Below are 72089 nucleotides of genomic sequence, written 5' to 3'. Positions count from 1 at the left end.
TGGCTTCATGGCTTTTCTTCCTAAGTTCATTTCAAAGAAATAGTGCTGGAAGTCATGAAATGAGCTCAGCACACTGAGGGGTTTGAATTATTCACGCCAACTTCAGCACCTTAATTATTGATGGGTTGATAGAGGAAGGAATGAAGGAATCAAATCAATGTACTGATCTACTTTTCCAGCTTTCTAAACAGCTAGAACAGCACAAAAAGGGAATAAAAATGAGTGGCTTTGGCAAAAAAAAAAAAACAGATCTGCAAATCCCTGTGGCCTATTTCAAGTTGAAAACAGTACAAAGACAAGGTAATCAGATTTGTATACACCGATCAGCCATAACATTGAAACCACCTCCTTGTTTCTACACTCACTGTCCATTTTATCAGCTCCACTTACCATATAGAAGCACTTTAAAGTTCTACAATTACTGACTGTAGTCCATCTGTTTCTCTACATAACTTTTTAACCTGCGCTGCTGGAGTTTTTACATACCGTGTCCACTCACTGTCCACTCTATTAGACACTCCTACCTAGTTGGTCCACCTTGTAGATGTTAAGTCAGGGACGATCACTCATCTATTGCTGCTGTTTGAGTTGGTCATCTTCTAGACCTTCATCAGTGGTCACAGGACGCTGGCCACGGGGCGCTGTTGTCTGGATGTTTTTGGTTGGTGGATTATTCTTAGTCCAGCAGTGACAGTGAGGTGTTTAAAAAAAATCAATCAGCGCTGCTGTGTCTTATCCACTCATACCAGCACAACACACACTAACACACCACCACCATGTCAGTGTCACTGCAGTGCTGAGAATGATCCACCACCTAAATAATACCTGCTCTGTGGTGGTCCTGTGGGGGTCCTGACTATTAAAGAACAGCATGAAAGGGGGCTAACAAAGCATGCAGAGAAACAGATGGACTACAGTCAGTAATTGTAGAACTACAAAATGCTTCTATATGGTAAATGGAGCTGATAAAATGGACAGTGAGTGTAGAAACAAGGAGGTGGTTTTTAGATTTTTTGAAGTGTGGAATCTCAGGGATGGTTACGGTACTGGACTAATAATCAGAAGGCTGCTGGTTCAAGACCCCACATGGCAAGTTTATTTTTGACGTCTTTGATTTACAATAACAATTCAGACAAAATTCCTTTAGCATTTAGTGACGCATCATGTTCTTGATCTTCGCACAAGACCAGGGTTTTGTGTATATTTTATCGAGTGCAGTAGCTGAGGAGGAACTCTTGAACGACTCGCGTTAGTCACCATCACCTGGTGATGTCAGTATCTGAAGTAATGGAAAGTGCTCCAGAGGCGTCTGTTTGTCCACCTGCTTTGTGTGTTTTTCACATTTGGGTTAGGATATGGACAATAACTCAGTGGGGTGGGTGAAGTGGGATGTGAGGCTCTTTGCCGACCTCTCATTGTTTTCCCTTGTGTTTCACCCTCCCTCTGCTCTTCATGAAAGTGTGTGAGTGTGTGTGTGTGTGTGTGTGTGTGTGTGTATGCATGTGCCTGAGCCCAGACACTCAAACTGATTTAGTGTGGGTGGAAAGGAATGCGTGCCCGGATGAAAAAAAAAAAGGAAAGAAAGTGAAAGAAAGCTGGAGCGGTGAGTGGGGGTGGAGGACGAGTGCGATCCGTGTACATAGATGAAGAAAGGGCAAACGGTGGAGTGGGGGAGTGCGGCGGAGAAGGGGCACATGCCACCTGGGATACAGAGCCACTTCTCGCAGGAGAAAGGGTGGAGGAGACGAGGCGAAAAGGGGACACGGAGCAAAGGATGAGATGGGAGGAGGGTGGAGAGTGCGCAGTAGGGGAAGAGAATAAGAAGAATAAGACATATTGCTCTGCTTTAAGATTTGCAATGACTTTCACAAGGTCACTGAAGGAAACATCTAGTACAATCACAGAGAATACCATCTCAGTCTTGAAACCAAAACCCAATACAGCCCACCAAGACTAAACTGAAACCCATACAACCCTAAATAATGACAAGGCAAAAACCAATACCACCCTGAAACTTAGACAAGACCAACACCCATACAACCTGAAACCAAAACAAGACCCAAATCCACACCAACTGAGACCAAGACAAAGCCCAGAAGACCAAGGCCATTGCCATATGAAACTTAGCACTAGATCCATTCCACCTGAGACCAAGACATAACAAAGACCCATACAAGAGACAGTGGTAGCCTAATAGGTAGAGCATGGCCCCAAACCCTGTCTGCTGACCCTGTGCTCTGACCTCAGCTTCCAAACAAGTTGGGATAAGCAGGGAAAAAGTAGTTGTACTGTACACCTATATATGTATATACAACAAATAAAGGCATTCTATTCTATCCTGAAACCAAAACTAGACCCAGACCCAGACCCATACCACCTAAATCCAAGCACCCTGCACATGGACATAACCAAGCCCCATAACATATAAGCCCATGATAAAAGCAGTACTATTAAAATATCTTTACAACATGGGATCAAGACAAGATCAGTACCACCAAAAACTAAAACAAACCTAAGACAAAAATGCCAAAAAAAAGCCCATCATGACCTTTAATTTGACCATCTTTTTATTGTTTTGATCAAATATTTAGTATATATACTAACATTACTAAACCTCTAATACTAGACTTTTGCTAAGACAGCAGCTAACAACCTCACAGCAGTAAGCTAGCTAGCTGATAAACAGAGCTAAGTTAATTTATATTTACATTATTACGTTTCTTTCAAGATGTTCATACTCGGGTGCCCAGGTGGCACAGCGGGATATTCCGCTAGCACACCAGCACAGAGTTTCTGAACTCCTCGGTTCAAAACTCGGTGTTGCCACCGTTCGGCTGGGCGCCATCTGGCGGGCATAATTGGCAGATACCGATTGGGCACCGTATCTGCAGGGTGGGGGCCGGACTATGTGTGGGAGGGTGGGTCTTCATACGCTGTGTAAGGACCCTGATTGGCGGAAGAGACGCCTGTACAGAATGCAGGGGCGAGAAGAGGAGGGCTGTACACGACGTGCTCTCCTCGTATGCGATCTGGTATCTCTCGGCAGCGGAAGACAAAAAAATTGAATGTGCTAAATCTGGAGGAAAATGGGGAGAAAATGCATTAAAAAAAAGATGTTCATACTTACTTTTCATAAAGAGGAATATAATTTATGGATTACGAATTTAAACCGCATTATAGATGGGGATCCAGACATTCCTGCACTGACCAGTCTGGAATGTAAAACCATCAGAACAAAATCATTAGTTTTTATTTCTCTTACATGGAGAAAATCCGTTTTGCAATGGAGTCTGCAATGTTTGCATTTGTGAGCTGTTAGGGAGTGTCAATGTCATGACTAGCAGGAACAGTGTAAACACGTCAGTCCAGACCTGTGTTTTCAGGTGCTGTTTTCACAGACCTGTGCTAGCACAACACGATCATGTCCTTTTAGAAATTCTGAATTATCTTGTTTGTTAATATTTAATTATCTTGCTATCTTGCTCTAAAGAGAACAATGAAATATTGACCAGTACACATTTCTACACCTGTATTTATTTAAGGGTAATTATTATAAAACCTTTGGACAAAGCCATCACAAGACCAAGACAAAATAAACTATAGACCAAGATGAGACCAAGAATCAGTCTTAAATCCAAGACAGTCTCCTAAACTACAACCCTGCTACACAACTCTCTCAGACAGCTGAGTGGGAAGTAAGAGAGATAGAAAGTGACAGAAAGAGAGGAAATGGCATCCTAATGATGCCCAGCAGAAACTTAAGGTTAGCATATGCCACATTAAATCTTACAGTCCTTCCTCCACACGTTTCATACCACTGTTCTATTGATTCCTGTGCTTATTCAAGTGAGCAGAAAAGCTTTCATTTACCAGCCTGAGTCCACCAGTTTCACTGAAAACCATTAGGTAGTGTTGGTGACACCGTATCCACCATGATATCTGACTCCAGTAATGTTTTCTGATAGATTGGAGTCTTGTCCAGGGTGTATGTCCAGCCTATGCCTAGTGATTTCATGCTTTTGACCTCTACATTTTTGACCCTTGACCACTACATACTCTCCGGTAGGACCTAAAAAGTGTCTGGACATCAAAGCACATCTATTCTGTATGTTTCTGTTTCAAGACTATTGACATTAATTTTGAGTTTGCTGCTATAACAGCCTCAATACATCTTAGAAGGCTTTTCAATACATTTGGGGTTTTATTTCCCCACAGCAACAAGGGAATCAATGAGGATGATCTTGGATCCTGATTGAGGCCAGGCATGCAGTGAGCTTTTTAAACAATACATTCTAGATGTATTATGGTGGATTTTGGTCAAGCCTTAAACCCATGGTAAACATTTTCTTTATGGAACTTGATCATTTATGGGGTAGTTAGTACCTTTTCCTAAATAGTATTCCCAAACTCTAATATTGTACACCTTTAAGGGAACCTTCAGTGTCCCAGCAAACTTTATAGACTGGTATTTTAGATCATTATGAAGGATTGCAAGGATATATGCTAGTATGGATGCTAGTACAAACTGTCATAGAATATTATAACATTAAAAGTATTTACAGGCTACAGATACATGTTTTTACTGCGTTTACTTTACTGTTTTGGTGCTGCATCCCAAACATCATGGTATGTGGCACATGGTTTAGCACATGGTTGCACAGTCAAAATGGTTTAATGCTTATGTATGATTTGTTTCAATTATTATTAGAGGCTGCTCAGGTGGCGCAGCGGTAAAATAAGCTAGCACACCAGTGCTGGGATTTTAAATACGTCATACTAAATCTCAGCTCTGCCATCTGGCTGGGCTGGGCGGCTACATAAGGGTGGGATTAGCCGGACCAGGGTTGCTCATAACTGGTGCAATTACGACCTCTGTTAACTGATTGATGGCGCCTGCACAACGTTGAGGAATAATGCTGATCAGGGTGTGGCTCTCCATGCACAAAGCTGATCCATAAACGAACTCGCAGGTGAAAAGGAACACACGTGTCGGAGGGGGCGTGTGTCAGTTGTGAAGCTCCTCAGTCAGAAGTGGAGGGTTGTATCGGTAGAGGTGAAGCGTAACGCAATCAGGGTAATTGGATATGACTAGATTAGGGGAAAAATTGGAGAAAAAAGGGGAAAAAATAATACTAGTAATTGAATCACTTCTTTTGTTTTACTTTCAGAAATCTTCACATTGTACAGGTCGGTGAATAACCTGCATTCCTCAATTTATTGTTTTAGAACCCATATAGTGGCACCACTGAACCCCTGGCATGATTGTTTTTTCCAGACTGGTCATTTTGGTGCTGAAAATAAACCAATTTTCTATCTCGTTTGCAATGGTAGGTTCCAGATCAGCTGGCACATGAATTCACACCAGCTGGCCACACCACACCACACTATCTGATCTGACAATTTAATTTCCCATCACCCCCTCGCTACACAGCTTTGCACTGCCCTCATTCTACCCATCTTTTAATCAGCTCCTCTCTACACATCTTTCCATCAGCTCCACTCTGCCCATTTTCCTTCACCCCCTCTCTACCCATCGTTCTCTCCTCCGCTCTCTACCCGTCCTCCCTTCACCCTGTACCGATCTCGTTCTCTCTCCGTCCTCCTCTCACTCCTCCATCCTTCTCTGTCAGGTTATCTTTGTTTTTCAGCCTCATTTTTTGACTTCGACCTGTCCTTTTCTTTTCTTTTCTTTCCTTCGCTTCTCATTGCCTCTTTCTCCTCTGTTCTACCCTCCCCCTCCTCACCACACACACACACACACACACACACACACACACTCATACAGCATGGCTTGTCCACACAGTTGGAGTGGCTGCTGCGCTGGGGCTGCCAGAGAATTCCTCCCGAATACCAATGAGCTCCCAGCTTTTCCGAGGGAGTGCGACCACTGAGTGGGTGGACAGCGTGCAGGCGCTCCCTGCATACAAAGATGCTCCTGCACTCTTACAGAAAAGGGTTCCTCAGCGCTTCTGTGAATGTTTATTCTGGGGTTAACCAGTTCCAAGAACAACTTTTTTTACACAATAAACCTTCTGGAAGTGTAGCTTTAAATACACTATATGGCCAAAAGTATTTGGACACCTGATTGTAAGCCAAAGCCTTTAATGTCTTTCTGTGGGTTGGTGCCTATTTACTCAAAAGACCAACTGTCAGAGGTCAACAACAAACTCATCAAACCATGTCTTCACTGACCTAGCTTTCAGCACATTCCTAAGATGCATATAAATGATTTTAGATAATTCATTAAAGGCATGTGTTAGCAATGGGTGTGGCGAAACACCTAAACTCATTCATTTGGAGGGTAATATTATTTTAAATAGATACAAAGATAAAGTATGTGGTTTAGGGATTAACCAAATCATGCAGTTTTGTTGTCAAATAACTTCTTGAGAGTCTCAAGGCTTATGATGAACTGGGAACTAGGTAGTGGTCTAGAGGTATAAAACATGCCCAATGCTAGGCATTTACCTTTGGATTCTAGTAAAGCTACCTGGCACGTTATATCTATTACTTCTCTGTGTGTTAACAACATGTAAGTCAGTGATATGCTGGTGTGTCTGACTCCACCGACTGCTTCAACATCTGGATTTTAAAGTATCTCAAGCTTGCAGTTGTTGCTGAATCAGGACATGCCATCTTTAGATTAGCTTTGTCTGATAAAATGATTTATTAAAATGGCTTCACACAGTGAAAACATTCAAATCTACACCCCATGTGACCTTAAAGCCAGCAAATGTCTCCGATTGTTCTGCTCTTATGCAGATGCAGTTTTTGAGAAATTGTTGAATTCAGGAAGTGATTCTGCCATGTTTTCATTTGTTAGTATAAAAGATTGTCATGGAGTTTATGGGGCATGTTCAGTGTGAGCAGAAGAAGAAATGAAAACAAGCTTGGTTAGGGCGGCTTGGTGGGTAGCACTGTCAAACCCAGGAAGAAGTTCCTGGGTTTGATTCTTGGGTGGAGCGGTCTGAGTCCTTTCTGTGTAGAGTTTGCATGTTCTCCCAGTGTCTGAGTGGGTTTTATCCAGGAGCTCCGGTTTCCTCACACAGTCCAAAGACATGCAAGTGAGGTGAACTGGAGATACAAAATCATCCATGACATTAAAGACTTGAACTGATAAATCTTGAGTAACCAGTAATTACCTGTCCTGTCATGAATGTAACCAAAGTGTATAAAACATGACGTTAAAAAATCCTAAAAAAAAAAAAAATTAAGAAAACAAGCTTAGCTCTGAAAATTTTCTTTGATCAATGCACTTTCTAATACATTATACATGTTAACCGTTATAACGTCCTATAATGAACCTCTATAATGAAGGATTCCTTTAGAAGACCAAACCTTTACAGAATTCTAGCTGGAACCTTTTTCTTCTACAGTTGCCGTGAGTTGGCAGGATGACTGCATGTTACTGTATTTCCAAGCTTAAATTTTGATGCAGTGAGATGGATCAACACTCATCCATCTATTGATTGAGTCACTAGGCTAAGTTTGACTTGCCAAAGGTCACCATTGACTGTTCATTATTGACTGAATGATTAAGTGGAAAATACTGTAGGCTCACAGTGGCTCATGTTTGACCTATAGAATAAACTAATTGTTTAAAAATGATCTTTCTGTTGTGTTCTATACCTGACCAAAATATTACATTTTCCATTATAGATATCAGAATGAGTAGCTTTAATCTGAAGCTACAGTACATACACATCATAGTCAAATGTAAGTGGACACCTGACAACAAGCTTGCTGGACAACCCATTCCATATCCAGGATCTCTAATATTGAGTTGCCACTGACCCCTTTGGCTTTACCCTAAATTTATAAAAATGTGCTTTTTAATAAAACATTTTAGCTCCAGAGTTCAGGGGACCTGGGCTCAGGAATCGCTTCTGGTTACAATCTGGGTTCAATTTTGCATTTTTTCCGGTCACTTTAGTTAGAACTACAGTCTACAAGTATAATCTAGATTGAGGGTAAAAGTATCAATTTTTCTGATGTCTACATACACTATATTGCCACAAGTTTGTGAACCCCCCTTCTTAAGTTTGAGCTCAGCATGGCTCAATTTTAACAAGTGTAAAAAAACTAAAATAAAGTATATGTTTTCAATCAAATGGCAAAGGGTCTTTTATGTTGCATGATTGCATCTCTCTACACAAAACAAGGTCTAAAATGATAAGGTTTGACTTGTTTGGTGTGGAGGAACTTCCAGGATCCCACACAAAACCCTGTAAATTATGAACCAGGCCTTCTTATACAACTTTAGTGCCTTACCTGTTCACAAATGTCTATAATTGTTCACTAATATGTAACAGACATACTTTAAAATCTTAAGGAAAGCTTTATATCCACAAACAGGGGGAGGAGGGACTTAGTAGAAATAGAAATTGCAATGGTTTTGGAATGAAATGTTCAACAAGCTCATTGGTCACATGTTAATGTATCTTAGTCCACATGGTGTAATTCCTCTTAACCAATCACATGTTATTATTTAATACAGAAAAACACAGTGACTGTGAGACTGAAGCATAACTGAGTGAATGTGTTTGTTAAAATGATCCAGAAATCTGCAGTATTGTTGTAACAGGGTATTTTGTATTCTGAAGTGGCCCACCGATCGATCCATTGATTGTCCCCTCTGTCTCCATGGCGATGCTAGAGATGGTTTAAAAGAGATTATCGTTCTTAAGTAGGGAGGAATGAGAAAGGCAAACAGTCTCAGTCTTGCTACGGTTGCATTAGTGAGCTCAGACAGGACACCGAGCAATAATACAAATCCTGAGACTAATCTGTGCAGATTAGTCCCTCACGCTTCCTTGAGTTCAATCTTTACCCAGAACCTCCTGCATTTTGTATCTGGATTGTATCATGATTAGATTTTAACATTTACGCGTTTAAATGCCTCTGTTACCTTGATTAAGATCCAGTGGTTTCTTCTGTGTTTAGATTTTCTATTTAAAAGCATTAAAATCTTAATTCTGCAAGTCATGCTTTATTTAACTGATGGCACCAAAACTGGCAGTCATGGACCATTGCAGTTATGTCACCAGATAATACAGTGGATGTACACCGATCATCCATTACATTAAAACCACCTCATTTTTATCAGCTCCACTTACCATATAGAAGCACGTTGTAGTTCTACAATTACTGACTGTAGTCCATCTGTTTCTCTACATACTTTTTTAGCCTGCTTTCACCCTGTTCTTCAATAGTCAGGACCCCCACAGGACCACCACAGAGCAGGTATTATTTAGGTGGTAGATGATTCTCAGCACTGCAGTGACAATGACATGGTGGTGGTGTGTTAGTGTGTGTTGTGCTGGTATGAGTGGATCAGACACAGCAGCGCTGCTGGAGTTTTTAAATACAGTATCCACTCACTGTCCACTCTATTAGACACTTCTACCTAGTTGGTCCACCTTGTAGATGTAAAGTCAGAGACGATCGCTCATCTATTGCTGCTGTTTGAGTTGGTCATCTTCTAGACCTTCATCAGTGGTCACAGGATGCTGCCCATGGGGCACTGTTGGCTGAATATTTTTGGTTGGTGGACTATTCTCAGTCCAGCATGGACAGTGAGGTGTTTAAAAACTCCATCAGCAATGCTGTGTCTTATCCACTCATACCAGCACAACACACACTAACACACCAGCACCATGTCAGTGTCACTGCAGTGCTGAGAATGATCCACCACCTAAATAATACCTGCTCTGTGGTGGTCCTGGGAGAGTCCTGACCATTGAAGAACAGGGTGAAAGGGGGCTAACAAAGCATGGAGAGAAACAGATGGACTACAGTCAGTAATTGTAGAACACATTCTGAAATATAATATGGGTGGAAAGTGCTACGATTCACCATTGGTTCTTTGTTCTCTGATGTTTGGTTTGTTTATGTCAGCAAGGTCAGACAAAAATTGTACATTTTTGGCTTAAATTTGTAACTCAGGTGGTGGTTTTATTGCACTTTTCCTTGCCTGGGGTTGTATCTTTCCTGAATTCAGTAACATAATGGAATGGATCATAATGACCCAGTATTCTCTTTCTTGCTCTTTCTTATCTAGCCATTCTCTCCCCATCTCTCTTTTTCTCTCTCTCACTCTCCAAACCTTTGCTGAGCAAAACAAGCTCATTTCCATACAAATGGAGTGCAGGTCTGCAGCCAGTGGAATTACAGATACTTTTTATTTCTCTGCTGGAGAGAATGCTGCTATCACTCCTCAGCCATAGCCCTTGTCTTCACCTTTCTCTTTCTCTCTCTTTATCTCATTCTGTGCTGGGCGTACCTGACTGCACCTTCTGCCACGGTAAACTGGCAGCTGTGTGCCTCACATCAGCCCACTGGCATCGCAAAAGAGCAGCTGGCTTCCCAAATGCCCTGGCTGGATAGCACTAGGACGTTGGCTTATGCTCAGATGTGGGCACTCAAGCTTCCTCTCTCTTCCTCTCTCTTCCTCTCTCTTCCTCTCTCTCTCACTCCAGCCACCCACTCTGTTTTTTTCTGCCCAAGCACCTGACAACCTCTTTTTTTTTTCTAATCCTCATTTCATCCCCCCACAAACAAAGGCTATATTGTTGTTGTTCTCTCCTCCAGTGCTGGACATGCATGATGCAAAACCTGGAGATATGAAGGTCGCAGATGGCCGCTGTGTAATATACTTATTTATAGTTCTCGCCATCATGGAAGCCTGAATTACATGAACTAATTCTCCGTGTCGTTTTTTTGTTTCTCTGTCCCTCGTACAAAAACGCCGTCCCTGTTCAGAGAAAGAGCAGTTAGCTACAGATACGGGCTGGGCTACTTGGTGTATGATTAAAGAACGGGAAGCATTTTTTTTTTTCACCAGGGGAGCGCAATAAAAATTGAATGAGCTAAATAAATAATTCAGCCTCGGTTACCAGTGAGAAAACGGCTTTTCTCAGACAAAAGTGCAGAAATCGATGCGTACTTGCTTACTGCTGAAAGAGAGGCTGCAATGTGTGTGTTGCAGCAAAATGCTGTGTGGAATTCAAACATTTATTTTTTAACCGCTTCATTCTGGTCAGGGTCGTAGTGGATCCAATTCCACCTGGAGAACACAGGGTGCGAGCCGGAAACACATCCTAGACAGGACACAAATCCAGTGCAGAGAAACACACACCTACACATTTACTGACTCGTTCACACCTACATGCAACTGAGAACAGACAACAAGAGGCAGGGATCAAACCCAGGTCCTCAGGACTGATTTCTATGTCCAACGCCAACATTACCAGCAAATTTCCCCTTTTTAATAGCCTCTGTTAATGCATATTTGTCACACACAAAACATCTTTCAAACCATTAAAGAAAGCATATTAATAAACAAAGGAAATTATAATTATTATATTGATTGAATTATTTAAATCACCGTTCTTAACTAAGTGCCCCCTAACCTATGAACTGGATGCACCACCTTAAGAAAAAATGATTTCAATTTAACAGTTTAATATTTTCTTATTAGATTTTTATATTAGATTTCTCTTTACAGAACTGACTTATTGCTTAGGACAATAACGGCTTGTTTCAGGTCGGACCACAGCATTGGGTTCAAGTTAGGACTTTGACTAGGCCTCTCCAAAACTTGAATCTGGTTTATTTTCAGCCATTCAGATGCTTTGTATGCCGATTATACCCTAGCTTCAGCTCATGGACTGATGACCTTACCTGTTCCACATTTTCCAATAGTAGAGTTAACTCTTTTATTTATAAAGGCAAATCATTATATCACTAAGTCATTATGAAATGCTGGATTTGCCTCTTGCCATAATTAAATCCTTGAGTCCAAAACATGTACATTGTGCACACACAGCACACCACTGCATGCTTATTTGTTGACTTTTCAGTAATGCTAGATTAAATCCATTGTAGTGACAGGTTTGTTATTACTCAAGCATTGTTTGCAATCCTACCAAAACCGAACACTACACGCTTAATATGTTGCATACTATTTTGGAACCAATCTGGAAATTACACCAAGATGTAAAGCTGTTGTTGTTTTTTTCCTAAATAGTATTAATAGTGGGCAGCACTGTGGCTTGGTGGGTAGCACTGTCACCTCACAGCAAGAAGGTCCTGGGTTTGATCCCCAGGTGGGGCAGTCTGGGTCCTTTCTGTGTGGAGTTTGCATGTTCTTCTCGTGTCTGTGTGGGTTTCCTCCGGGAGCTCCGGTTTCCTCCCACAGTCCAAAAACATGCAGCCAGGTTGGAGAAACTGAATTGCCCTATAGATGAATGTGTGTGTGTGTGTGTGTGTGTGTGTCTGCCCTGCAATGGACTGGCGCCCCGTCTAGGGTGTTACTGTGTGCCTTGCCCAAATTGAAAAGCTGGCGACCCTGATTGAATAAGTGAGTGAGTGAGTGAGTGAGTATTAATAGTACTATTATTACTGTTAGTTCGATGCCATCACCTTCACTAGTTGGCTATTTCAGACACATTGATTGCTAAGATTAAATAAAATCAAATAAAAAAAGTTTGCAGCCATGCAGCCTCTACACACAGTTGGCAGTGAAATGGATCATACAAGAGCTCAGGGACTTTCAACCTGGTGCTGAGTCATCCAGTTTATAACTGCTAGTGCTCATTACTGGTCAACTCCAAGTGCAGGTATTGTAAAACAGAAACATTTAAAATCACCAACAGCTACACAAGCTCACAGTACAGAAGAACTAAGTGCTGAAGAGCATAACATTGGACTTTTTAACATAAAAACATTATTTGGAGTTAACAGTCAGATGGATGAATCTGGGATAATGGCACCAGGGTGATGTTATAGTTCCAGCTGTACAGTTTGGTGTTAGAAGGAATGACAATGTCCAGAACACTTTAGCCAGGGTGACTTTTAACCAGCCTTTGAACCATTTATTTCATTTTTGTGTGTTTAACAGCACAAAATGGTTAAATAAGATGAACCTTTTTGAAAAACTAAAGCCAGAACTTTGTTACCCTGTTTCCAGTTTGTTAAGTTTACACACCACAGGAGACAAAGATATAAAATCAAGTACAAATTAGCCATCATGTGTACCAGTCTGCTACTTTACCACCTGCTATGGGGAAGAAATGGTCTGTGGCTGTTTTTGGTAGTTTGGACTGGGCCACTTAGTCCCAGGGAATGCAAATCTTAATGCCACAGTATACAGCCACACCGGACACCCTTGGGATAAATTTGAATTGCTTACGTACATACTGTACGTATGCTCTTGTAAATGAAACCAAATCCCAGTAGTCATGTTTTAGCATGTAGTGCCGGGCCCTCCCAAACCGCAATGTTGTTAAAGCAGCGATGCCCAGAGTTGTTCAACAGTTCAACAAGGTTATGTGTGTTCACATAGTTTTAGTCATGTATTTACAGAAAGATTTGAGAAGACAGATTTCCATTACACCTCTCTCTCTCTCTCTCTCTCTCTCTCTCTCTCTCTCTCTCTCTCTGTGTGTGTGTGTGTGTGTGTGTGTGTGTGTGTGTGTATTTTTGTGCTTTAAGGCCCACTGAATCAGAAAGATAAAACCAGAGGGAGAAATACAGCAGTAATAAATATGTCTATGTGAGTAACCTAAAGCAAGGTAATGCCAGGTTAATGAAGCGCTTCACCATCCCACCGGCACAAGTAAACAGTCCCTCTGTCTGTTTGCTCGCCTGTCTCCACACTCCAGGGACGGAGAGACAGAACAGGACAGAGGCGTGAGAGGAGGGTAGATAAAAGAGAGTAAACAAATGGATGATGCTCCAGTCCCACTCGAACTCCCACGTGCTCTGCTGAGCCATCACTTTATCCACTGAGAGGAGACTGCTGGGTTTCCTATTGTCTAGCGCTCCTTTATTTAGCTCTCACTTTGCCACTCTCCTACTCACATGTACTGGTGCTGGAAGTACCGACGGTTCACAGTTTGGTTAAAGTTACACCAATCAGGTCCAAAGTGTAAGAGCGGGGAAGAGCAGCAGGATGTCACGCCAGTCTACCTCCACTATATAGAGTGTTAAAAAAGAACTTTCCTTCTTCTGATGGACTCAGTTACGGCATTTTTGTCAAACAAAATGATTTCAAATCATTAAACAAAGCATCAAGTTATTATATAACACATATCACCACTTTACAAATAAGTGCGCCTGATAAAATTCCCAGTAAATTACAAAACATCTCAAAAAAACATCTAAAGAATTGCAGATAAACTTTGATTTATCATTATTATGTAATTTCAGATGTTAGGGTTCATTCAATTCAGGATTGTGATGGGCATTTAGCAGACGCTTTCATCCAATGCGACTTGTATACGGTCTAAGCAATTAAGAGGTTATTTTTTAATTTATTTATTAGGATTTTAACGTCATGTTTTATACACTTTGGTTACATTCATGACAGAAATGGTAGTTACTGCTTACACAAGATTCATCAGTTCAGGTTTAATGTCAAACACAGTCATGGACAATTTTGTATCTCCAATTCACCTCACTTGCACGTCTTTGGACTATGGGAGGAAACCGGAGTTCCCGGAGGAAACCCATATGGACACGGGGAGAACATGCAAACTTCATACAGAAAGAACCAGGACCGCTCCACCTAGGGATCGTACCCAGGACCTTCTTTCTGTGAGGTGACAGTGCTACCCACTGAGCCACCAGGCTGCCCCAATTGAGGGTTAAGGGCCTTGCTTAGGGTCCCAACACTGACAAACTAGAAGTGGTGGGGCTTGAACCAGCCACCTTTCTGATTGCTAGTCCAGTAGGCTAGGCTACAACTGCAACAAAGATTTGTAATTTCCATGTAGCGCCAAATGTTAATATTCAATCATTCATTCATTCATTGTCTGTTTTACTACTGCTTTATCCAATTCAGGATTATGGTGGGTACAGTTTCCCGGGGTGCAAGGTAGAAAACATCCTGGGCAGGTCGCCAGACCATCACAGGACAAACACACACACATTTACACACACACATTTACTGTTTAATTTAGTAGCTCAAATTGACCTGACTGAATGTCTTTGGAATGTGGGAGGAAACCAGAGCCCCTAAAGAAAACCCATGTGGAAATAGGGAGAACATGCAAACTCACTGGATTATTGTGTAAATGTTTTTTTTTTTTTGGTCCAAACCCATTTACTAAAATCCCTCCATGCTGCATAACTACTCTGTCATATAGTGAAAACACTGTAATACTGTAGTGGTTCTTTTCTTGGCATGGTTGCAGCCTGAGTGGGTTCAGAAATGAGTAAGTCCTCTGGGTAAGCCATATGTTGGGCTGATTCACAGTGCCAGGTGATTGGTTTGGCAGAATGTCACCACAGCTTTTTGCCTCGGTTTTGGAATGGCGCTGGATTTCTCTGCCTCTGATCTCGGTGGGAGACTGGATTACTCAGACCTAGCGGAGTGGGCTAACTATGTCATCCAGCACATGGTGGCTGCTGAGGAACCTTGCATTCATCCACTCGTGCCCACAAAAACTGTAATTAATTCACTGAGTTGATGCTAACTGCTTTGTGCCAAAGTTGACGGAAATCACAGCTTTCCAGCTGGGGAAGGTCCACTGCAGAGGCGCTGTTTTCATATGGTGTAAATGTTAAGCACAGAAAAGCTAAACGGCTACTCTGTGTGGCCAGAAGTAAGTGGACGACTGATGATTAGCTTGTTGGATGTCTCACTCCAAGATTATGGATGTTAATATGTGGTTGCAGATACAGCAGCCACCACATTTGTGGTAAACCTTTCTACAAGAAGTCAAAGTGTGCCTGTGAGAATCTGTGCCCAGTCAAAAGTGCATTCTTGAGCTCAGGCACTGGTTTTACATTTACATTTTATGGCAAGGGTCAATGCAGGTCATCTCCAAGCTCTCACTACCCTATATCTTTACCAGCAGAAACCAACAAGCCAGCCCAGCTTCGTGTTTTTCAGATGCTGTTTCCTCACTCAAATGACACTTAAAAATAGTTTATTATATTACATATTACATATCTTTATCCTAGTTATTCACCTACGTAATATTATACATTGCACATCTGTTAATATTTACTGCAAATTACACTTTTATAATAGTTTATTATATTACATATTACATTTCTTTATTCTGTTTATTCAACTACATAGTGTTTTTTCTGTTTTATTTATGCATTTTCTCCCATGTTCTCTGGATTTAGTGTAGTCAATTTGTCTTCTGCTGCTGTGGATCCCTGATTGCAGTTGAAGTGGGTATATTGCTGCTCACGCCTCCTCCGACCCGCATGCAGCCTGCCTGAACCCTTTCTCACCTATGCTCTCTGCACAGGCGCCTCTCTACCTGCTAATCAGGGTTCTTTCACAGCATTTGAAGACCCACATAGTTCGGCCATCCCGCCCTAGCAGAACCGTGTCTGCTGCAGGCACTGCCAATTATGCCAGCTAGATGGCACCCAGCCGACTGGTGGCAACGACGAGTTTCGAACCAAGGAGTTCAGAATCTCGGCGCTGGTGTACTAGTATAATATCCCGCTGTGCCACCTGGGCGCCCTTAGCTACATAGTGTTGTACAATAATACTTGTGTACTTTAATACTTTTTACTTTAATGTAGCTTGAGCTACTGTAATAACTGACTTTCTCTTTGGGATTAATAATCTATCTGTATGTCTGTTTGTCTACCTACCTACCTACCTACCTACCTACCTACCTACCTACCTATCTATCTATCTATGTAACAATTAAATATTGACCAGTGCACCTTTCATGAAGCTGACACTAAACACCTAGATCATTATTAATGGGTTTAAGTCTGGGAGTGTGTCTTTTTATGGGTAAATATGGGCGTGATGTGTCTACATCCTTGTTACCTGTTTTTTCTAACTGCTCGTCTTTCAATCCTGGTCAGAGTCACAGTGGGTCTGGCACTACCAGAGAACAATAAGTATGAGGCAGGAATACACCGTGGACTGAGTGCCAGTTTAGCGCAGAACAACACACAGTTGTACTTTTATTTCTATTGAGAGGAGGAATGAAAACTAGATTACTTGGAGGAAACCAGTGCAGATAAGAGAGAACAGGCAAAACTCCTTACTGCTAGTTAACAGAGGCCAGTATTTCCACCCACCATGTCACCGGCAAATAACTTAAATGTATCTCCTTATTACATGGTCTCTATTTGGGTATATTCAATTTCCCCAGTGGAATGTGTCTGTCTGTCTGTCTATGGGAATCTGAGCTCAATCTGTCAAAAGAGCACTGATGTAGGACATTTCAATTCATCCCAAAGGTGTTCAGTGGAGTTGATGTCAGGGATCTGTACTGACACTTGGGGTTCCTCTACACCAAACCATGTCTTTATGAACATCACTTTGTGCACATGGACATAGAGGTTGAGGGCTAAAATGTGCTGGAAGTTTGAAGCATGTATTAGTAAAGGTGTCTACAGTTTTTTTTCTACTGTTTATGGGTCTTTATGCATGATAATGATAAATAAATAGCTCCTGACATTAAGAAAGTTGAGAATTACTAATCTACAGCACACTGATAACAGCCTGTCATTCATATCTTAACGTAACACAATTTTAACTTAACGAAGAATAAATTCACTTGACTTTTGCCATATTAGCAGTACGATTGCTTTCATTCAGTGGAAAATAAAAATGGCTAACCCTGCTATAGTCAGAAAAAATAAAAGTGAGAAGAAGTCTACAGTGTATCTGGGTCACAGGAGCCCTCGGCGGTGCGCACATGCTCCTCAGCGCTAGCTCGGATGGTGAGAACAGAAATAGACGCAGGACAGAAATAGCGGTAGGTGTGCTTACAGCTGTCCTTTAACACCTGTCTACCTTTAATGCTTTATTACAGGGTCCACGAGTCGACCCACCGCTACTTATCTCATTCCCTCAGCAGCACATCCCAAGATAAATAACTGTTTTCACCCCCGTCAGGGAGACATGCTAACCCCTTATTAGCACCAATCTGCTACAGGTTAACACAGGCTTCAAAGTTACCACTTAGCAAACCTGAATAGTGACTATATGGTCCTCTACTAACAGTTCAAATCTGTAGCTCTGCAGCAGCCAGTACTGTTTTACTTATTCCACAGTGAGGAAGCAGCTATTCATACCTACAAGGTGAAGAAGATAATCACTGTTATCTGGGTGGCCCAGAAGCCGCTAGTAACATGGATCCTGAGGACTTGAGGTTCTGAGTTCCATCCTTACCTCTTTTATTCTGTTTAGGGTCACAGTTAGGAATCACTGGGTGCAATCCAGTACCACACCCCAGATACTCTGCCAATTGTACTCCACACTGGCCTAGAAAGGCTGCAGACTAACACCCGCTCTCTCCGACACGTGTTGTCCCTGGCCAAATCTGCCCACAGTGCATTCTTACATTAAGCAGTACCATTTATGAAGAGTCTAATATGCTAGCCTCTTGCCGCTAAGGGTTCGAGCTCTCGAGTCTTTTTGAGACACAGGCACAAGTATGTGTACCTTTCACACTCGTGCCTGTGTCTCAAAAAGACTCGAGAGCTCGAACCCTTAGTGGCGAGAGGCTAGCATATTAGACTGCTCCGCCACCTGATTAGACCTGTTAGACCCTGATTTTGCATTTTTGCCCCAATTTTCTCCCAGTCTGCTTGTATCCAATTACCAGATCGTATCACTGCTCGTGACCTCTACTCCTGACCAAGGAGGATTGCAACTGTCACATGCCCCCTGCGCCATGTGTGCATTATTGAAGGCATCTTTTCACCTGCATAAGGCGGGTTCATATGGGGATCCATTTCATATACCAATCCCCATTATGCCCCGTTTCATAGTGCAGGCGCCATTGATCAGCCAGCAGAGGCTGCAGTTTATGAGGAAACCTTGTTCATCCATTGTCCCGCCCCTTACAGACACACAGCCAGTCTGTGTAAGCACCCGACCGCCTGATAGCAGACCCTGATTTTAGGCATTTACATTACATTTACATTTTTGGCATATACAATCTAAGCAGGGCGGCACGGTGGCTAAGTGGGTTGCACTGCCGCCTCACAGCAAGAAGGTTCTGGGTTCGATCCCCAGGCGGGGCGGTCCGGGTCCTTTCTGTGTGGAGTTTGCATGTTCTCCCCGTGTCCACGTGGGTTTCCTCCGGGAGCTCCGGTTTCCTCCCACAGTCCAAAAACATGCAGTCAGGTTAATTGTTAATATCAGAACCCCCCTGCAACCCTAATTGGATTAGCGTTTAAGAGAGTGAGTAAGTACAATCTAAGCAGTATACACTCTAAACAGGTAAGGATTAAGGGCCTTGGATTAAGGGGCCCAACAGTGGCAACCTGGCAGTGGTGGGGTTTGAACCAACAACCTTATGCTTACTAGTCCAGTACTTTAATCGCTTGGCTACAACTGCAGATCAGAGAGCTTAAGTATATAAGCATGCAAAACTCAACTTCCAAATGTGAATTCGAATGCTGGAATGATTGTTCGTGTTATCTATAGTACAGCTGTCGTCAACATAATTTAAACAAAAGCTACAAAAGCATCTATTCAAAAATGTGCCATGTCATCCACCAGTAATCCAGGCCACATAGAGTAAAGAATTTTAGCTCCTGTAATCTGTGATGTTTATCAGTAGTATGACGGTGGAGGCTAGATTAAACAGAATGTACAGTCCTGATAGTGATTTAGCTTAGCTGTAATCGGATGTACTTATCATATCCTACCATCGGGTTCATGCTGACTCATTTTGTACGTTTTGACATCTAAATTATGACTTATACCTTTGATATACCATGAGGAAGTGATTTTGTGTTTGTGGATCAGTGAACGTGACATAATGTTGATTTTTTTTGGCCATTACATGTGTTTGCTTTATGTTCTGGTAAGCATTTGCACAGCTGTTATGCTTTGTTGGCGTGTTGTTCTGTCAGACAGAAGTCCTGAGAGTTGTTGGCACGCAGACCTATAATCAAAACCCACACCCAGAAACCCACACAGCACATGGTACCACCCACCCACACACTTTATCCACCCACACACACACACACACACACACACACTATTATACTAGCATACACCCAGTCACATGCACATCCTGTCATCCCTGAACAGGACTGGACTAACCACAGACTGCCACCCTCGTGCTAATAAGTGTGCATGTTGCTTCTATATTGTCTCCAGCTCAAAAATGGTCAATGAGTAAAGTACACTGTTCCACTTTAACTACACGAGGCCTTTATAACATGTTCATACATTAAAAATACATTAATATACAGTTAAAAATCTAGGATTAAATAATTGAAACACATACTCCTCTTACCTAAGTATACTGGGACCGAGCTGGGTCTTGAACCAAGCATGGGCATGGGTCTGCTTTTTGAAACACAATCACAATAAAATGTACAGTATAGATACACTACATGGACAAAAGTATTGGGACATGCCTTCTAATTATTGAATTAATGTGTTCCAATCCCAACCATTGCTAACAGGTGAAATAAATTAGGGTTCGATCCCCAGGCGGGGCGGTTTGGGTCCTTTCTGTGTGGAGTTTGCATGTTCTCCCCGTGTCTGTGTGGGTTTCCTCCGGGAGCTCCGGTTTCCTCCCACAGTCCAAAAACATGCAGTCAGGTTAATTGGAGACACTGATTTGCCCTATAGGTGAATGGGTGTATGTGTATGTGTGTGTCTGTCCTGCGATGGACTGGTGCCCCATCCAGGGTGTTACTGTGTGCCTTGCGCCCATTGAAAAGCTGGGATAGGCTCCAGCACCCCCCGCGACCCCAATTGGATAGGCGGTTAAGACAGTGAGTGAGTGAGAGTAAGTGAAATAAATTAATTATATGGTTACAGCTTTGCAGCATTGGTTTAGGGAAGGCTCTTTCCTGTTCAAGCAAGCTCTATAAAGACATAAAGAAAAACTTAATCTTTAAAGAAACTCCAGTGGCCTCTTGTTAGCTTCACTGAATAGCTTAGAAATGAACTGGAACATCAATCAAGGCATACAAATGCTCTTTTGACTGAATGGGCACAAATTCCCACAGACATACTTTCAAAGTCTTGTAAGAAGCCTTCACAGAAGAGTGGCTGAAAAGATCACATAGAAGTCACTCTACATTTGGTTTTGAAATGGCATGTCCAACCAGCTCATGGTCAGATGTCCAAATACTTTTGGTCATTTAGTGTATTTGTATTTAATAACACTGTCATGAAGAACTGCTGCTGTGTCCATAGAATTAACAATTTTCATGCCCTCAAACTAAAGTGTCTTTCTTTCTGTTTTTTATACTTTCAAGGTGCACTGATCAATATTTAATTATTCCTGCTATTGCAAGTAGGAGAAACATCTGAAGAACACAGAACTGAAGTGTGTGATTACAGAAAGTGTATTAAAAGCTGGAGTTCAGGATCCTGGTGCTACACTTCACTTCATGACATTGCTGCTGCTCATCACTATATTGCCTTGTTACTGAATGCACATGACACCTTATACAGGAACTTCTCAGCCAGGGATATTATCATTTAGTCCTGTAATGTCCCAGCCATGCTCTTCTCTACTGCACATACATACATATTTCATGCATGTCCAAATGCACATATAAAAGCACTGCACATATAAAAGCACCACTTCACTGGTGCTACACTTCACTTCAGGATCCTGGTGCTACACTTCACTTCATCATGAAATGTTATTTCATTATCATATAAATAACATTTCCTAAACTGCATATTATTATTAACATCAACACGAGAAACTTGTACATGCTTTAAAAGTCTTAGATTGGACAGTTGCAACAGGTTGTTAAATGGTTGTACTGTGGTTAATTTAAATGAGCTTTAGCTAGTTCAGAATGCTAAGTCTAAATATATTAGCCTGTCTTATTTAGTTCACAGTGGCTGCCTATTAAACTCCATACTGATTACAAAGTGCCACTCATGACCCTCTTAAGGCCAAAAGGTATGGACCTGGTATATCTGGCTGATCCACTAATGCCATATAGCCCATCTTAATTATTTTATTCAGTTCTGTTGCCCCTAAGCTCTGAAGATCTGCAAGCTACTGTATGTAACTGGCTTTAATTCTGGCTTTACTTTAACATACCTGTTTAATCAGGTCTGTCAGTAGCCATCATTAAATGTTCCTTTTATGATTTGTAGTAGATTTTTATTGATTTGTGATGATTATTATTATATATATTTTTCTATTTATTTCTGCATTTTCTCCCGATTTTAGCTTAGTCAAATTGTCTCCCGCTGCTGGGGATCCCTGATTGCATTTAAGGAGGGTATACTGCTGCTCATGCCTCCTCCGACGCGTGGGCAGTCCTAGTGGACCCCTTCTTTTCGCCCATGCATTCTCTCTCAGGCGCCTCTCTATCTGGTAATCAGAGTCCTTACATAGAGTTTAAAGACCCCACCCACATAGTCCGGTCATCCCACCCTAGCAGTCACAATTAGTGTCTGCTGCAGGCAGTACCAATTATGCTCGCTAGATCGCACCCAGGCGACTGGTGGCAATGCTGAGTTTTGAACCGCGGAGTTCAGCGCCACCTGGGTGCATTATTAATATAGTAGTATAGTAGTAGTATAAATCTACATCTGGAAAATACTGCTGGATTGGCTTATTTACATTATTTTTAGTCATGTTACAAATATGCCCCTGATTTTCTCTGCTCACAAATAAAAACATGGCAGACTTGCTTAATAAATTAATAGCTATCTCATGATGTTATGGCTACACACATACACAAAAGCTGACAGTACAGTAAAGTACACCAGCCTTGAATTTCTTTTCTCACTATCCTCTAGCTTTAGCCATGCCTCAGCTCTTGTAAGAAGCCTGCAGAAAAAAAAAGAGATTTCATTCTTCTCTCCAGTCATACAGGGCTTCAGATCAAGGTCTCTCCTCAACAGTGACTAATGCAACAGCAGAACACTTCCACATCATGACTCACACAGTCTTGGAGAGGTACACTCCACACTTACACTTTTGGCGGCTTACTCATTCTCACGTTTGCCAGTTCCTTTTTTTACGAGCCTGAGCTCATTCGGCTGCCTGACGTGCTTATTTTAGAGAGGAAGAAAAGCTGAAGGAGTGGTTTTTTTTGCAAGCTACAGTTTAGAATGTATTACATTAATTGATTTCATACTGTGATTAAAATGTGTTCAGATATTAATTCAGTCAAAGCAAACACAGTGCATGTGTGTTTAATTTTTAAAAGTGTGGAATATTAGGAAATTAAGCCATTAAGCATGTTCAATAACAGCACAGATGCAGAAATATACACGTCCTAAAAATCACAGGTAATTAAGTATAATACAGTTTTTTACTCATGTTAAAATATAAAGGTAGATGCTTTGTAAAATCATTGTTTTGTTTATTCAAAAGCTTGAATTGACTTCCAGTTTTATTATACATCTCTACATTTAAACAAAACTAAGGATGATGAACCAAACAATCAGGCACCTTGATGAAAAAAATGTGATTATTTAAAATAATCTGGTTTATTTTTACTATATAGTATATATAAGTCTATATGTGAGTATTGGAACCTAATGTGTTGGTGCACCAAAGCAGAGACTCAAGTTCAAGCTTAGTGGTGCCACTGACCCAATCATTCACACAAAATACATGATCAGACTGTGTCTGAGGGAGAAGAGACTGAATGGGTAATCAACGTCATTCTCTGCTACAGCGACTCCTACTGTCTGATGGAGGTGCTGGCACAGGTGGCAGAGGAATACTAAAAGAACAGTGTGATTCTCTGTGTGTGTGAGGAAAGTGGATATATCCAAATTGAGATGTGGAAATAAAATGTTTTTGAAATGTGAAAAGTAAAAGTGAAACATCAAAATACTTTAATAGTACAGTACAAACAGTACAATAGAGAGGTTTTGTTAGTTACCACCTCTAAATAAGAAGGACACAGGGTCTGTCTCAAAACACAGTGAGCTCACTACATAGACAGCATTACATTTACATACATTTACATCTGTGGCATTTAGCAGATGCCTTCATCCAAAGTGACCCATACTTGGCACTGAATACAATCCAAGCAATTAAGAGTTAGGGGCCTGCTTCTCTGCATGCCTTGTTAGCCCCTTTTCATGCTGTTCTTAAGTGGTCAGGACCTCCACAGCACCACTACAGAGTAGGTATTATTTAGATGGTGGATCATTCTCAGCACTGCAGTGACACTGACATGGTGGTACTGGTGTATTAGTGTGTGTTGTGTTGGTATGAGTAGATCAGACACAGCAGCGCTGCTGGAGTTTTTAAATACCGTGTCCACTTATTGTCCACTCTGTCAGACACTCCTACCTAGTTGGTCCACCTTGTAGATGTAAAGTCAGAGACGATCGCTCATCTATTGCTGCTGTTTGAGTCGGTCATCTACTAGACCTTCATCAGTGGTGCCCACGGGGCGCTGTTGGCTGGATATATTTTTGGTTGGTGGACTATTCTCAGTCCAGCAGTGACAGTGAGGTGTTTAAAAACTCCATCAGTGCTGCTGTGTCTTATCCACTCATACCAGCACCACGCACACTAATGTCAGTGTCTCTGCAGTGCTGAGAATGACCCACCACCCAAATAATACCTGCTCTGTGGTGGTCCTGTGGGGGTCCTGACCATTGAAGAACAGCATGAAAGGGGGCTAACAAAGCATGCAGAGAAAAATATGGACTAGAGTCAGTAATTGTAGAACTACAAAGTGCTTCTATATGGTAAGTGGAGCTGATAAAATGGACAGTGAGTGTAGAAACAAGGAGGTGGTTTAATGTTATGGCTGATCGGTGTATATCAATCAGTATTGCACATTGTTCACTTTGACAGGATCTAAAGCTGCAACATGAATGATGACACTGCTGCTGCTCATCACTATATTGCCTTGTTACTGAATGCACATGACACCTTATACAGGAACTTCTCAGCCAGGGATATTATCATTTAGTCCTGTAATGTCCCAGCCATGCTCTTCTCTATTGCACATACATACATATTTCATGCATGTCCAAATGCACATATAAAAGCATCGCATACTTATTTTCATCACTGGACTGCAGTGAATACATCTATTTTATTTTATTTTTTTCTTATCTGAGAAGAGCACACTGAATCTCATTGTACCTGTACAATGGCAATAAAGGTATTTATATCTCTACTGTATAACCTCTTCTTCAACCTGCTGACCTGCTGATTCTGATTGTATTTTTTCCGTATCATTTTTCCTCCACCCCTATTTAACTACTGTATTTTTTTCCACAGTTTTTCCTCCGCCCCTATTAAACTCTCCCCCTTCGTTTAACCGCCCGTTCATTCTCTCTCTCTCTCTCTCTCTCTCTCTCTCTCTCTCTCTCTGTTTTAGTCTGCCCCCAGGCGTTACACCCCCCTCTGCTGTTTCACACACTTCCTCCCATTCCTACACCCCTCGGCCTTGTCCCCAAGGCCACGAGCACTGCACCCCACGCATTCTTTCACATTGACGCACACTGTTTATGGACACTGGACAGAAAAGTATGTTGGGTTTCCCAGATCCTATTTTAAATCCCTGTTTTCGGAAGGGCGGTCGGTTTATTTGAGTTCGGAACATTGAGTAGGGACGTTAAAATCAGTGGGTTTATCAGAGATAATCTACATGAGGTGACACAGTGAAGTTTTGGAGAGTATTCTAGCTATGGCTCTTGATTCAGCACAGGTCAGGATAATTGGCTATATGTTTCCATCTGATTGACAGTTTTTCCAGTGCTGTTTATCTTTTAATTTTTAATCTTTGCAAGGCTAATAAATATCTGAGACAGAGATTAGACACAGTATCCATGAGATAAAGGCAATCAGACAGGCCGGCGTAGTAAAAGCAGAGATACAGAGTGAGCGATTGGAGCCCCTGTAGAGAAGGTCATCTTTTTCCACTGCACCTCACCTGCGTGTTTGCTGCCAGTACACACATCAGCACATTCAAATGTCATTGTCTGTCGGCTTGTTGCATAATTCGTACTCGGGCTGAACAGCTCAAGGAAATGCAATGTTCTCAATGCTGCTGTTAGCCAGCCTCACCCTGTGCTGTAATAACCAGCACTGCACTTTTCTCTATCTGTCATGTTTGGATATGATATGTAGTTATTTATTAATTTATTAGAATTTTAACGTCATGTTTTACACACTTTGGTTACATTCATGACAGGGCAGGTAGTTACTGGTTACACATGATTCATCAGTTCAAGTCTTTAATGTCGAACACAGTCATGGACAATTTTGTATCTCCAATTCACCTCACTTGCACTTTGGACTGTGGGAAGAAACCAGAGCTCCTGGAGGAAACCCATGCAGACAAAGGGAGAACATGCAAACTCCAAACAGAAAGGACTCAGAATGCTCCACCTGGGAATAGAACCCAAGTGACGGTGCTACTCACTGAGCCACCGTGCCACCCTGATATGTAGTTAAACATGTAGTTATGGTCAAATGTTTACATACTCTGCATACACAAAACGATATGGACAACCTTACTAATTATTTAGATGTATCATTCACACCCACTGCTAAATAGTGTTTAGGTTAAAGCTTACAAACTAGACAATGTTTTGTGCTCCTGTGAACAGACTGAGGTCCCTAAAGACATATAAAGCCTAAAATGTTGGCCTCAACCCCTTTAATTAACTTTGGGATAAACCCAATGTTGATTGTCAGCAAGAGTTTCTCATCCAATATCAATTCCTGACTGACAAATGCTCATTAAACTGAAAAACGTGTACAAATAAGCGGAGAATGTTATGAAACTCCATAATAATTCCTATCATTTTGCAATAGGATGTCCGCTTAGCTCAGTGTCAGGTGTCCACATATTTTTGGCAATAAACAATATACTTATTTGCTGGCAAATGGAACGATGTTCTGTTTGTCATGGTGGGACAAAAATCCAGAATGAGACATTTTTGTCAGGACAATTAAATCTAATCCAAGAACCACCAGAAGCAGGTCTGTCATGATTGGAAACTGACAAATATTAGATTCGCCCACCTGAAAAGTGCAAAGGTCAACTGATGGTGACTTCGAATGATTCAGATTCAGGTGTTGATGCAGATCTAGCTAAAGCAGAGCCAGATGAAGAATCTCCCACCACCAGCTTCATCATGAATTCATCAAATTTACAGTGAGCAAAAAGACAATAGCTTTTGTCAGCCTCAATGGAAGTGTAAGAAAATTATTATAACCTGCGTCAAATGGGTCCCAGGAATTGAATTTAAACACAGTGGGATCTAAAAAGAAAAAAAGGTTAAGAATCGTTGCTCTACAAGAAAATGTACAAATTTACCTTCACCTGTAACCCTCACCTCTGTGCCAAAGACACTTGAGTGTCTGTACGATTCACCGACTATAAACAAGTGACTGTAAATGTTCTCATTAATTAAATGCACTTAAAAACTTTGTACAATTTGCAAGTTGGTTTTAAGTTCACAGACACAATGTTTCATCCGTTTGTCTGTTTAAACCAGACGCCCCTGTTTCAGCCGCAGCAGCCTCTTTGGGGGCGGCTAGGTGCAGACACACACATGCACACACACTTGCCAAGTAAAAGTGTGTGTGAACACGGGGGCCGGCAGCTGAGGAGTGGGAGGCAGCCGAACTGAGAGGCCTGCTCAGAGGTGATGAGGCCCAAGGCCGCCTGAATTAGTGCAGCACAGAAGTTGGCCTTTACGCTGCTACACCCATGCATCACCCAGCCGCCCACACCCTGTGCTCTGTGCCCCCTTCAGAATGTTCTTGTTCACTTGCCAACCAACTACCAGCAGTACCCATTGTGTTTGACTGCACTGTTCAAGTGATTCGGTCCTTCAGATTGAGTAGATAAGTAAGTGACAGCACTCAAGAAATCCGAATTATGCACTCAATACTAATCAAGAACTCGGCGTGCTCAGCCACGTGAGCTACCTCAGATTTCCACAACACTAAGTGCACATTTACACTGAGGAGGGACAAATAAGAGTGTATTAATCATTTAAATATAAAAAATAGAATTTTTTTCATGCATCTGTATTTACACCAGTGAGGCATAACATTATGACCACCTTTCTAATATTGTGTTGGTCCCCCTTTTGCTGCCAAAACAGCCCTGACCCGTCGAGGCATGGACTCCACTAGACCCCTGAAGGTGTGCAAATTAAAAATAGAAAGTGCTAATAAATGAAACAAATGATTGTTAATGTTAAATTATTGAATTATCGAGTATTGAGTATTTTGTAGATTGTTCTGTACATCAGTACACTCACTCAGACATGCGTCAAGTTCTTCTTTTGGCTAATAAAATAAAATCTGTCCTATATTTCACATGATACATCATCTTTATTTAGCTCTTTTATGGTCTAGAAACTATGTGACTAATAATGTCTGCTGTTTTTCAATCAGAAACTCGTTTTAAACGGTGACTGGGATCAACAGTGTTGTTGCGTGACACCTGTTTTAATTGCATGAATGTGTTTTCGCTTACCTGTGTCAGCAAGCGTGTCACGAGCAGCAAGGAAACGTGAAAAGTTCCCAGGCTGCAGCGAGAAACAAACGACCATCTGTCGAGCCGGATTGATTTTCACATGCCAAGCAAATAGTGAATGTTGTCCCGTTTGACCCTGAGTAAGACGAGAACAAAGCTTGACCCCAGATGTAAAGTTTGTTTGATGCTTTGATAGGACTTATCAGGCTGCTTCACAATGGCTAACGTTAGCCGAGAGACTGTGAGTCATCTAAGATCTGACTCAAACTGATGGAAAGACAAACATGTAATTTAGGGCAAGAGACGGTCTAACAGGTTTAATGTTAACATGTGATATACACTACATGGTCAAAAGTATGTGGACACCCAAATATCACCTCTATATGAGCTTTGATTTCTAAACCATGAGAATTAATATGGAATTGATTCTTAACTCTTGGCTGTCATAACAGCCTCCACGCTTTGAAGACATTGCACATAGTGATCTCAGGCATGTGGCCAAATCCAGTCTATGAAGCACATAGCCAATCATTTATTTAGTTTAGCCTGTTCTATTGATCTGATACTGGTGTTCTAGTAGTGCTAGCAATGCTTTTTTTTATAAAGACTGCATGGCTGTCAGTGGTGTATAAAGTATAAATATTACCAGTATATTATCAGAAATGTACTTTGAAAAGTTAAAGTTGAAATTATTTCGAGATTAAAGTTGTATAAGTTTCAATTTCGAGATTAAAATCGAAATATTATGGCTATAGCAACCTCTTTGTGTTAAATGAGGGATGTTCATGATTTGGTAAAGTTATACTTTCATATCGGTTTTGCAAATAAAGAAATCCACAATCTCCTGCACATCAGCACCAGTTTGTTATTAGCATAAGGACGCTGAAACGGCTTTGCAATAAACTGTGTTTATTTAGAAGAACGTGCGCCACCGGTGCGCTCGGCGTCTGTGCCACCGCCAGTTCCTCAACCGAGCCTTATGAACTTGTATGATAAACTAAAGCCGTATGGCATCGCTATAAATGGTTGCATTGATGGGTTTAGTTGTCATGTCATGTGGATGGAAGCGTACAATACAAACAACCACCCAGAAAACGTAACCGCGAGTTCCTGGATAGCCACACTAACGAGCATTGGAGGCTGCTCTCGCCATCAGCGTTTGCATGCCGATTCAGGTACTGAGACCTGTGCTTCTCTGAACTGACAAGCCTAGGACGGCTGCACACTCTTTGTCCATAATATTTCGACTTTATTCTCATTATCATTTCGACTATATTCTCTAAATCAAAACTGAAATTTTTTTTTTTACAGTGGCCCTAATACTCCGTCATACTTTTAATGCTTAAATACATTTAATATCAGAAAATTACTTTTGATACTTAAGTACATTAAACATCAGATACTTTAAGACTTTTACTCAAGTAACATTCTAAGAGGTGAGTTTTGCTTCTATGAAAATAAAGTTCTGGTGAGACACGTGTACTTTTATACTTTATACACCACTGATGGCTGTATGCTTCATTTTATGCACCTGTTAGCAAAGGATGTGGCTGACATTGCTAAAACCACTGAGCAGCAGCAGTGTCTACATACTTATGGCCATGTTGTTCTTATACAAGGAGACTTATTATGCTTGTTATGGAAGGATGTTTGAAATGACAGGCCACTCCACCCTGTTCTTGTTGGTTTTGTGACGGGAGAGGGAGCGCTCCAGGCCATCAGTGTGTAAAGGGTCATTTCTCACTAGCATCCTGAGTGACTTGTAAAAGCTGGTTTTAAACGACACCCACGTTCAGCTAAACCTTCATATCCTGTGTGTGTGGGCGTGTGACTGTGTTAATTTGTGTTCAAGGTCCTTCCTGTATGAAACTCACCTGGCTCGTATTGCGCTCGCGAGCGTTCCTTGACAGCGCAAGCTTGCAAATGATTTTCTTCTTTATAAATGAGTGTAATCATATTTATGATACTAATTTATTTACTGTAATTAATAATAAAAAATCAGGGCTTCTTACATTTTCACTGCTGGAAAAGGTGGCCATAAATCTAGTGTCATGTGTCGCATATGTTTGCACGCATTTTATCACGTGATGGATGTGGCAACTCTAAGCAAGCAAGTCTGCTAAACTGTGTAAGGCCAAATGGCCGATTACTTTGTAGTTCTGACCACACCTCCAAAATATTTAACATGTTCACTATTAGCAAGTGAGGCAGCAAGATAAAGAGCAAGTGAGGCAGCAAGATAAAGTACAAGTGAACGTGTAAATCAGCTAAGATCTGATTCACATGAATGGAACCACAAACATCTCTGTAATTTGGGACTGGAGACACTGTGGTAACTTCTGAAGTAAGAACATGTTAGAACAGATTTTATTGCTCCCTAGAAAGTACTTCATATTTTTTGGAATTGCTCATGTTGTTCTTAGGATTGGGAGGATGCTCAGCTATGAAAACCAAACGCTAAAACTCTAGCTTTTATGTTAACTTTGCTTTAAAAGACAGAGTCAAACCAAAGACTAATACATTTACATGTGGTTCAGCACTTAGCGGTCCCTGTCTATTAGCTTAAGTGGCATTCTTCTTTGTGAGTGAGTTGGCATTTTGCATGGGAATCTTAGGCTTGTGTGCAAACCCAGTGTAAAACCCAGTTTAATAAGCCATTTACTGACAATGTAAATCTATAGCGGTTACATGGCTGTATGTTTTATGCACATTAGCAGTATGTCTGTGTGTTTTTCAAGAGCTGACTGCAAAAGTCCTAAAATAACTTGATAATGTAATATTTATAATCAAAATAGTTTATATATTAATATAAATAACCTGCTAACTAGTCTCTGATGCCAAAAATCAGTGTAATCATAGAGGTTTAATTAATATCACATTGTTAAAAACATGCCAAGATCCCCCATAATCATGTAATTCATGCATGTACTGTTATCACACATGAAATATGTTTGCGTGCCACTGAACACAGATTTTAAAATTGGCATTTTAGTATTAGAATGTAGTATTATATTTTCAGTAATTTATTTAATATAGCTCAGTATTAAATAGTCAATAATAACCATAACAGTGGTACAGTAGGACAGTGGTAGCCTAGTGGGTAGAGCTTTGTGCTATTAACCGGAAGATTAGCGGTTCAAATCCAGGCTCTGCTATGCAGCCACTGTTGAGTCCTTGAGCAAGGCCCTTAACCCTGTCTGCTCTAGGGGTGCCGTAAGATGGCTGAGCCTGTGCTTTGACCCCAGCTTCCAAACAAGCTGGGATAAGCCAAGAAAAAATGTCATTGCACTGTACATCTGTATATGTATATATGACAAATAAAGGGTTTCTTCATATCTTTATGTAGGTCATGTTAGCATGTAGCTAACAGGGACGTGGGTAGCCTAGTGGGTAGAGCTTCGGGCTAACAAATCCTGGCTCTGCGTGCAGCCACTGTTGGGCCCTTAAGCAAGGCCCCTAACCTTCCCGTCGCCAGAGGGTCTACTGTGCTCTGACCCCAGCTTCCAAGCAAGTTGTGATATGTGGAAAAAGCATTTCATTGCACCGTACATGTATATATGTATAATATTTTAATATTTTATTAATTTATTAATATTAATATTAATAAATAAAGGTGTTCCATTGTATTTCAGTATTTTGTGAAACTTCATTGCGCTCTAATCATTTAAATGTCAGATATCAGTTTTAATTTTAGGTTTCAGCAAGAAACACTGGACGCAAGGCAGGAAAACCCTGGACAGGGAGTCAGTCCATCACAGGGCTTTGGTCATACTCGTTTTTGCTCTTTTACCTTCAACTCTTCTAAGCATAATAGTGTTTTTTTTTTTTTTTTGGATCTTCTAAAATGTGTCCAAAACACAAGAGCTTCAGTGTGGTTATCTGGACTTCCAGTAAATCCAGTTTCTTTTCTTTTCTCAGTACTGGAATACATTACTGTCCATGGTAATGTATATATGTAGTACATTCAGATTTACAGATCATTGCATCTAATGCAGATGTAATGCGTTCATTTCCATTCCCATTGTTTGTTTACTGATGCTGCTCTTGATGTTTTTGTTTGTTTAGCTATGATATTGCAATGCTGTTGTTGTGTTCCTTCGTTGTTCAGTGCTATTTCACCCCCTGCAGTAGCCTCAGACAAAGACGTCAGGGGAGGGAAGGCATGCAGCAGAACCTCGTTCCTCTGTCTGATGACCTAAAAACATGGCTAAGTGTCGAGTGGGGTGCACAGCAGACATACCAAACATTTCGAGTGGGCTGTTTCCATATCCAAAACCTTTTGCCCCCAACATTTCCACTCTCCGCCTTTTTAGCTTTAGCTTTCTCAATTTCATTTTTCCTAGTTCTCTGTGGACTCTTTCTCTTTCCTGACTCTCTGCCCTCTGTCCCTTTTCACCCTGCTGCCCCAGACCACATTCCTCTGTAAGTGGGCGGAAGGTTGAACGTGTATTTGGGAGCCCAGTGGAGCAGGAGAAGCCTTGTTTAATTGAGGGATGTCACACTGCTTTATATTTTCTTTCAGACAGAGGGGTATGTTTTGGGGAGTTGGTGGCACAACAGTGAGGACATTATTAAAGGAAGTCATTCCTAACCATGCAGTTATGTCTCCCCGTACTTTGGCCCCTGGGTTAGATCTGGTGAGTGAAGTGATCAGTGAGGGACCCCTGCTGTTAATTATTCGCTACTGCAGATTTCTCACATATTAATGATTTAAACTGAATTTATTTGGTTACGATTTTGTTTGTTAGGTCATTTTGGATCTGATTTGGGTCAGAAAAAAACTAAGGTGAAAAAAGACCAGACTACACAGTTGTATATGTGGGAACCCCTGGACAAATGAAATATTTCTGAAATATTATATCTAAAATATTTGATTTGAACAACCTCTGTAGTAAACTATAAAAATTAAATAATAATAATAGTGGTGTGTACAAAAGTCTTTACATTGGATAATTAATCTGTATGTTTGATTTGGCACCGTTTTCAAACCAGGCACCCTTTCTGGCACAAACCTTCTATTTATAAGGGTGCACTGATGTGTGTCTCCCCCTCAATGGCTAGGTTTACGTACCTCCATGCACCTTTTGCAGTTGTGAGCCCAGCCCAGGATTTAACCCCCCAGGATACTGCTGTTTCCATCAGCATGGCTTTTACCATTGTGCCACACAAGCTCACTAAAGGTGGGGCAAAGGTAGCATAGTGGTTAAGGTACTGGACTAGTAATCAAAAGGTTGCCGCTTCAAGCCTCACCACTACCAAGTTGCCACCGTTGGGTCTCTGAGAAGGCTCTTAACCCCTTAATTGCTCAAAACTGTATTCCGTCATAAATGTAAGTGGCTTTGGACTTACAGTTTTAGTTGTAAGCGTCTGCTAAATGATGTAAATGTAAATGTTTGTACCATAGTAACGTTCCATTTCATATCAGTTGTAACCAGCTAGGAGACTTTTTATTCTTGTTCAGGGATTTATTTACTCACTCATCCTTGTAGAACGTTTTTCTTCCTCGATATTCCAGGATCATCTTGCATTCATTTTTTGGGAGAGGAGAGGGAGTAGCTTTTTTAGCCTCAGTTTCTTTTTCCATTTACCTGTGCAATGTTTCCTGTGTCACTGGCTGCCACACAACCCCCAAGCATTATCGATTAATCTTAATCCTAAAGTGCTCCTTTTTACTCCAAACATATCTTTGGTAATTGAGGCATACTATTTCATTTTTATAGCATTGGTTCACAGTACTTGTTTTCTAAGATGCCCTCAGCTTATCTAGACGTTGTTTTGCATACTTAAGATGTTGACTCTTGACATGAGATCACAAGTTAGGTTTCCTTTTGATGACTCTTCATCATGCAGATCAGGATTGAGCAAGCAATGCTTTTCTATCCAGCAACTCTACCTTCAAATTGTATTTTGACTTCCCCAGTTAATTGTCTTTTCTTAATGATACTTTATGCAAAATTGTGAACTGGAAATGCTTGAATATTTTTACAGCCTCTATCTACTTTTTAGGCATTAATTAGCTTCAGTTTCAAATTAGCCAGCACATGGTTGCTGATTGTTTAAGGCACAAGGGTTCAGAGTCAGAAGAGTCAGAAAAGTTATTTCACTCTGGATTTGTCATTAGCTTAAAATTTCTATTGAATTTAATCAATCAATTAAATATTGCTTTAAATAAATTTAAACTACAGACTCATTCATGTTGGGAGCTTCATATATTTTGAAATTTGTGCTTAAAACATTTTAGTCATCAACACTTAGACTCATCCACCTAAAAAATGTCTTCATACATTATTAAATAAATTGTTTCCTTGTTGCAGGTGCAAAGCAGCCCAAATGACAATACTTCCTCCGCCATGCTTTAAAGCTGGGACAATTTCTATGTAAATCCAAAACATTCACAAAGCTTCTCTTGTGTTGATGTTTCGTTTTGCTCTGATTATGTAATACTTTGTTTTTACAGTTTAGATGTAAAACAACCAAGGGGTGAAATGCAGTTACACAAACACTATTGTCAGAGGGTTGGGAGGTTGAATCCAGGGTTCAAACTGACAGATTATTGTGCAAGATTCCTGCAACTTTTACCTGCTCAGCTCCAGGCTTTTAAAACACTTTAAATAAAAGCTTTAGCCAAACAAATCAATTAAATCTTTACAATAATATTACACTGAACACAGAAAAACCTTCTTTATTGGTGATGTATAGGCCTGCAGTGCTTGAGGCAAAGTATTCAATGTTTTCTTCATCTTCTGTGTCAATATAGAAGCACTGAATATGAATCATTTCCATCCAGTACTGAGACAGGAGCTATAAAAACAAGAACGGATCATTGTAGCGGTTGATCCGATTCCCCCGATTATTGTGATATTCATTTTCATGACATGTCACTTCATACGTCAACGTTCTGTCTTCATTTCCGTCATATCTGTCTTTGTTTGATCTAATAAGCTATTCTGTGCTAGATATCTGCCTTCCAATCTGATGACTTCAAGAGGCACTGCATCTCGGTGGGCTGACGGGAAGAGGGTAGGACAGGAAGGAGTAGGCGACAGGAGTCGCATTTCCTCTCGTGTCTTCACTTTTGGCCCTCAGGTGATCGATCAGCAGAGACCAAGTTTATGCACGCCCACGGTGGCTGATGCTACACACGAGTGCACAACCGTGCATTACTCAAGCAGATACATGCACATAATTATCCTACGTGCAGTGATAAAGTAAGCTACAGCAGGCTAATTTGTGGTTAGGCACTTTTATGCACCATTTCTAAGAAGCTAAGAAGCATACCTGAAAATGAAGGCCATGAATCACTCATATCAACGACATTTGCATATATTCTCTAAGATTAATAGTCTAGTTATTTCATAAGGCTGCTGCACTCTCTTAAATTCAGCAGTTTATGGGTTCATAAGTAATGATATTGAGGGCTTTGGGTGATTTTGATGTGTCTGTTGGAATGTTGGCTCATTCAGTAAAAGAGCATTTATGAGATCAGACACAGTAACCACAAGACCTGACTGTCAGTTGATGTTCCAATTCATCCAAAAGCTGTTCAGTGGGAATAGCGACATGTGCAGGCCACTGACATTCCTCTAAATCAAACTTATCAAACTATGTCGCATATAATTTATTTTATATAATGAATTTAATACACCTGTTGCTTAAGAATGTGAAGCTCTCAACTGCTGCAGTGGTTCAATGCACTAGCTTTCAAGTTCAAATCTCAACTGGACTATCAATTACCAAGGTGCCACCACAAACCATGCTTGGCTTTGTCCTGATGGTGGGATGGTTGAATGGATTCCTCACTGCTACTGCAGCTGCGGCGTGGCATCCTCTGGGTGGTGGAGGCTCCTGCACCAGAGATGGTTGATATTACTGATAGTAGTGTGTGACTCTCTATGTGTGCAATATTAATCTCTATGAGAATCTGTCTCTTGCAAGTAGAAAGAAGTGATTGGCAACTGGACACACATAATAGTCTTCAGCTCTGCTCTGTCAGAGAGGTTTCTGTAGCTGTGGAGAGTGTTACAAATGGGAATTGGATACAACTAGATTGGAAGGAAAACAAAAGGTTGTCTTTGGCTGCCTAGTAAAGGGCATGCTTTCCTCTAGAATATAAGTGGTATCTATTTTCTCATAAACTGTTACCATTTGCCAGTTCCCACTGGCAAAAGAAGCATCCACACAACACAGAGTCCATCACTATACTTCACAAAAATAGGATTATTATGTATTTTGGATGGCATGTTGTGTTCAGTTTGGAGTTCAGTCCAGACGGTTTAATCTTTGTCTCATTTGACCATAAAACCATTTACCACATGACATCTAAAGCTTCCAAGTCTAACCTCATTGTGGCACTTTGATGCTTATCCTGCCGTATGTGCCAGTTTTAAGGGCCAGTATGCACAGACCAACCAATCTCACCTATAATATTTCATACACTTAAATTCAGCAGTTTATGGGTTCATAAGTTACAATATTAAGGGCTTTGGAAGATTAATGGATTCCTCATTGCTAATGCAACTGTGGCGTGGCATCTGCTGGGTGGTGGAGGTGCCTGCACCAGAGATGGTTGATATTATGGACAGTAGTGTGTGACTCTCTGTGTTTATCGCTCTCTATAAGAATCTGTCTCACCTATAAAGTTCTGTAAGTCTTTCAAACTGACCATTTTCAGTTTGGTGCAGCAGCCTGATCTTAGCAGGTTGATCTACGGCAAGCCGGAGCCTAGTGATTAAGGTACTGGACTAGTAATCCAAATGTCACTGGTTCAAGCCCCACCACTGCCAGATTGCTGCTGTTGGGCCTTTGAGCAAGGCCCTTAACCCTCAACTGCTTAGACTGTATACTGTAACTGTAATGTTAGTAGCTTTGAATAAAGGCATCTGCTAAATGCCTAAAATGTAAATGTGTTGGTGGTGCTTATACTCTAAAGGTACTAAGAGACAGTTTAAGCCGCTTGTGCATTTTTGCTTTAATCCAGAGCCCTATTGAAAGCACCTTTCCAACCATGTTGAATGCTTTGTGTTAGCATGCATGGCTAGGAGTGGAATCCACACTGAAATGTTTTGAAATGTTCTGAAATGTGATTTGTTGTGGTTATTGTAAGGTGTTGATCACTTGTTTAAACCAGGGATATTATACTTTCATAATTTAAAAAGTGTGTTTGGGGGTCATAATGTGTAACATACAGCTGGAAAAAAGGTTTTACTAGTTTATTTGTCTCCTTTATTTGTCTATAGTGTTTTCACAAGGTATGGTAGCTATAAGCGTTGTAGTTGTGATCTAGCTTTATGAACACCACTCAGTCAAAGCAGCAATGAAGTGAATGAAGTATCATATAATTGCTCTTATAATTGCTCTTAAATCACCTTCAACCTGCCGTCTTCCTCTTTAATAAATGTGGAGATTAAATACATCTTAAGCCGTAGAATAATAACCAAGCACATTTGCTGTCAATCAGAGAGAAAAGGTTTCTGCCTTTAGAAGGACAGTGGTACAGATGTAAGGTGAAGAATTCAATAAAAATAAATCCTTTTATTTAAAACTGACTTGTAAAAATGATATGGACATACACTATATGGCCATAAGTATTTGGACAGCAAGCTTATTGGACTCCCTTTTGCTGCCAAAACAGCCCTGCAACTGAGATGCACTGTGTATTCTGACACCTTTCTATCAGAACCAGCATTAACTTCTTCAGCAATTTGAGCTACAGTAGCTCGTCTGTTGGATTGGACCACACTGGCCAGCCTTCGCTCCCCATGTGCATCAATGAGCCTTGGCTGCCCATAACCCTGTCACTGGTTTACCACTGTTCCTTCCTTGGACCACTTTTGATAGATACTGACCACTGCAGACCCAGTCGTCTAGCCATCACAATTTGGCCCTCTTCAAACTCGCTCAAATCCTTACGCTTGCCCATTTTTCCTGCCTCTAACACATCAAATTTGAGGATAAAATGTTCACTTGCTGCCTAATATATCCCCCCCACTAACAGGTGCCGTGATGAAGAGATAATCAGTGTTATTTACGTCACCTGTCAGTGGTCATAATGTTATGCCTGATTGGTGTAGAGTGGCTGCTATGTAATTTCAGGTGTAACAACAGCCATTCTTCTGAGCAGGCTTCTTAAAGTGTGTCCATTCAGTCTATTTAGGCCGAAAGTATGTGGACACCCCTCCTAATTACAGGTTTAGGTGTTTTTGTCACACACTTTGTTACAAGTGTAGAATATACTATATTAAAATGTAATATAATCAATTATCTAAAATAACATCTTTCACATTCTTGTTTCAGCATGAGTGTGTCCCTGTGCACAAAGCCAGCTCTATAAAAACATGGTGTGATGAGTTTGGTATAGAGGAACTCCAGTGACCTGCACAGAGACCTGACCTCAACCCCAGTGAACACCTCAGGGAAGAATCAAGTGTCAGTTGCAAGTACATACAGTACAGGTCATATAATACTAACATCCTTTATCTATCTACAAAACGGTTGCAATAAAAGCCAATCTTGTATAGTGTATTTGTAGAAATTAAAAGACAGAAAAGCAAACGGCTGCTCATTCTGCTTTAGTTACATATATACATACATACATATTAGTTCTATTCTTAACAATTCCTTTGTCAGTTGATAACATGTTTAAATTGCAGGTACACTAGGCACAAACACTAAAGACTAATTAAGTGTTTTAAAGTAAGTCAGTCTTTCCAATCATGGCATTGTATTTCATTGTATTATATGTAGCAAAGAGGAAGAGAGGTCTGATGTGAAAGCTCACTGTCAGGGAGGCTTGTTGCTGTGCAGGAAAACTGTCAAATTCCCAGAAAATGTTCTGACAAAAAGAAGCAAAGAAACTGCCAAAATTATTAAAGCATTGTTTGATGAACACCAGATTGAAGGCGAGCTTTTAAGTCTCCATAATTAACAGATTTAAACATCATTACTCATTTATTGGTAGAAATAAAGTGCTTAATGTAAAATAGGCTTGATGTTCTTCATCCCTGAAAGAACCAGAAGATTTTCTTTTTTTTAAATACTGCATCATCATTCCACCACAAATAATTCTGGACTTTTTAATTATTAAATAATTAAACAATAATAAATAATAATTAATTAATTAATTAAATAATTAAAGCTGTTCTAAAAGCAAAGGTCGGTTCTTCTCCTAATGAGGTCATTTATATTAATATATTGTGATGAGTTTCATCTGTCAAGTAGTTTTGCTTTGTTAAAAGCATTACAAATAAACACATATTTTGAGCCTTAATGATACAGCAATTACAAATCTTCTAATACGTTAATTACTCCTCTCTCTTGTGACGTTGTAAATCTTAGCTTTTATCTGACCTGAGATTCGGAACGATCCGGCTGACACTATTGTTCTACATGTACACACATGTTGCCGCTCTGGCAGGCTGCCATGGCAGCTGCGTGTCCTGTCAACAGCAGATCACCTTGAATGAATTTACCGTAGGCCCGTGGGAGACGTGGATCCACCCTCGGCCGTGGGGGTGGAGCAGACGTGGACCTGCGTCAGTTGTTAAGTGCTGCTACACACCCATGGCAACGAACACTGTTTGTGTACAAGCCTTCCAGGACGCAGCACCAAGGCGGCTGCTTCTGTTCAGTGGGACAGCAGGCCCCGGGGATAGCAAACAACACGCCAACACCCTCCTGGGTCACCTTTCTTTATTTAACCTCCAACTGTAGTTCTTTTTTTTTACTATGGGGCTGGATTTCCCAGATAAAGCTTAAACTAAGCTGAAAGGATTTTCAGTAAACATTCTTTATTTACTTTTGTATTACAGTGAGGATTTACCTGGGAAAACAGTCTGCTGTATTTAGTATACAGTAGATTCACACTTTGGTGAAATCCAGGTAGTATTTAAGTATGATTAATTGAGAGAAAGCTTCCTAAGGGTCCTTGAGTAGATTGGGGGCTTAAGAGGACCAAAATAATGACACTTAATCAGTACTGGGGACCATTATAATAAATGACATCTGCTGTTATTACATGGATTGGTCTGTGTGTTGTACTGGTACCCCAATTTTACATTATGACATCCTAAGCATTTCTGCTTACAACTCGTGTTATGATATGATACCAGTCTTTTTATGTAAAATAAATAAAATGAGCTCTGTTCTGGAACAGATTTTTAAATGTAACAAAGTTGTTCAGATTATTAAAAACATTACCAATTAATTCAGCATAATTGCTTGTCCTCCAGTTAACTAAATATATGCATACACCACTTCATGGGTATGTGAGGCTTATGGACATCCTTTATACCTAATGCCCCTGGTCCACTGTTTCAGTTTCCTGTAGGAGACAGTGAAAAGGTGAACAATTAATGTGCTGTTTTGTTACCCCATACAGTCCTGTTGTAGCAAGCGCTGTACTTTCCTTTACTCTTACCTTCATTACCTACATTTATAATAATGATAATAATAATAATATTATTAATAATAATCCATTGGACTATATTTGCGTATTTCACATTTATTCTTAAGAGTAGCATCAGCCTCCTTCTGTCCCTAGTATCCTTCCGTCCCATTTTTGGAACAATAATGTGTTCTCAGATCCATTCCAGCAGGGTCCAGCTCTTTGGGGGAAGCAGGGATGGCACGTTTCCATGGCAATGTGCTCTCAGTGTTTTTCCCTTACAAAGAGATGGTGTCTGTAGCAGCAGTGATGGACTGATAATGGGGTTTAGTGAAACACACACACGCAGAATGTGGCCAAAACTATGTAAAGCCCTAATTAAACATTTCAAAACCATGAGCGTTAATATGAAATGTGCACTGCCCTTTGTGCAGGGTAGGGTGAGTTGAAGCCCCACACCTTTAATAAATGAAAATGAACCCAAGGGCAAAATGCTTGACCAATGTAGAACAATACTGTGACTAAAAAGCCACAAACACAAAAAGTATACATGCAAATCAGGTGGTAAAAATACAAAAACATAACAATATATATATATACACACACGTGTTCATTTTCATGTTAATTTTTCCATTAGCAATCATCTAGTGAAGCATTTTATTACACAAATGAATCTCCAACCCACGTATTTCCAGCAGTAATAAAGATTTAAACACAGATACACACGCCCACATGTGCACACACGCGCACACACACCAGCAAAGCTGATGCTGGAAATAAGCACCGTACGTCCACCTCCACACTGGCTTGTAAACAAACTAAGTAGCAATGATCTCATGCGTTACCTCTTAAACCCTCAATGCCAAATGACCAGGCAGTGCTAGTTCGGCTTATTAAGCACGTTATACAGATTTTAAGCTCAATGTTTTACATGCTTTTTTAGGCCCTTTTTGGAGAGAACACTTAATGCAGGGGCTGTAGGCTTGTCTGGAGGTTAACAGACGCTAAACAGATCATTCTACAAATGTTGCTAACTCCTCATCTAACTGACATGTCCAGCAGATGAAGAGTGAAAGTCATCATTCAGGGAGTAAAAAACTTCCTCCAGGAGCTCCGGTTTCGCCCCACAGTCCAAAAACATGCAGTCAGGTTAATTGGAGATACTGAATTGCCCTATAGGTGAATGTATGTGTGTATGTGTGTGTCTTCCCTGTGATGGACTGGCGCCCGGTCCAGGGTGATACTGTGTGCCTTGCGCCCATTAAAAAGCTGGGATAGGCTCCAGCATCCCAAAAACACCAAATTCACACTGAAGTAGGGAGGTGGGAGCATCATGATATGGGGCTGTCGCTCTGCAATCAATACAAGGGTTTAAACATCACTGAAGGAGACATATTGACTGACATTTCTGAAAGAATATGGCCAAAATAGCTTAAGAATGTTTGTTTTGTTTGTTTTTAAAGAAGATAAAGTGCTTGCATGCATGGCCTATCTATGGTGGATCTAATATGCCTTAGTAAACCTTATGAAGTGTAAAATGTATAAAGTATTTTAAAAGAGCGAGTCCATTAGATAAAGCTTTTAATTTAATTTTAAATTAATTTCACTGCTACTTATTTTTCACCATGAATGTCTTAAAGCTGCAGCTGACAACAACTGCAGCAAAGTACTAACGTTTTTCATTTCTTATGTCTGATACTGTTTTGCCTATCATTTTGTTTGTTTTGAACATAGATTTGTTTATGTGTATATGCCAACTGCATGTCACTGCAAAGCAAGGTGTCAAAACTGTCAGCCACTAGTGAACCCTGGAACGATGAAGAGAACAACTGCTGCCCTCTACTGTTCTTATACAATATTACACCAATATTACACCAATATTACACACTACTCAACAATGTACTGGACTTTGTACAACTTATATTATTATATTGCTTGTTTTACATTTCTTTAAATAATATTTTAGGTTTTCTTTTATCATACTGATATCTGACACATTTTACACATGAAACAGAACACCAACAAAGACTCAGAGAGAGAAGCAGAGTCAGTAAAAGAGGTTAAATGGAAAACTGTGGTCATGTACAGGAAGCTGTTAGTGAGAGTGTGTGGGAGGTTAATGCAGAGGACAGAGCTAGAGTTGGTCCTGAGGTTAAGATATTTATATCTGCCGTTTGATTCACCTCGTCCCCCGGTGCATTTTATCTGGTCTTGAGTAAGAAACAAAACCTTTATCTAGGTCATTGCACAAGTATGTCGCTTCATAGCAGATTAGAGTTTATTGTTATTACATCATTTAAATTTGGCAAAACAACCACTTCTCATGCAAAAGAAAAATGCAGGGGACCAAGCAGGGATATTACACACTCATCCATTATAATTATTCCTTAAGCTGCACACAGCTAGTCGATCCATCCTCCTTTTTCAAAAGCTGAGAGGAAACTAGCCGAGAGTCTGCACAGTGTTAGACAGAACAAACACAAAAAAAATAGTTTCAATACAGTGTTCGGAAAATAACCCAGATTCTTAGGACCTATGTGGCTTTGCAGCACAGGTGCTTAAATGTAATTTAAAATGTATGTAGAATTTATAAAAATGAATCCATCAAAAAAAACAATTTTACAAAAGCAGGGTTATTTAGATTAATGGGCCAAAATTTAACCTCAGTACTGCAAAAAAATAAAAATACAATTATTCATGGACCTCTCATCTGATAGCAATTACATTTACATTTAAGGCATTTATATACAAAGCAACTTAAACTGTGATCTTCTAATCACTAGCCCTACTCTAACCAATGAGCTTCCACTGTCCTACATTGCAGCACGATATTTTTGTAGGGTGTTAATACGTATGTTCTGACTGATTGACCTTTTAAATTGAAAGTAATGGACATTGTGTTCTCTGGACTAAAAAGAAAAATGACCATCTTAAATGTTACTAATCCAAAGCCAGCATCTATAAGGGTATGGGTGTGTTAGTGCCAATAGCATACATATTTTGCACCATCAATGCTGGGGGTAACATAAATCTGGGAGCAAGATATTATGCCATGAAGCCAGATTCTGAACATGCTATAACTATATGGATATGTAGTAGGAAAGTGCAGATGCTAGACTGGCCTGTCTGGATGAGGTGACACCTAAAATATCTTGTTTTTCCCATTTATTTGCATAAAATACCAGTTAAACAGGATTTGCAAGTAATGAAGTTCAGTTTTATTTATGTTTTTCTTTTTAATTAAATTTTCTTGATGACAGCTTCATTGTCATCTGGTGCTACACAGAAACCCTGAAGGCAAGAACACACCCTGAACAGAGTACCAATTAGTCACAAGGCAACATTCACACTTCACGCTCATTCATATCTAGGGGTAATTTATATTTGTGGCATTTAGCAGCCAGTTTCATCCAAAGAAAGGGTGGCGTGGTGGCTCAGTGGGTGGCACTGTCACCTCACAGCAAGAAGGTCCTGGGTTCGATTCCCAGGTGGAGCGATCCGGGTCATTTTTGTGTGGAGTTTGCATGTTCTCTCTGTGGGTTTCCTCCGGGAGCTCCGGTTTCCTCCCACAGTACAAAGACAGTGCAGGCGAATGGGAGATACAAAATTGTCCATGACTGTGTTTGACATTAAAACTTGAACTGATGAATCTTGTGTAACCAGTAACTACCTGTCCTGTCATGAATGTAACCAAAGTGTGTAAAACATGACGTTAAAATCCTAATAAATAAATAAACATCAAAGCAACTTATTACTAAATACAATGCAAACATATGAGGGTTAAGGGTCTTGGTCAAGGGTCCATCTGTGGCACCTTGGTGGAGGTGGTGGGGTTTGACCATTGTGATCACTAGTCCACTGAGTAATCACTGCATAGTTTTAGTAACCAATCAACCATGTCTTAGGAGATGGCAAAACTGATAGAAAAGAATTTAGTTCTGGGAAATAACAAAGCAGTGGTCAAGCTTAGGTCCGAAGGACTCATGTTGCTGTGTGAAACCCACTTTACCTGCTGTACCACAGTGGGCTTAAAGGCTGCCACAAAAGTAAAAATGCTTGTCAAAAATCAGCACCCTAAAACTAGACAAAAGTTTGTTGCTGATCACATGGACAAACAACAACATTGTTACACAAACATTGCTGGTTCTCCTTTTGTCCTGTGACCATATTGTATTGACAAAGACATAAAAATCTTACAGCGCTTGACATTGATCACCAATTTATGAAGCAATATTCACTGTCTGATTGCTATTCTGATTGCTCTATTCATATTGTGATTGCATTGTTTACCAGGTCACCTTTTAGATAAAGAAGTGGACAATTCATCTCTTTCCTGTCTATTCTTATTATAATTATCTCAGTACACCTTCAATGACCAGCAGTCTATCAGTGTGATACCATGTCTGGCATTGCTGTGAATTACTCGGAGCACTTTCTTACTGCTCATTCTGCTCAACCCAGATGCTAACAATTACAAAAAACATTTACAGTTATTTAGTAGATGCTGTTTTAGGTACGGTATTTAGTAGCCAGAGCTGGGCAGTAACTCAATACAAGTATCCAGAATATGCATAATGCATTTACTGATTTTCTATAGCTGCTACTGACTAGAGCTGCAATATTTTCAACCCTACAGGGAAATGCTGGATGCAAGGCGGGAAAACACCTTAGATAGGAGTCCAGTTAGATTACATGTCACCACATGCTCACCTATTTACTTACTTACTCAAATTTAGGGGTATTTTGTATGTTTAGGGGGAGCCACAGTGGATCTGGTCTGCATACCAAACTTGGCACAGTTTTATGCTGGATGCCCCTCTATTTTTATCACAGCTTGGGAGTAGTCTGTTTTCCTTGATGAAAGGAGGTTTAGGTTTTACACTGGGCAAAATGTTTGCTAATATACATGTTTTGATGGGGGCAGTTGAAAAATACAAAAACTCACCCAGTGCTAAGGTATTGGACTATCAATCAAAAGGTCCAAGTTGAGCAATGTCTTTAACCTATTTAGATTTAATCAAACCTCTGTGTTGCAAGTTGTAAAATACAGTTGTCGAACTGTCATCTAAGGTGGCAGAATGGGTGAAAAATATGGATACAGTGAGAGGAAATATTTACCAGCTTTTGTTTCAGTCATTATATGTACTTAATTCACTTTAAAATCACAGATTTCAACCTAATTTTACTTTGTAATAAATCAAGCCCTGGCAAGTGTCAAGGCCTACCCATTGCCCACCTTACCCCTGCTATATTGATACATGTACAGTATATAGTTTGATTAAATACATCAGATGTTTGTTTTGTGTCTTTCTGCATGTATAATTTATTTATTTATTAGGATTTTAACGTCAAAGCCTAGTGGTTAAGGTACTGGACTAGTAATCAGAAGGTCGCTGGTTCAAGCCCCACTACTGCCAGGTTGCTGCTGTTGGGCCCTTGAGCAAGGCCCTTAACCCTCAATTGCTCAGACTGTATACTGTAACTGTAATGTAAGTCGCTTTGGATAAAGGCGTCTCCTAAATGCCGAAAATGTAAATATAAAGTTATCCAACACTTTGGTTATTCGTTACACAAGATTCATCAGTTCACAAGTTTAATGTCAAACACAGTCATGGACAATTTTGTATCTCCAATTAACCTCACTTGCATGTTTTTGGACTGTGGGAGGAAACCGGAGCTCCCGGAGGAAACCCACGAGACATTTACATTTACATTTTCAGCATTTAGCAGACGCTTTTATCCAAAGAGACTTACACAGTGAGCTGAACACAATGAGCAATTGAGGGTTAAGGGCCTTGCTCAGGGACCCAACAGTGGCAACTTGGTGGTGGCGGGGCTTGAACCGGCAACCTTCTGTTAACTAGTCCAGTACCTTAACCACTGAGCTATCACTGGCCCACTAGGGAGACATAGGGAGAACATGCAAACTCCACACAGAAAGGACCCGGACCCAGAACCTTCTTGCTGTGAGGCGACAGTGCTACCCACTGAGCCACTGTGCCACCCTTATGCATGTATAAAAGCAAATGTATTGTTTTGTTAAGTTTTAAATTGACTTAAAAACATCCTTTATATGCAAGTTTAAAACTAAATTTGAAGTGGCCCTTGGCACAGTTTGCCTCTTGTCAAAGCTGCTCAAATCCCCAAGCTAACTTATTTTACTGCTCTTATCACTTTAAGAACTCACTGTTTATAAGCTGGCAAATGTGAGTAAAGCGTTGTTTACTTATTAAACCTGAACAATAACAAGACCCTGACCGCGGGTGTGTAAACTTCCTCCTCTGCTTCTGCTACTGTAACTGCTCGTTCAAATACTCAAAAGGGGGCGGGGACCTAACGACAGACGTGGTACCCGGATGTTTCTGTCTGCTAATATAAAAGCTGCGCCATTTTGCGTTCAGTCTCGTCTTCTCAACGTCCATCTGTCGTTCCGTTTCTACCAGGCGCATCAGATCATTAAACAAAGGTAAAGCATTAAAACACGCACCGAGTGTGGAGTTTGTTGTTAAATCATTTTATATTTGTTATACATACGCTCACATTGCATATTATTCGGTAAATTGAGTGTTATTTTGGGTGAGCGGTTTAGTTTCTGTGCTGTAGTTCTGTATTAAGGAAGCGGCCTAGCTTGGCTTCGTTTCAAACACCTTTTATCTGAGTAATATTTATCACAAACAGACTTTTAATGTACTACTTCGAGAGTAAATATTAATGTATAGCCATAGTTTAACCTAATTATTTACTATCTAATGCCATTTTCGGATTGTTTATATGACTTGACTAAGAAATGCAGCCTAGCCGGTTTTGTCTTGACTCTTCATTGACCGCTTTGTAGGACGAATATTAAATTATGGCTTTAACATGTTTAGACTTGCTGTATTAAATTGCATTACATAATTCGGTATTAAACATAAATGGTCGATAAGTTGCTGCTTTGAGAATGCTCATGTTGGTTAAGGAAGTAGGCCGCAGAATGTGTCGTCATTTTTATTAGCATTAGCATCCAGCTAAACCGTGTGTCTAAGCGTCTTTAGTCTAAGCGTTTTCCGGTTTGCTTGCTAACATGGTTTATGCTCGAATGTAAACACTTAGTCGTGACCGATTTTTTTTTTTGTTGGTTTGTGGTGTTCGGTAGAAAACAAACCGTAAACCCTCCTTCCCTTTGTTCTCAATGTGAATTTCCTATGGGATTTTCTCCGAGTATAAAAAAAATATTACCAACGGGGCGGTACTATCGCCTCACAACAAGGTCCTGCGTTCGATCCCCAGGTGGGCGGTACGGGTTTTTTTTTTTTTTTTTTTTTTTTGTGGAGTTTGCATGTTCTCCCTGTGTCTGCGTGGGTTTCCTCTAGCTGCTCCGGTTTCCTCCCACAGTCCAAAGACATGCAAGTGAGGTGAATTGGAGATACAAATTGTCCATGACTGTTTGACATTAAAAAAGTCTAACTGATATCTTGTGTAATGGGTAACTACCGTTTCTGTCATGAATGGAACCAGTGTGTAAAACATGACATTAAAATCCTAATAAATACTACCAACCCTAACCGACTCATTCACATTGCCCCCATTTGAATTTGTCACTTTCCATTAACAGTTTTACAAATTAGGTGCAAAATTGATTTACACTTGGCATTTAATCGACAATACTGGTATAGTAAATTGCTGCCGTTCTTTACTATTTTGGGGCAGCACGGTGGCTAAGTGGGTAGCACTGTCACCTCACAACTAGAAAGTCCTGGGTTCGATCCCCAGGTAGAGCGGTCTGGGTCTTTTCTGTGTGGAGTTTGCATGTTCTCCCCGTTTCTGCGTGGGTTTCCCCCCGGGAGCTCCGGTTTCCTCCCACAGTCCAAAGACATGAGTGAGGTGAATTGGAGATACCAAATTGTCCATGACTGTGTCGAATATAACCTTGTGTGAGCTGATGAACCTCGTGTAATGAGTAACTACCGTTCCTGTCATGAATGTAACCAAAGTGTAAAACATGTTAAAATCCTAATTAACAAACAGACTTTACTATTTTAGGTTAAACAGGGTACTCTATGCAAAAAAGCTACTTGTGCTTTGTGTCCAATATCAGGATGTTTTAAATTTAGTGCACACCTGAAGTCCACAGATAGATTCCTCCAGATCCTAGGTGTTCAGTCATATGTATATTTAAAATTAATCTAGTCTTGCCCTAACTGAAATTTGTGCACTTTTTTAGATGTCTTCTGATGAGGGAAAACTCTTCATTGGTGGGCTCAGCTATGAGACCACAGAGCAGTCCTTGGAGGATGCCTTTTCCAAGTATGGATCCATTGCCAAAGGTAACTTGAGTACAAATATTTTGTCCTCTGTTGTTGCACTCTTCTGGTATCTTAAAATGAACTTCCACCTCCTTTTTAGTTGATGTGATCAGAGATCGTGAGACTGACCGATCCAGAGGTTTTGGGTTTGTTACATTCGAGAATCCAGATGATGCCAAGGATGCCATGACTGCCATGAATGGAAAGGTAAGAACAAAACATGACTGGCTTGCTTTTCAAAAGTGCTATGACGGTGAGTTGTGTGTGATTTGTATACGTCCTCATTTTCTGTTGTGCAGACGGTTGATGGCAGAACAATTCGTGTTGATGAAGCTGGAAAGTCTGGAAGGTCAGGTGGCTTCAGAGGCTCTGGCAGAGGATTCAGAGGAGGCAGAGGAAGAGGTAGGTTTGGTGGAGGAAACAGAATTTACTTGGTATTACATGGTGAAGTTTGTGCTTACATAAGTTTGTGCTCTTGACCTCAGGTGGTGGATATGGTGATAGAAGCTATGGGGACAGAGGATATGGTGGAGACAGGGGCTACAGCAGTGGACGTGGGGGCTATGGGGGAGACCGTGGTTATGGAAGTAGAGATCGCAGCTATGGCAGTGGTGACAGGAGCTATGGAAGCAGTGGCTACTCCAACAGGAGTGGAGGATACTCTAGTGGTGGAGGATACAGAGACAACAGGTTTGTGTTTTACTTGTTTCTTACCTAACGTGTCTAAGATTAAGTGAATGTATGTAATCGCTAATTTTACTGTTATCACTTTATAGCAGGTCCCAGAGTGGTTATGGCTCCTACAGAGACAGCTATGACAGCTATGGTATGTACCATTCCTAATTATTGAAGTAATTCTAATGAACAAAGTGTTTAATTCTGCTCTGGCTTGGATTCTCAAAACATTTAGAATTTTCATAATCCTCCAACATTTTGCTGCATCAAAAGTGTTACTGTATCAACTTACCTCATCTGGAGCTCTCATAGTGGGTTAATACATTCATCTTAGTTTTATGAACTTCAGATGTATAATGTGCTTAAAATAAATGTAAATTAAACTGTGCACAAATACAAGTGCTGTTTGTACCAAATACAGGTCAAGTGATTCTACATGACTGAGTTATATCGACCACTTGCATTGTAATCTGTGCAATAAGTGTTGCTCTTGTTGACTTTGCGCATTGATATGCTGTCACTTTTGGGCCAAGTGTCACCTCTACCCTGCACTGGGCTGTCATTTTAAAAACCAGCGACTACCTGATTTGTAGAATTCAACTACTGTGTGAACATAATCTTTGAGAATCCAGCCCCTGGTCAACTATGCTGTCCAGTGCCAGTTACAATCATATTGAGCCTCAGACATATGATCGCTCTTGAATGCTTGTTACTGCAGTCAGAACAAGTTATTTCCAAGAACTGAAAGTCTACAGTTGCTTAAAATTGAACATTTTTTTGCGAAGGATGTCTAAATGATCCAGTGCCTTTACTCTTGCCTGCTTCTTGTCCTCAGCTACACACGAGTAAAAATCCTGATTTCAAGATCATCCCATCGCTGGCTGTATTAGATGTGCTCTTCGAAGATTTTTGGTTTTCACTGTTGTCAGTTTTACTCGTTCTAATAGACTCATGAAAACAAGATACTATCAGTTTTTTTTAAAAATGATTTCCGTACTCAAGCTTTACTGAGATTGCTGTCTTTTTTTTAAGCATTTGGTTACTGTAAACATTTATGCCATTTTTTTAAAGTCCCTGTACCGTCAGTTACTACTTGTTTGCCTTTGTATCTCTGGAAATTTGTTCAAACCATACTTAATCTCTGACCACTTCAGCACAGCCAGAGCTTCCAAAACTGAATTGAAATAAGACTAAACTAAGTTTGAACTTCATTAGATCTTAAACAAAGCTTGCTAAACTGATGTGCTCTTGGTGGCGTGAGGTCACTTGTGTATTGCATTGCTTTAGTAAGCCAGGAAGGCATGCTTCATTTGAGCTACTAGCTCTTGCAAGTCTCCTTGGGATTGCTAAAGGTGTTGCTAAAATTCCATGTCCAAAGAGTGAACTACTTAACAATGGGTGCCTCATTCAAATTAAAACTCCAGGTAGCCCAAGGTACTTTGCTCTTTGACTTTTGAATTAAGTGCTGTTTATAGACTTAAGTACTCTCTGTAAAACTTTTGTTCCTTTGGGGAAAGAAATGTTGTGTATCAGTTTTTCCTTTTTGTTAAAAAATGGCTTCATGAAGCCTATTAAACAAGTTTCTGAACATGCTCTGACTTCCTTGGCCTCTACACAATGATTTGAACGCATAAGTGAATGTTCTGGACATTGAGGGTGGTGGGGGTCATTGTACACATAGGTGGATGGGTTTTATTAATTTTGGAATGAATACTTGGTGATAGCTTTGTAGGATCTGGGTTTACAGACAGCAATATAGTAAGTGCTAATTCAATACAAATATCGCCAACACTGTGTAATGCTTCATTAAATCCAAGAGTTCTCCACTAGCGATTTTGGGAAGTCAACAAAGTCCTTGGAGAATGAAGTGTTGTGCCTACAGACTCAAGTCCTGAGACGAAAGCTGCTCTCTTGTCTAGGGCAATTGTGGATATAGTCCTGTAACGTGAGGTAACGACTTTTGATCTCCTGTCCGCATCCTTTCAAGTTTCATTATGTCCATCACATTTCCTAAAACGTCCTGTCCTGTGTTCTGTCTATTTGAATACAAGCCTAAAAGCCATTTTACAGTATAATGCCCTGTTTCGACAAACGCTTTTACTAAAGTATCCTATGAAACCCTTAAAAATCAGCTTCTTGAAATATCCAAACTCAAGTCCTGCTAAATGAGAAACAATTCTATATTGCCTTGTAAGTTGCTGAATTGCTGAAATCAGCACTGTCCTACGAATTGAACATTACTGCTTCCTTTTGATCCCCATTTTATAACTTTGTTAGCTGCATGTTGCCTAGTTGTCACTACCACATTTGGTCACTGTACTTTTTCTTTTGCAGGTTAATCGCAATAGGAAATGTCAGGCAGAACCTGGTGGCTGTTGCTAGTTTGTGACTAGCTTGAATGACTTTCACAAAGTCTGTAGAAGGTAAGTAGTACAATCTGTAAAAGGTAACAATGTACAGGGTGGGCCATTTATATGGATACACTTAAATAAAATGGGAATGGTTGGTGATATTAACTTCCTGTTTGTGGCACATTAGTATATGGGAGGGGGAAAACTTTTCAAGATGGGTGGTGACCATGGTGGCCATTTTGGATCCAACTTTAGTTTTTTCAATGGGAAGAGGGTCATGTGACACATCAAACTTATTGAGAATTTCACAAGAAAAACAATGGTGTGCTTGGTTTTAACGTAACTTTATTCTTTCATGAGTTATTTACAAGTTTCTGACAACTTATAAAATGTGTTCAAAGTGCTGCCCATTGTGTTGGATTGTCAATGCAACCCTCTTCTCCCACTCTTCACACACTGATAGCAACACCGCAGAAGAAATGCTAGCACAGGCTTCCAGTATCCGTAGTTTCAGGTGCTGCACATCTCGTATCTTCGCAGCATAGACAATTGCCTTCAGATGACCCCAAAGATAAAAGTCTAAGGGGGTCAGATCGGGAGACCTTGGGGGCCATTCAACTGGCCCACGACGACCAATCCACTTTCCAGGAAACTGTTCATCTAGGAATGCTCGGACCTGACACCCATAATGTGGTGGTGCACCATCTTGCTGGAAAGGGAACGTGCCAGCTTCAGTGCATAAAGAGGGAAACGCATCATCATGTAGCAATTTCAAATATCCAGTGGCCTTGAGGTTTCCATTGATGAAGAATGGCCCCACTATCTTTGTACCCCATATACCACACCATACCATAAATTTTTGTGTTCCAACAGTCTTGGAGGGATCTATCCAATGTGGGTTAGTGTCAGACCAATAGCGGTGGTTTTGTTTGTTAACTTCACCATTCACATAAAAGTTTGCCTTATCACTGAACAAAATGTTCTGTGTAAACTGAGGGTCCTGTTCCAATTTTTGTTTTTGCCCATTCTGCAAATTCAGTGCGCCGATGTGGGTCATCCTCGTTGAGTAGCTAATATCCGCCGAAGGGATGTTCGACTGATGCCACTCTCCAGTGACATGTGGCGAGTGCTACGCTGTGGGCTCTTGCTGAATGAAGCTAGGACAGCCACTGATGTTTCTTCATTAGTGACAGTTTTCATGCGTCCACATTTTGGCAAATCCAACACTGAACCAGTTTCACGAAACTTGGCAAGCAGTTTGCAAACTGTAGCATGGGAGATGGGTGGTCTCGTAGGGTGTCTTGCATTGAAATCTGCTGCAATGACCCGGGTACTGCGTTCACCAGACATCAACACAATTTCTATCTGCTCCTCACGTGTTAACCTCTGCGACATGTCAATGGCTGTAAACAAAGAGAAGCTTGTAAATAACTCATGAAAGAATAAAGTTACGTTAAAACCAAGCACACCATTGTTTTTCTTGTGAAATTCTCAATAAGTTTGATGTGTCACATGACCCTCTTCCCATTGAAAAAACTAAAGTTGGATCCAAAATGGCCGACTTCAAAATGGCTGCCATGGTCACCACCCATCTTGAAAAGTTTTCCCCCTCCCATATACTAATGTGCCACAAACAGGAAGTTAATATCACCAACCATTCCCATTTTATTTAGGTGTATCCATATAAATGGCCCACCCTGTAGTTACACACCTTTAAATTAAAAACTGAATATATCAGATTTTCAAATACCTGACACAGTGCATGAAGGGTTAAACCATTGCTGGGTGCCCAGGTGGCTCAACGTGATGTTCCGCTAACGCACCAGTGCCGAGATTCTGAACTCCTCGGTTTGAAACTCAGGGTTGCCACTGGTCGGCTGGGTGTCATCTGGCAGGCATACTTGGCAGTGCCTGCAGCAGATACTAATTGGCCACCGTATCTGCTAGGGTGGGACAACCGGACTGTGTGGGTGGGATCTTCGTATGCTGTGTAAGGACCCTGATGCCTGTGCAGAGTGCATGGGCGAGAAGAGGAGGGCTGTGCACATGTCTGAAGAGGCATGGGCAGCGACATGCTCTCCACGAATGCAATCGGTATCCCTCAGCAGCGGAAGGCAAATTGACTGCACTAAATTGGGAGGAAAATGGGGAGAAAATGCATAACAAAACAATGAAGGATTAAGGTCTTGACCTAATGAGTATTGGCAAATAGTAACATCTTGTAAATAAGGCTTTTGTTAAGCATGATGTGAAATTATGCCATTGTGCTATACTTAGATTTTAGCTTTTACAGTCTATAGCAGGCGGTATAAGAGCTGACCAAGCAAGTGGTTAATGTGGATGAGACTTATCATAAATTCTTGTTTCAGGATCTGGAAGAAACTGACTGCTCAGCAGACCACTAGAGCAAGAACACTGCAAGTCCAGTGTGGTTGCGGCGTGCTTTTGAGTTGGCCGTGATCTCAGAATCTGGAAAAATTCTGTACTTGTCTGGCAAACCAGAGCAGATGTTGGTGTGAACTGCTACATTTGTCCAATAAAAGTTAAATGCTGTAATATTCTTGCGTGTTTCTGGTAGCATATGCAACTGAACACACATGCATTCACACATGTACTGCAGTTTGTGTTTTTAATCTGTAGCATGTAAAAAAAAAAAAAAAAAGGAAAGCAGTTTTAGCTGATAATGTACGTATGACTTTTAATAAAAGCAAGACATTCTATATTCTTTTAGTTTATAGTTTTGACATGTTTATAAATATTATGAATGACCATTGTCAATCCAGTTAGTGAGTTGTTCTTATCACAGTGGTCAAACTAAGTAATGGTAACATAAATACACTGCATTTTATGTCCTTCAAAGTAATGGCTATCTTTCACATTCTGCTTTTACCTGTCCGTGTGTCTGTGGATTTTTGTGAAGGATTTGAAGGAATCATTGTCTAAACCAGGCTCTTTAATTGACCATTCTTGCTGCTCATTAAGCCTCTTCATGTTTGCTTCCCATCTATCTTTTTGAAAGGTTTATTCATGCTTCATTTCTAATGTCAAACCAAAACTGGGTAATTTGCAACAGCTAGTCAACATTACACAAGGATTTTCGAGTCTTATTTGTCATTTCGGCTCTATACAAGTGCTTAATAAAAAAAAAAAAAATGTTCCTCCAGGAACAGGGTGCCATAAGAAACAAGTGCAGTTTACAGTACCATAAATACATGGACCTACAATAAACCCATGGTACATTTTTGGACCTAATAAGTGAAGAGGTCAAGACCAGTGTGGCGTTGGCTTGAACCTGGTACTGATACTAACGTGTCGTGCTGTTTGAGTAGCAAAAACTACAAATAATTATTGATAGTTAAGAAAAAGTGGCTAAGCTTGTTGCCACAGGGTTCTGCAAACCTCATCCACAGAACTCTACACGTTTTTTTTTTTTTTTACCTTATTTCCCTCTTAATATTTAGTTGAATCTTAAACATCAGTAGTTAAATGTGAGAGATACCAACTACTTAACGTCCTTTAGTAATGATGACTAGGTTAGTAGACATAAGCTACTCTAGTTGTGAACTAGATTTTGGGTAATGTATAAAATGCCAGTTGTGGAACAGATGAACCATTTTATGAATCATTTTATACATAAATACCCCCCCTGACTGCAAATATTACATTAAATTGGGCAACATGGTTTACAAATGGTTAAATATTTTATGGTGAGGTTTTGTTTCGTTTGTGGGCCGCCGAGTTAGCTTAGCTTGATTTTTGCAGATCAAAATCTCTACATTTTCTTTATGTGGCTCTTTTTACGACCGCAGTTTTATTTGAGCCTGTTTGCTACTCAGATAAAATCATTTGATCCTGTTGATTTACGTGTGTAAGAGAAAATGTAGCGTTTAAACTGTAGTTATCAATATTTAATTCACTTGCACATTACAATCACAGGAAAATAAAAGCAAATGGAAATTTGGCAAGTGGGCATTGGTGTCCAGTTTGGCATTGGTGTTCTAGAAATTTGCTTAACATACTTTGCACTTTATAAAGCATTTGAATAAGGTTTAGTATTGTAGTATACTGTTTTAAACACTACATATATTTTGGTCTTATTTCGTTCTGAGGAAGTGGGTGTTTAGTGCAGTGTATGATAACTAGGAATGCAGGTCAAATGCATCTTAATACACTCACTATTCATTGCTGCTACTTTATTGTTGAGATTCCTTAGCAAGATTTATTTTTATTTTATTTTTTAGTAAATTAAATCAGATATGATATATTTGTTAAGCTCTTCTAGCTTTGGTGTTAGTCTATGCACGGTTACCACAAGAGGGCAGTAGCTACTTACAGTTTGAGACACAAGTTGGAAATCAAGTGGTAACTTAATGAAGCTTTATACCTATAACCTTCCTATAATCTTTCTCCAAAGTCCTAGAACTGAACAGCAACATTTACATTTAAAACCTAGATACATATATGCAGTGTTTTTCCATAGACCAAATAAAATTTAAATGTTGCTTGTACAGCAACATGGGGCCTGTCGACCTGCGTCTGAACCTCTTCTTTGTTCACTGTCTGAGGAGTTTGGCACATTTTTACTGCAGCTGTGTGGATTGCCTTGGGTATTAAATGTTCTGCCATTTTCCAAAAACAAGCAAGAGTACACAATATGAGCCTGCAAAGAACAGGGATCCAGGGTTTACTTTAGGTGATATTGGGTGCAAATCACACGTTTGTGCAAATGTGATGTGCCACCAGGGTTCAGCATATAGCATCATGCCACGTTCTGTTTAAAGTTTTTCCACTGGCGAGACCAGGACTCTATGGCAGGCAGATAAAATAAAATAAACTCTCGATGCATTTGGCATTTACACAAAAACTCTGAATTAATTATTTTTGTATTTAAGTAAACAGCATTGATTGAAAGGTTTTTTTTCCCAAAATGGCTAATTTGCCGGAAGGCAAAACTACATATTTATTTTTTATCTTGCCTACAAAAGGGAAGACTGAGATGGACCTGGAGTGTGACATAACGACATCTATATTATCATTAACCACTGCTAGTTATAACTTGTACTAACATGACTAAGTCCTGTGTTGCCCTCGGAGCACATCATGTCCGGTACACTGGGTGCATAAAATTGCTCCTAGATGTAGGTATGTAAACGAGCAATAGATTGGTGCCCACTGTTTCTGGGTGGCACCATACTCATGACCCTGACCAGGATGAAACATTTAGTGAAATGAATAAATGAATAGCAGTGAATAATAACTTACAAATATACTTTAATATGGCAGGAGTTCCTGATTAATTGTCAGTTAATGAATACATGCACAGAGTATCTTATACATATTCTTTATGTTCATGCTCAGTCTATGCAATGTCTCACAGCCACATAAGTATCAAAGCATCTATTTATCAATTACAATTACTTAATTACATTTATTCAAACATTTTTCTAAGCTCTGCTGTTAAAAAGCCGAAGACGGCATGCTAGCCTTCATAATGCTGGTTAATCACAAAGTGAATCCAGTTGAGATGGTAGGATGTGCGTATGTATCTTGCCCTCCACTGACAGTGGTATTTGTAATTGCTTGATACGATCCCATGGGCGACATCTCCACACACCAGTGGACCTCCAGAGTCTCCCTGTGGAAGAAATTGAGCAATTATTTTTGTGCTTCCTGGCTAATGATAACCTGTTTCACATTTTCTGCATGAGAACTGAATGTTTACTCCAGATAAAGCTTTGTAGATCCACAGACCTGCAGGCAAGTCCAGTCAGGTTAGGACGGATCATATCTGAGAGTGATTCTTATCAAATTCTGTGTGATTTAAGGTGTTCTTATTGTTGTGAAAAGGACAATGCCTGGTCACATTTGAGTAAAATGTTACAAAAACATTGGCCACTTTTACCTTGAGCTTGGTCTGTGTAGGCAAGTCTATTTCTGTTGCACAGTCTAGTACAAAAGGCATGTTCTTTACAAATAAGTAAAGTACTTAATTAACTATAAGCAATCAAAGAAGAAAATAAGGAAAGGAAAAGTTTTAATAAGTAATTAAATTAGTAAGGAAAAGAAAATATTGTTTTTTTTAAGTAGATTTTTTTTTTCAGGACAGTGTCTGGACCTTCAGATTTTATTTACATTATAATTGCAGCATTTAGCAGACACTTTTATCCACAGTGACTTACAACTATGATCAAATACAATTTAAGTAACTGAGGGATATGGGTCATGCCTGTGCAAACTTGGCGAAAGTGGGGGGGTTAAATCGACCTTCTGATTACTAGTTAATTACCCTTACCACTGAGCTACCAGTGCTCTAGAGATCAGTACACAGTTCTCCAATGTACTAATATGAACCTGCAAAGAACAGGGATCCAGGGTTTACTTTAGGTGATATTGGGTGCAAATCACACGTTTGTGCAAATGTGATGTGCCACCAGGGTTCAGCATATAGCATCATGCCACGTTCTGTTGAAAGTTTTTCCACTGGCGAGACCAGGACTCTATGGCAGGCAGATCAAATAAAATTAACTCTCGATGCATTTGGCATTTACACAAAAACTCTGAATTAATTCTTTTTGTATTTAAATAAACAGCATTGATTGAAAGTTTTTTTTCCCAAAATGGCTAATTTGCCGGAAGGCAAAACTACATATTTATTTTTTATCTTGCCTACAAAAGGGAGGACTGAGATGGACCTGGAGTGTGACATAATGACATCTATATTATCATTAACCACTGCTAGTTATAACTTGTACTTACATGACTAGGTCCTGTGTTGCCCTCGGAGCACATCATGTCAGGTACAGTGCAGTTACTGGCTTTGGAGATGGTAACGTTGACTTCTCGTAGTACTCTGGATGGAAAATTGTGTCTGAAGTCAGTGTTACCCCAACCAGTCACCAAGCAGTTGCGTGTGAAAGCCTCATTCTTACTCTCTGGCAGAGCGATAGGCATCACTGTTTTGCTGAAGTCTGCTGGTTTATCAAGCTGTTTAAAGAATAGACAAGTGGATGTCATGTTCAAAGTTTATTAGTATACTATATATAATCTATCTATCTATCTATCTATCTATCTATCTATCTATCTATCTATCTATATATATATATATATATATATATAATAGGCATCCGTCTGTCTTGGGAGACTATGGAGTTGTGCACTGTTCAATTTTTGCAGCAGCGGTTGTGGCTTGTCAGCCATAATGTTAAAACCAACTCCTTGTTTCTACACTCACTGTTCATTTCATTTTATCAGCTTCACTTACCATATAGAAGCACTTTGTAGTTCTACAATTACTGACTGTGGTCCATCTGTTTCTCTGCATGCTTTGTTAGCCCCCATTCATGCTGTTCTTCAATGGTCAGGACCCCCACAGCACCACTACAGAGCAGGTATTATTTGGGTGGTGGGTCATTCTCAGCACTGCAGTGACACTGACATGGTGGTGGTGTGTTAGTGTGTGTTGTGCTGGTATGAGTGGATAAGACACAGCAGCACTGCTGGAGTTTTTAAACACCTCGGAATAGTCCGGAATAGTCGGTGGAATAGTCCACCAACCAAAAATATATCCAGCCAACAGCGCCCCGTGGGCAGTGTCCTGTGACCACTGATGAAGGTCTAGAAGATGACCAACTCAAACAGCAGCAATAGATGAGCAATCGTCTTCGACTTTACATCTACAGGGTGAAGCAACTAGGTAGGAGTGTCTGATAGAGTGGACAGTGAGTAGACACGGTGGACACAGCGCTGCTGTGTCTGATCCACTCATACCAGCACCATGTCAGTGTCACTGCAGTGCTGAGAATCATCCACCACCTAAATAATACCTGCTATGTGGTGGTCCTTTGGGGGTCCTGACCATTGAAGAACAGAGTGAAAGCAGGTGAAAAGTATGTAGAGAAACAGATGGACTACAGTCAGTAATTGTAGAACTACAACGTGCTTCTAGATGGTAAGTGGAGCTGGTAAAATGGACAGTGAGTGTAGAAACAAGGAGGTGGTTTTAATGTTATGGCTGATCAGTGTATATATAATGATAAAGGTAACTTGTAAATGTTGCATTTGTTGTCTTACCTTTAACAGCATGATGTCGTTTTCGAAGGTTTTGTTGTTGTAGTTTGGATGTGGAATTTTTTTTACAAATATTGCGTCTTCATAATTTACATTCATTGTGTCATTGACCCCCAGAAACACCACAATACTGCAATAAAAAGATGATGTTAATGTATTTAGAATACACACTGCTATGCTCTTCAGCCGAGAGTATTGGGCTGATTTTACCACGTATATTTTTAAAGTGTGTTTTTTAAATAGGGGTCCTAATTTTGCACAAATCTCACACTCCACTTGCAGATCTAATTTTCACTGGTGGCTACATTTAATTGATAATTGACATTGACATTTCGTTGATAATTATACACACTATACACACTATTTTTAACCTACTTTATAAAAAAATTTTTTTATATATATAAAAAAAAAAAAAAAATATATATATATATATACAGTGTATCACAAAAGTGAGTACACCCCTCACATTTCTGCAAATATTTCATTATATCTTTTCATGGGACAACACTATAGACATGAAACTTGGATATAACTTAGAGTAGTCAGTGTACAGCTTGTATAGCAGTGTAGATTTACTGTCTTCTGAAAATTACTCAACACACAGCCATTAATGTCTAAATAGCTGGCAACATAAGTGAGTACACCCCACAGTGAACATGTCCAAATTGTGCCCAAATGTGTCGTTGTCCCTCCCTGGTGTCATGTGTCAAGGTCCCAGGTGTAAATGGGGAGCAGGGCTGTTAAATTTGGTGTTTTGGGTACAATTCTCTCATACTGGCCACTGGATATTCAACATGGCACCTCATGGCAAAGAACTCTCTGAGGATGTGAGAAATAGAATTGTTGCTCTCCACAAAGATGGCCTGGGCTATAAGAAGATTGCTAACACCCTGAAACTGAGCTACAGCATGGTGGCCAAGGTCATACAGCGGTTTTCCAGGACAGGTTCCACTCGGAACAGGCTTCGCCAGGGTCGACCAAAGAAGTTGAGTCCACGTGTTCGGCGTCATATCCAGAGGTTGGCTTTAAAAAATAGACACATGAGTGCTGCCAGCATTGCTGCAGAGGTTGAAGACGTGGGAGGTCAGCCTGTCAGTGCTCAGACCATACGCCGCACACTGCATCAACTCGGTCTGCATGGTCGACATCCCAGAAGGAAGCTGACGCACAAGAAAGCCCGCAAACAGTTTGCTGAAGACAAGCAGTCCAAGAACATGGATTACTGGAATGCCCTGTGGTCTGACGAGACCAAGATAAACTTGTTTGGCTCAGATGGTGTCCAGCATGTGTGGCGGCGCCCTGGTGAGAAGTACCAAGACAACTGTATCTTGCCTACAGTCAAGCATGGTGGTGGTAGCATCATGGTCTTGGGCTGCATGAGTGTTGCTGGCACTGGGGAGCTGCAGTTCATTGAGGGAAACATGAATTCCAACATGTACTGTGACCTTCTGAAACAGAGCATGATCCCCTCCCTTCGAAAACTGAGCCTCATGGCAGTTTTCCAACAGGATAACGACCCCAAACACAACCTCCAAGATGACAACTGCCTTGCTGAGGAAGCTGAAGGTAAAGGTGATGGACTAAACCCAATTGAGCACCTGTGGCGCATCCTCAAGTGGAAGGTGGAGTAGTTCAAGGTGTCTAACATCCACCAGCTCCGTGATGTCATCATGGAGGAGTGGAAGAGGATTCCAGTAGCAACCTGTGCAGCTCTGGTGAATTCCATGCCCAGGAGGGTTAAGGCAGTGCTGGATAATAATGGTGGTCACACAAAATATTGACACTTTGGGCACAATTTGGACATGTTCACTGTGGGGTGTACTCACTTATGTTGCCAGCTATTTAGACATTAATGGCTGTGTGTTGAGTTATTTTCAGAAGACAGTAAATCTACACTGCTATACAAGTTGTACACTGACTACTCTAAGTTATATCCAAGTTTCATGTCTATAGTGTTGTCCCATGAAAAGATATAATGAAATATTTGCAGAAATGTGAGGGGTGTACTCACTTTTGTGATACACTGTATATATATTATAAAATATTTTAAAAATATTTTGTGATAAAAACAAGTTTGCTGTGCCAGGACTTTTCAGGTTGTGTAACACTATCACTAGAGTGAACTTGAGCCATAAAGTATTAAAAGTAGCTCCTTGTGTAAGTTGTAGAGTTGAATTACAACTTTACACCTCACACTGTGTCCTGAAATAGAAAATGCTTTCAATATTTAGATGTTTCAGTTCTGTCTGTTTAGTATAAATATTGTTAATTTGATCCCTTAAGACAGAAATGCAGCAACACTGGAACATTTTTGTGCTTTGCGTCTGTGAGCATTAATTGCGATGGATAAAGCCCATTTTATCAGTGGTTTATTACAGAACATGTACTTTTAATTATTTGATGCAGTTTACTATTTAAACTTTAGAAAGAGAGTTAGTAAACCTTGGTTTGTTGCAGTGGGCAGCCGTCAGCACAAACGACTTGCTCACCAGAAAGCCGTCACACACGGTATTACTGCGAACATCCCTAATGAAGACCATGTAAGGGCGACTGTGTGGCACTGACACTCGCCCACCAACAATGTTGTGTTGGAGGGTCAAATCTGTCCAAAAGCAGAGAGTTAAATATTAAAAGATAGTAATTGCAAATATTACTGAGACTGAAATTATGATGATTAAATAGTAAGGTTAAGAGGAAAAAGCCTGAGATGTCCAAAACCAGCTCAGTGATGATGATGATGATGATGATGATGGTTACATGTTGCTTTGTTGTTGTTATTCTCGTTGTTCTCATTGGTGGTAGAGATAAAATCTTTCTTTTTAAACCTTGATACTAATAGTAAAGTATGGAGTATAGTTTGATTCCCAGAGTTTTTAAAGTATTGCTAAGGTATCTAAGGTGCGGCAGAGGAGGGAGATTGGGCCGGGTAGTGTAAAGGGCACTCTGTTTTCTACTTCATTTCAGTTCATTTCAGTTCTAAGATACAAACTAGTCTTGTATTAAAAGAAGAAAAAACATCAATTGCTTAAACTTGCATAAAAATAAAGTTCAAATTGATAAATGTCAAACCCAACTGATTATGGATTTGATGTGTCTCAAAACAGTGTAAGCCTTAATGCCAGTATCCTTTATTAGACTGACATAACCAATAAAATACTCAGTAGATAAATATGTTAATGTGATCACATCCATCATTTAAGCAGATGTTTCATTTTCTTCCTCTTCTTCTTCTTCGTATTATTATAATTTTTTTTAATTATTATTATTATTATTAATTTTTTTTTATTATTATTGTTATTGTTTTTTATTATTTTAGTATTATTTATTATTAGTAGTAGTAGTAGTATTAGTAGTACTATTACATACACAATTCCTAAAAATGAAAAAAAACCCAGTAATAATTACTAAATCTTTATAATTTTTTTTATTATTGTTTATTATTATTTATTATTATTATTTTTATTATTATTTATTATTTTGTTATTATTGTTGTTATTACTGTTATTATTTTTTATTATTTTTATTATTTTTATTATTATTTATTATTATTATTATTATTATTATATTAGTAGTAGTAGTACTATTACATACACAATTCCTAAAAATGAAAATGAAAAAAATCAATAATTAGTAAATCCTTTTTGGCCTTTTAATTGAAATATGCACAAATTCTAGCTAATTTATGTTTAAACTAATTAACTTTATTGTTGTTTGTAATTACACTTAGCTACTGTGGTTAATTTTTTACAAAAGCATATGTATTTTTAATGCATTGTCATCTTGCCTTATCCTTTACACACAGAGATTTCACAGAGATTTTCACCCGTGGAAAGGTTTATTTATCTCGTCTCAATCTGTTGTAGGTGTCAAAGTTGAAAAAATAATACAGTTAAAGGTAAAACATTAAATATTCTTGCTTTGTGTAGTTGTTAATGAATATGGTTTTTTTTTTGTGAAAAATGAAAAATTTGCCCTAATACATTTGGCAAAGCATGTATATGTATATTCTGTAACACAGCTATAGTGTGAAGATGAGTGCAGATAATTACCTGGTATAAAGAAGTGCAGGATTAATACTGCGCCCAAGTGAAAGATGTGCATGGTAAAGCTGCTCAGTCGTGACCTCTGAGGAAACCACCAGTGATGCTACTAGTGTTGCTGCAGTTGCTTTATATAGGCAAGTGAAAGAACCACAATTAGGAGGATCAGAAGATGAATCACCCTTTTGCTTTAAAATGCATTTTACAAAATACATATGAAAGTTATTTTTAAGTTATTTTTAGATGACTGCAATAAATCACTAGGTTGTACAAATTATTATTATTATAATTATTATTATTATTTTATATATCTTATTTATTTAGCACTTTTTTCTTTACCATTATGACCACCTTCCTAATATTGTGTTGGTCCCTCTTTTGCTGCCAAAACAGCCCTGCAACTGAGATGCTCTGTATATTCTGACACCCTTCTATCAGAACCAGCATTAACTTCTTCAGCAGTTTGAGCTACAGTAGCTCGTCTGTTTGGATCGGACCACACAGGCCAGCACTTTTGATAGATACTGACCACTGCAGACCGGGAACTCCCCACAAGAGCTGCAGTTTTGGAGATGCTCTGAACCAGTCGTCTAGCCATCACAATTTGGCCCTCGTCAAACTCGCTCAAATCCTCATGCTTGCCCATTTTTTCTGCTTCTAACATCAACTTTGAGGTGCAGTGCTTCTAACATCAACCCACTAACAGGTGCCGTGATGAAGATCATAATGTTATGCCTGGTCGGTGTATATACTAGTATATCTAGATTAAAATTTTTTATTTATTTATTTATTTTTAATTGCTTTTTAAAAAATGCCTCAGTTGTTTCTGAATTTGGGTTTTGTACTTCTAATAAAGTGAAGCTTTATCAGTAGCTTTTGGGTTAATATCTGATGTGATGAGCAATAAAGAACATGAGCAATAAAGTCATGTTTTGAAATAGAGCCAATATTTGTGTACATGACTACACACCTTCACTTTATATTGCTGTAATACTAATACTAGCATGTTTATTGTCAGAGGCAACCACTCCAGCATAAGTAATTCAAGAAAAATGAAACAGTGTTTACAGTTATCAGTAGGCTTTGTGGTCTTCAACACCTAGATTTAATCTGCAATCGCACACATCAGCTTGATCTTATCTGATGCAGACTGATTTTGTGCAAGGTAGCAAGTTTTTCCCCTTGTATGTATTTCATAAACTCAGTAAATGGCCTGCTGTGTGTAAATCCCCAAAGGTAATATTCCTAAACACAAGGCCAGACAGTCTATAAAAGAGCTCTTGTGCTCTTAGATATTGCATTCATCATCATTTGACCTCTGGTCTGAGCAGCAAAGCCATTTAAAGAAAAACTCTTTGATTTTCATTTTTTAAACATATAAAGAAACTTCAGAGCTCCTGTCTTTTCCAGAAATAAAATATAGTAAATATATGTTACCACTCGGTCAAATGCACTCCAAGAACCAAAAAAAACAAGTCTGATATGAATTAGAAGCTGCTGAAACACAGCTGACACTGTCCACAGTTAAGCAAGCTTCACATTGCCATGGGCTCAGTGTCACCTTGAATATTTATTAATATTTAAATTGTAAATCTTCCCATGTCCTCCAACAACCTCATAACAACCAGCCAAATACCCCACCCAGACATACATTATATGTTATTATACTGTATATTTATATATATATTATATATATATTATATATAATTATATATTATGAAATTTGCTCATGGCTAAAACTATAAAACTATTTACTATGTTATTAGTAGGCTACAACAGGGCATGATTGTGCCAAATGTGCCAAACACAAACATAAAGCCAACAGCCACCCGTTATCTGAAAGTGTCCATGAATAATAGTGTAGAGGAATTCTTCTTGGATACGTCTCTACAAGCTTTACACACTCTGATTTGGGCAGTTTATCTCCTGGCAGATCATTGCAAGCTCCGTCAGATTGGACAAACTACGTCCAATCAATTCCAATTGAATCAGATGGTATCCAGTTGATTTGTTAACACAGCTCAGAAATAGTTAAAGCACACAGGGTGCACCCAACCACATTGAGAGCTGGGATAGGCTTCAGCACCCTCCGTGACCCTGATTAGGATAAGTGACTTATAAAGTAAGCGAGTTGTTGATGATTAAGTAAATCTAGTTTAAGAAAATCTTCATGGGTAGTAAATTGTGGATTGATGGGTAAAATCAAAATTAAATCTACAACACAATAAAGTGTGCAAAAAGTCAACGGGTCTGAATACTTTCCGAATTCACAGTATGTGTTCTTCAACAAGAGAATATTATTAAAGATAAAGCTTTTGTAATACGGCCACAGACTTAATTGTAACTGTGTGTACAAGGTAGGCCATTACTAGTAAAATGACCTTTTTACTTTTCTATTAATCTTACCCAGAACTCAAGGAAGACAAGCATCAAGGCTTACCTCTTCATCACCTCTTCACTAAGCACTTAAGCTGACATGCACTTACTTACTAACACTGTTGTTTATTTCTTGAAAAAAAAAACACCTTTGGTTCTATTAGGGTTTTCAGCAGATTTATATTCTTGAACTATTGTTTACTTAAACTAGGGTAAGGTAATGTTCACTATGGAAACACTTCTGTAAGTCGCTCTGGATAAAAGCATCTGCTAAAAATGCCGAAAATGTAAATGTATGAGAAGTGCTAGCTGTAGTAAAAATGCAAATATGACAAAAGCTGTCCTCTTAATAATGAGCTTTGTTAGAACATTAGAACAGCAGTGGTCTGTTTTCACTCCTGCTCTGGCACCTGGTGTGTAAATATACTGAGCTTCAGTGCCGTGATGCCTATTAACCATCCTACCTTCCTGTGTCTAGACTAAAGTATGTTCCTCTTCTATCTGGACCAAAAGGTTTTGTTTTGAATACAGAACCACAGCAAGCTTTGTAAGAGACAGACCGAGTGAGTTTGGAGGCTCGAACAGTAATGGGATTCGCAGGACGCACTTGGACCGGGAGACTTTGGGGTGGGGGGGCGCTAGAGCATTTACCGGCAGGCTGGCAGCTTTATTGGTACCAGGGGGTTGATCATGAGATGCTTTCGCGTTTGGATGTCACAAGCAAAACAGGGAATCTAATACTAGCAATAAAAAAAATCCATCAATCACTGCTGTTATTTAAGAAGATAGGGAAATAAGAGATAAAACAAAAAATGGATAATCCACGCATGGTGTGACCACTGAAATGTTCTAAGCTTAACTAAAATCACAGAGATGTGAGAAGTCACTGCTGATACAGTTATGTCATTGTCTGTTCACGAGGCATGAGGTTTTCTTCACCACTCTCTCTTTGCATTTATTTTAATAGATAAAATGCTTTTCAACATCGCTTTCTGAATATAGCTTGACTCTAAGCTCAAAAATAGATGTTAGGTGTTTTAGCCACTTATTTTTGCCACCCACTTTTACAGGTGTATAAAAAAATCAATTATGAGCTTTTATATTTGGCAAAACTTTGGAAGACTCTGCTGTTGTGTCTCAGCATGGACTTGGTTTGATGAGTTGGTGTGGAGGAACTTTGAAACAGCTATTGTAGGCCACAGAAACACTCGATCCCTGCTCTGATTGAGGAGAACGAAGCTAACCCACGCCCCCTTCGACACGTGGGCAGCATGCTGTACGCATCTTATCACCTACACTTTTTGACGTGTTCAGTGCAGCTCTGCGTTGTGTATGGAGAGACACACCCTGAGAGCACTCTATTCTCATCTCTGTGCAGGAGCCATCAGTCAGCCAGCAGAAGTCGTAATTGCACCAGTCATGAGAGAGAGAGAGAGAGAGAGAGAGAGAGAGAGACCCCATTCGGCTTAGTCCCGCCCATCTGAACAACAAGCCAATGCTTGTTTAAGAGATCAGCATTCATGGTGGTGTATAATTACCAGTACACTCATAACAAGCTGTTGTTTTGACTTAGACAGTGTTGTAGTTATTATATTACTTTTTATGAGGTGAACTGACCTTTGTGGTATTTCTGTGCTTGCCAGATTGGCTTGTATTCTTTGCTAAATGTGCTCTTATCTTTGATTAGATCATTGATGTGTTTTAAAAGCTTCTTGATTTAGTTTTGCTTTGTTCTGTGGACAACCTTTACCCTGATGATCTACCATATAAAGAGAAAGGCTTTATGTGAAGTGATTAAAAAAAGGTGTCGACCATCAACAAAGTGAATGAGTATGCAGGGGATTGTGCTGCATGAAATTAAAGTCAGTTGCAAGAGGTATAAATACTTATTAATTTAGACTTTTGTTTGATTTTACATTATTGTTTAAAGCAGGGGCGTGAAGCACGTTTGCCTGGCACCCTGATTGGTAAGAGTAAAAAAGTTGGATTCGTCCCTACACCCTATGCCATATGCTCACTCCAGACACCTTGATTAACTTTAACCATAAATTACTCCACCTTAACCGCCTCCACCACCTCCACCTATGGCCAGTTAAGGTTAAGTAATTTATGCTAGTTAAGGTTAATCAAGGTGTCGGGCTGTGTTAATTAACTGATTAATTGGTTTATGTCACATACTGTACATAGCAACAGTTTGTGTTATATGACTTATGTATTCCTTGGCACACTTAGTATTTTATCTTCAGTTTATTTTTTTTATCGACACAGAGTACAAAAAAGGTTGCCGACCCCTGGTTTAAAGGCTTTGTGGGGCGCTCAGGTGGTGCAGTGGGATATTCCGTTAGCACACCAGCGCCGAGATTCTGAACTCCTTGGTTTGAAACTCGGTGTTGCCACCTGTTGGCTGAGCACCATCTAATGGGCATAATTTGGCTTTGGCCTTTTTCTACTGATTTGATGTAAGGCATACTGTTATTTAAATGACTATTTTTTATTTTATTATTTGAGAAATTAAAATGTCAAAGTTGATTAGGGGTTCAACAGTACGCTAACACCTTTAGGCACAGGAAGAGGGGATGAACTCCCCCTAGGTTTAACATAAGCATGGGTAAAGAGGCTGAGAAGAAGAATGAATAAGGAGGATTACTCAGACATATTTCCTTTTTTAAATTTTTAAACTTCATGTTTTTACCAATGCATTATCCTGGTCAGGGCTGCTGGATCTGTAACACACGTAAGTATAGTGTAGGGTAGTTGTACCATAGCAGTTATGGGAAAGTTGCTGGTTCAAGCCCCACCACTGACAGCTTGCCACTGTTAGTCCCTTAGGCAAGGCCCTAACGCTCAAGTGCTTAGATTGTTTACTGTCACAGTACTGTAAGTCACGTTGGATGAAAGTGTCTGCTAAATGCTGTAAATGTTATGTGTGTGTGTGTGCATGTGTGTGTGCATGTGTGTTCATTTGAATCGCATGGTATAACAATTTTTGATTCAGTTGGCACCCCCCCCCCCACTCCTCCAACATTTTCCTGCATGCCTATCAGCACCAAGACCACACCGTGTTTATCTTTCACCACAGACGAGCCACTTCCACAATGGTCTTCAAATAAAGACTATAAATCCATTCACAGTGCAGTTATCACAGAGGAAAAACGTGACGGTGTGTACTTTTTTACAAATGAGGTCACTTTGCAGACACGCAGACCCAGTCTGTGTCCATGTGAGCAGACTAGTAGTTTTCACTGGTGTCTCATGGGGGTCATGAAGGGTTTCTGTGCCAAAGAGGAGATCTGTGATCCCAAGACAAGCAGTAGGAAAACAGACCGATATTGCAGCTTAAAAACAAGATTGTGATCACACAGTTCTAAAAAGACGGCTATATTTACTGACACTGAGAGGGCTGAGATGTTAATCTAAGTTGCTTAAATTTGTAAAAGAATATATGTATTCCAAACATTTAGTCATAGAAAAAGTACTGTTAAAAATGATTAACATTTCAGTCATGACATACAGTGTATCACAAAAGTGAGTACACCCCTCACATTTCTGCAGATATTTAAGTATATCTTTTCATGGGACAACACTGACAAAATGACACTTTGACACAATGAAAAGTAGTCTGTGTGCAGCTTATATAACAGTGTAAATTTATTCTTCCCTCAAAATAACTCAATATACAGCCATTAATGTCTAAACCACCGGCAACAAAAGTGAGTACACCCCTAAGAGACTACACCCCTAAATGTCCAAATTGAGCACTGCTTGTCATTTTCCCTCCAAAATGTCATGTGATTTGTTAGTTTTACTAGGTCTCAGGTGTGCATAGGGAGCAGGTGTGTAGTACAGCTCTCACACTCTCTCATACTGGTCACTGAAAGTTCCAACATGGCACCTCATGGCAAAGAACTCTCTGAGGATCTTAAAAGACGAATTGTTGCGCTACATGAAGATGGCCAAGGCTACAAGAAGATTGCCAACACCCTGAAACTGAGCTGCAGCACAGTGGCCAAGATCATCCAGCGTTTTAAAAGAGCAGGGTCCACTCAGAACAGACCTCGCGTTGGTCGTCCAAAGAAGCTGAGTGCACGTGCTCAGCGTCACATCCAACTGCTGTCTTTGAAAGATAGGCGCAGGAGTGCTGTCAGCATTGCTGCAGAGATTGAAAAGGTGGGGGGTCAGCCTGTCAGTGCTCAGACCATACGTCGCACACTACATCAAATTGGTCTGCATGGCCATCACCCCAGAAAGAAGCCTCTTCTGAAGTCTCTACACAAGAAAGCCAGCAAACAGTTTGCTGAAGACATGTCAACAAAGGACATGGATTACTGGAACCATGTCCTATGGTCTGATGAGACCAAGATTCATTTGTTTGGTTCAGATGGTCTCAAGCATGTGTGGCGGCAATCAGGTGAGGAGTACAAAGATAAGTGTGTCATGCCTACAGTCAAGCATGGTGGTGGGAATGCCATGGTCTGGGGCTGCATGAGTGCAGCAGGTGTTGGGGAGTTACATTTCATTGAGGGACACATGAACTCCAATATGTACTGTGAAATACTGAAGCAGAGCATGATCCCCTCCCTCCGGAAACTGGGTCGCAGGGCAGTGTTCCAGCATGATAATGACCCCAAACACACCTCTAAGACGACCACTGCTTATTGAAGAGGCTGAGGGTAAAGGTGATGGACTGGCCAAGCATGTCTCCAGACCTAAACCCAATAGAACATCTTTGGGGCATCCTCAAGCGGAAGGTGGAGGAGCACAAAGTCTCGAATATCCGCCAGCTCCGTGATGTCGTCATGGAGGAGTGGAAAAGCATTCCAGTGGCAACCTGTGAAGCTCTGGTAAACTCCATGCCCAGGAGAGTTAAGGCAGTTCTGGGAAATAATGGTGGCCACACAAAATATTGACACTTTATGAACTTTCACTAAGGGGTGTACTCACTTTTGTTGCCGGTGGTTTAGACATTAATGGCTGTATATTGAGTTATTTTAAGGGAAGAATAAATTTACACTGTTATATAAGCTGCACACAGACTACTTTTCATTGTGTCAAAGTGTCATTTTGTCAGTGTTGTCCCATGAAAAGATATACTTAAATATCTGCAGAAATGTGAGGGGTGTACTCACTTTTGTGATACACTGTATGTGTCCTCTACAAGTGTATGTAGACATATTGTATTTTACTAGCCATGCAGGACCATTTCTGTTCTTCCTTCAACAACTTCCTTTCATTCACACCTTTCATCTCCGATGTTACTGAAGACACAAGTCTATGTTTTGTTAATACTGGCAGCCACGGAACCAGAACCAGTCCATGATCTCATGTTTTTTCCTACCAGAGACAGCAACAGTGGACCTGTTTTAACTAGTTGTGAAAGGAGTGCTGTTTAAAATGTTCTTATACAATACATGACCAAATCTATGTAAACACTAATTCTAACCAATGTATTTAAATACACAGGTGAAAACAAGTAAACTAGTTATAATTTTGTACTGAAAAA

General features: G+C 40.1%; 2 protein-coding genes across 3 annotated transcripts; one reads left to right on the top strand and one right to left on the bottom strand.

The window, feature by feature from the left end:
- The first annotated feature begins 47181 nt into the window (after positions 1-47181).
- cirbpb (cold inducible RNA binding protein b) lies at positions 47182-52180 on the top strand. Of its 2 annotated transcripts, none has more exons than XM_063012603.1 (7): positions 47182-47261; positions 48999-49101; positions 49181-49287; positions 49380-49482; positions 49566-49770; positions 49857-49906; positions 52090-52180. In XM_063012603.1, exons 2-7 carry the CDS (start codon positions 48999-49001, stop codon positions 52092-52094), a joined length of 573 nt encoding a protein of 190 aa, XP_062868673.1. In that variant the 5' UTR covers positions 47182-47261; the 3' UTR covers positions 52095-52180. The 2 variants fall into 2 exon arrangements, with proteins under 2 accessions (XP_062868673.1, XP_062868672.1); XM_063012602.1 differs by lacking the exon at positions 52090-52180 and adding an exon at positions 50591-50698.
- A 5405-nt stretch (positions 52181-57585) lies between these two features.
- Positions 57586-62966, bottom strand: si:ch211-212d10.1 (granzyme B(G,H)). Its single transcript, XM_063013381.1, has 5 exons — positions 62876-62966; positions 62616-62775; positions 60177-60303; positions 58863-59090; positions 57586-57741 (listed from the first exon to the last, which is right to left on the bottom strand). The coding sequence occupies exons 1-5, from the start codon at positions 62964-62966 to the stop codon at positions 57586-57588; spliced, it is 762 nt and encodes a 253-aa protein (XP_062869451.1).
- Between the last annotated feature and the right edge of the window lie 9123 nt (positions 62967-72089).

This window comes from Trichomycterus rosablanca, chromosome 17 (genome assembly GCF_030014385.1).
Source record: "Trichomycterus rosablanca isolate fTriRos1 chromosome 17, fTriRos1.hap1, whole genome shotgun sequence".
In the NCBI taxonomy this organism is placed as follows: domain Eukaryota; kingdom Metazoa; phylum Chordata; class Actinopteri; order Siluriformes; family Trichomycteridae; genus Trichomycterus; species Trichomycterus rosablanca.
Note: the sequence above shows the minus strand (reverse complement) of the source record. Positions and strands in the feature narration are given on the sequence as shown.

Coding starts and splice junctions, on each gene's coding strand:
- si:ch211-212d10.1 (XM_063013381.1), bottom strand. CDS start 62,966: ATGAGAACAACGAGAATAACAACAACAAAGCAACATGTAACCATCATC. Junction 59,091..60,176: donor ACGACATCATGCTGTTAAAG/GTAAGACAACAA, acceptor TTCTTTAAACAG/CTTGATAAACCAGCAGACTT. Junction 57,742..58,862: donor GCAACACAGGACCTAGTCAT/GTAAGTACAAGT, acceptor TTTCTTCCACAG/GGAGACTCTGGAGGTCCACT.
- cirbpb (XM_063012602.1), top strand. CDS start 48,999: ATGTCTTCTGATGAGGGAAAACTCTTCATTGGTGGGCTCAGCTATGAG. Junction 49,102..49,180: donor GTATGGATCCATTGCCAAAG/GTAACTTGAGTA, acceptor CCTCCTTTTTAG/TTGATGTGATCAGAGATCGT. Junction 49,288..49,379: donor TGACTGCCATGAATGGAAAG/GTAAGAACAAAA, acceptor TCTGTTGTGCAG/ACGGTTGATGGCAGAACAAT.